Genomic DNA, 72089 nt, shown 5'->3' on the forward strand with positions numbered 1-72089 from the left:
AGTTCGGGTTCGTACCGAAGTTTAGGATTTTTAGACCCCGGACCCAAACTCGAACATTTCAGTAAAAGTTCGGGTTCGGGTTCGGTATTCGGCAATTTCTCTGCGCTTTTTGAAATGCTAACTCTGTGCCCTTAGAAGCCATCACAGCCATGCCTACTAATGGCATGTCTGTGATTGGCCAGTGCAGCATGTGACCCAGGCTATATATTGTTAAAGATGTGTGAATTTTATTCTATATTTTTTGTATATCTAGGACTGTAATGAGTTAACATTTCTTTTTCAAGTTCCTCCCACCCCCCTCTTTGTCTCAAGACTGGAGAGGAGAGGGGTGGGGGCAAAGAGCTGTTCTCTGGGAAGTGTCTGATTTCTCATCCTTGTACAGGTGTCTCAAGGGAGGTATATAGAGTGTGGAGGAATGCGTAAGTCAATCATATGGCTTGATGATATATACATATTATTCACTGACTATAGAGAAGCACCTCTTTGAAGTGTCAAATATGACGTATGCAGTATTATTGTTAGAATAGAAGCCATTACAAGATGGCGGATACTTAGATGTTTACATTAGTTCACATTCCAAAGTGGTACCCACTGCACAGATGTTAAGAGTGTTATCTCTGTTTCTCATCTCTTTTTGACCAATGAAACAATGTTTTATGCCTCAGTGAGGACTGCCCTCTTCTGAAGATGTATATACGCTTACCCCATGTAATAAAAGTTAGAGATTGCTTTGACCAGCTCCTGTATCAGTGTCTAGTCTCTCAACCACGCGTGGATATTAACCCCCTGGGGGTACATTGATTTGGAGCACCAGAGTGTATCTAATTTAGGGCTACTTCATCAAATGGCGACCCAGATGGGACTCTGAGCGAAAGTAGCATCCAACAGCTGACAAGACGGGCCCTGAGCTTGACGAACGGCAGAGGGGAGAGGACTGCAGCCTCAAAGAAAGGTGAGAAAACTTTTTCTTATCTGCCTTTCTGCTATTTACTTCGTCATGCTCAGAAAGCTCAGTCTGCTGTGAGGTGGTACCGATGTAAGTATAGTAGTCGGCTGTAATGCTGAAAGCTTGGAGTCTATAGAGCCAATAGTCTGAAATTATAGATCACTCTGGTGTGTATATGTTTTGTGTGTGTCTATGATTTGTCTGATGAGTGAGTTGAGCACAGACGGTAAAACCACAGACAAAGGGAGGGAACAGTAACCTCCTGGTTTGGAAGGGGGCCCTGTAGCGCCGAGGTGTGGGACAAAGTAAACTCCGGCTGACCTGGCCAGGGAGACGGTGGAGCCTTATGACCCTTTGATAGGGAAGACTGCGGAGATATTCTCCACCTGACCTGACCTCAGGAAGACGCGGCGGAGCCTGCCTGACCCTCTAGGGGGAAGACGTGCGGGGAGTCCCAGCTGACTAGTCAGAGGTGACAGTCAGATTTGAGCCAACCAGTGGGAGGGTGAATACTTTGTCTGCGGAGGAAAGGGTTAAAGGTGCTGATCACTCCTCTGTTTTGTGTGTGTGTCAGTCTGAAATACTGTTGTTTTGAGATGGGTCAGTCCCACTCACATGAAGAAGGAGAATATACTGATCCTCAGCTTGTAGCGAGAGAAGAAGGAAGTCAACATGTAAAAAATTATAAGAAGTTAATGAAGATTGCAGGATGTGATATTAATGGAGAATTTAATGTTGAAATATTGAAACGACTGGCACAGCGATGTCAGGGAAAGCTGAGTGATGAAGAATTATTAGGTGCAGCACAGGCATGGCACCGAGCGGCAAGTCGATTTATGGCAACTGGAGGGACAGAAAGATGGGATGAAAAAACAAAGATGTATATGTATACTGTGGGACCAGATGAGCCACCACCCTATCATGGTGCACACAAACAAAAGAACTCGCAGCCCCTGTTGAAAAGTGCCCTCCCTCAACAGAGACCTGAGGGGTGGGTTTGTAATGTCTGCAGGCAGAAAAACCCAGATGCACATAACACTTGCCTGGCATGTGGAGCCCCCAGGCTTTGTAGCACCTCCTCTCTGATAGCAGTAGTTGCAAACCCCCCAGCTCCCCCCCCTTGTGGCTGCAGATAATGTGCCGCCTCTCATCTCCCTTGGGGAAACACAGGAGACAACTCAGCTTATGCCCCCCTGCCAGCGCCCATATATCCAGTCATAAATGCTGACGGTACCTACTACGTACCAGAAAAGGGAGTGTCACAAAGAAATACACTAGTGGTGCCAATCATGATGGGAGGGGGGATGAAGAGGACAGGAGCTGCAAAATCCAACAGAACGTCAGATCAGAAAACAGACGATGAGGACAAGGAGAGTACAGGTGTACCAGAAGGTGTAGCAGATGAGGAACCACCTGAGTTGGATGATATGTCCAGGGTAGAGAAAGAGAAGGAACTGGATCTGATGGTAGCCAAACTGCTTGGACAAATAGACATCTTAACACGACAAGCCCAGACCTCAACAGCCAGGTCCAGTGAGGAGTATAAAACAGGAGGAAGATATGTCACGTTTAGCCCCACCCAAGCCACAAATTTAGTCAACTCACTCCCGGATCCAGAACTGCACCCTATGCCTTTCTACAGAGCAATAGAGCAGATAAGGAAGACACATTCAGCAGTATGGAGGGACTTGTCTGGGCTGGTACAAATCAAAGCAGGGGACTCCTTCTGGCCCACCATGCAGCGAGAATTGAGTCTCCCACCGTATGCATCAGAAGAACACTTAAAGACATATGAGTCAGGGGAGGAGTTTAGTCAGAAGTTGGAGGAATGGGCAAGGGGGAGATTGGCTGATCAAGCTACTCAGATACAAGATATGAAGCAGGACAAAAGTGAAGCCATAGAAAAATTTGCTAACAGGATGGAACAGATGTTCATAGATGTAGGATTCAATCGTAATGATACAGTGCAAGTAAGAATGTTATCCAGTGCCTTCGTGGATGGGCTAAAAATACCTATCCAAAAAGCCTTAAAAATTGCCCGCCCTGAGTATCGGACGGTTGTCCTGGAAACACTTGTAGTAATAGCAAAAAGCATTGAGGCGGCCCCTCAAACTCATCCTGTTATGGTTAGCAGGGAAGGGCCCAGGGGAGCAGAAGACAGATTTCAGGATCCGGCCTGGAGAGCCCGTATCACCTGCTATGGATGTGGACAACAGGGACATTTCAAACGGGAATGCCCACATCGGCCAAGGGAGGGGCAGAGGAGACCTTCCCAATTTCCTTGGGCACCGGCCCAAATTGCCCAGGCAGTTCAACAAATGGGGGCAGCCCCAAATCAACCGTAGGACGGGCGCAAGCCAGATCCACAAGTCGGAGAGGCCATTAATACTATGGCTTTGTGTCCTCCCCAGTGTGGCCCTACACCAACTGTGCAGCTGCAGGTGGGGGGGGGGAACCCACACACCTTTCTTGTGGATACTGTGCAGCCAGAAGTGTGCTCCAACATGAAGAGATCTATGACCCGTCCTTTCTTGACAATATTACTGCACAATGTATTGGCATTGATGGAGAGGCAAGAACATCTGTGCTGACTAAACCATTGCCTGTGTCCTCAGGTTTAGTCCTTTCTCCCACGGTCCTGTCACAATTTGTAGTGTCTACTACCTGCCCCCTCAAACTCTTGGGGGCAGACCTACTCCAAAAAATGCAAGCAAACATCCAGTTCCATGAAGACGGAACAATTACACTTTCTTCCCTCCTACAACCAGAAGAGACAGTTATGCTTGCTGCCCTACAAATAATACAGGATGAGATATCGGGAACAACTATCCCATCAGATGTAATGAAGATGATACCTCCCCATTTATGGTCCTCAGGGCCACAAGATATTAGAAGACTAAAGGTCCATCCGGTAGTAGTCACGCTCAAGCCAGGTGCCATCCTACCACGCAAACCCCAATATCCATTGTCAGTGGCACAAATAGATGCGGTGACTAAGCAAATCCTGGCATTCCAAGAAAAGGGAGCAATAATTAAAACAACCTCTCCGTGTAACACGCCCCTTTTCCCAGTTAAAAAGAAGGGGAAAAAAGGACAGCCAGACACTTATCGTATGGTACAAGATCTACGGGCTGTCAATGAAGTTACAATCCTGGAAACACCAGTGGTATCAAACCCGTATACCCTTTTGTCATGTGTGCCTCCAGAAGCCACCCGTTTCACTGTAATTGATTTGACAACTGCCTTCTTCTCAGTGCCACTTCATCCAGGTCTGTTTGCTTTCACACATGCTGGATGCCAATATACCTGGACGGTCATGCCCCAAGGAGCAAAGAACAGTCCTTCTCAGTTCAGTAAAGCCATGTCTTCCATACTGGATGAATGGAGAATGGAGCATGATACAGTGACACTCCTGCAATTTGTGGATGATTTGCTCTTGTGTGCTGACACTGCACAAACATGCAGAGAAGCTTCTGTTGCACTACTACTCTTCTTGGCTCAACAAGGATGCAAGGTCAGTCTTGCGAAAATCCAGTGGTGTTAGGACAAGGTGGTCTTCCTGGGTCATTGTCTCAGCCCTGGGGCTAAACACCTGACTGAAGATAGAAAGACAGCGGTTATGAAGATGACTGAGCCTACAACACCAAAACAACTTCAAGCCTTTCTAGGACTAATCTCATACTGCCGACCATGGATTCTGGATGCTTCAATCCTCATGCAGCCCTTGTATGATTGTGTTCCTACTCAGCCTTTCTACCTCACCTCTGAGGCCAAACAATGCTTTGAACTATTAAAACAAGCAGTCATATCCTCTCCAGCCTTGGGCCTCCCGAACTACAACTTACCATTCAGACTCTACGTCATGGAACGTCAAGGATATGCCACAGGCGTGCTAACCCAACTACATGGAGGCCGCAGTCGCCCTCTGGGCTACTACTCGGCCAGACTTGACCCAGTGGCCAGAGGAAGTCCATCATGTATCCGAGCCATTCATGCATGTCACTTGCTATTGGACAAAACGGCTGATGTTGTCCTGGGTCATTCACTTCAAATCCTGGCCCCTCATGACATATCAGCCGTCCTTGAGCAGACTCAGCCAAAACACTTGTCTGCAGCTAGACATCTCAGAATACAGTGTTCTCTCTTACTTCCGGATAGTGTTGAGCGCGAATATTCGAATTGCGAATTTTTTTCTCGAATATCGCAATTTCGAGATTTCGCGAATATTTAGAATATTGTTCTATATATTCGCGAAATAGAATATTCGTTTTTTTTCTTTTTTTTTTTTATTATATTTTTTTCTTTCCCACTTCCCTAAAGTTGTTCTTACCTGTCCTTTGGATTCCTGGCTTCCTGGCTGCTCCAGTCAGTGGCGCTTTCAACTTACTGCTATATTCCATATTAGCTAAATTACAATCTAATCTATATGTGTATTTTACGAAATTTCGCAATAGTCGGAATTGGGATGCGAGTAATATAACACGAAATATTCGCATGAAGATTTCAACTTAGCACTGCTATACTCCATATTCTAGCCTAATATGGAATATAGCTGTGCTAAGTTAGCACTGCTATATTCCATATTAGGCTAGAATATGGAGTATAGCTGTGCTAAGTTGAAATCTTCATGCGAATATTTCGTGTTATATTAGTCGCATCGCAATTTAATATAACGCATCGAGTAATATAACACGAAATATTCGCATGAAGATTTCAACTTAGCACTGCTATACTCCATATTCTAGCCTAATATGGAATATAGCTGTGCTAAGTTAGCACTGCTATATTCCATATTAGGCTAGAATATGGAGTATAGCTGTGCTAAGTTGAAATCTTCATGCGAATATTTCGTGTTATATTAGTCGCATCGCAATTTCGACTTTTTCAAATGTTCTTAATATTGCTCTAACTTCGTCTTTTAGAAATTTCGTAATATTGCTCTAACTTCGTCTCTTAGAATATTACGAATATTCTAAAAGACGAAGTTAGAGCAATATTACGAAATTTCGTAAAATACACATATAGATTGTAATTTAGCTAATATAGTGCTATAATCCCTTTTTTTTCCTGTAATTTTTTTTGCCTCTTCTGAACTTAAGTTTTGTAAAATATGTACACTATTAAAAATTATTACTATAGCAGTATATTAGCTTAAATACAATCTATGTGTATTTTACGAAATTTCGTAATATTGCTCTAACTTCGTCTCTTAGAATATTACGAATATTCTAAAAGACGAAGTTAGAGCAATATTAAGAACATTTGCAAAAGTCGAAATTGCGATGCGAGTAATATAACACGAAATAGTCGCATGAAGATTTCAACTTAGCACAGCTATATTCCATATTCTAGCCTAATATGGAATATAGCAGTGCTAACTTAACACAGCTATATTCCATATTAGGCTAGAATATGGAATATAGCAGTGCTAAGTTTAAATCTTCATGCGACTATTTCGTGTTATATTACTCGCATCGCAATTTCGACTTTTGCAAATGTTCTTAATATTGCTCTAACTTCGTCTTTTAGAATATTCGTAATATTCTAAGAGACGAAGTTAGAGCAATATTACGAAATTTCGTAATATACACATATTAGCCTAGCCATAGTCATTAGCATAGGAACGTTGCCTTATACTATCAAGATAAATTTTCGCAATATGCGAAAAATAATTTCGCGATAATTGGAATAATTGCGAATATTCGATTTCGACGAATATAACACGAATATTCATGCGAATATTCGCGAAATATCGCGAAACCGAATATGGCACCTCCCGCTCATCACTACTTCCGGATACGGTCACTATCGGCAGATGCCATGTCCTCAATCCAGCTTCACTCCTTCCTTTCCCTCAAGGGGGGTCTCAAGAAGGGAAGGACGACAACATCGATGCCACATACTCAGATGATGAGTTTTATAGCGGGGAAGCCCATGACTGCCTGCAATTAATTGAACAGGAAACTGAGCCCCTATGGAACATCAAAGAAACTCCTATTCTGGACCCGAACTTGACACTGTTTGTCGATGGATCTAGATACGCAGATGAAACAGGAAAATTCCACACAGGATATGCAGTTACCTCAATGGAAACAGTATTACAGCAACAACCCCTTCCACCGGATAAATCAGCACAGGAGGCTGAATTAATAGCTCTGACTGAGGCTTGCAAGATGGCAGAGGGGAAAAATGCAAACATCTATACTGATTCACGTTATGCTTTTGGAGTAGCCCATGACTTTGGACCAATATGGAAAAGCAGGAAGTTTCTGACAGTAGGAGGCACACCTGTGAAGAATGCGGAAGCTGTGCAGGCCCTGATGGAAGCTCTGAGCCTCCCCATACAAGCTGCAATTTTGAAGATTAAAGCCCATTCAAAAGCGGAAACTCCAGAGGCCCAGGGGAATGCTCTAGCAGACAAGGCAGCTAAAGAAGCGGCAGTGAGGGAAATGAAGGATCTCAGCACCATAATGGCTTTCGCTCTGGGTAAAGTGGCCAGGGGAGAAGGTGGAATTCCAAAGGGATTCTTCCTCACTAAGGAGATCCTGGAAGACAGACAAAGTGAGGCTACAGATGATGAGTATGAGGTGTGGGCTCGGAAAGATGCTGGCCCAGATGAAGATCGAATATGGAGATTGGGCCACCTCCTGTGCCTACCAAAAAGTTTATATCCAAATGTAGTCTGTTGGGCCCATGGACCCACACATCTAGGGAAGACAGCCATGAACAATCTCATATCCTCCATATGGTTTGCACCTGCCATCTCCACTTACACCTCTCGATATGTGAACAGCTGCATGGTCTGTGCCAAGTGCAATCCAGGGAAGCTGGAGAAGGTTCCCACAAAGTGCCTAGCAAAACCCTTGTACCCTTTCCAAAGGATCAAAATCGACCACATCCAAATGCCCCCTGCACAGGGGTTCCATTATGCTTTGGTGGTTGTAGACATGTTCTCTGGATGGCCAGAAGCCTACCCCGTGAAGAACCAGACAGCGAAAACTACTGTGAAAAAGTTGTTGAACAAAGTGGTTTGCCGGTTCGGGGTACCTGAAGTGATCGAGAGTGATCAAGGGACTGCTTTCACTGCGGACATTGCAGAGGAAATATGGACAGCTCTGGGAACACACTTGGCCTTTCATACACCATACCGACCACAAAGCAGCGGAAAAGTAGAGAGAATGAACGGCACTCTGAAACTAAAGATGCTGAAGATGGCCCAAGAGACTGGCAAACCATGGCCAGAACCCCTTCCAATTGCCCTGGCCAGTGTTCGCCATACTCCCAGGGTAAAAGAGAAACTATCCCCCTTTGAGATCCTATTTGGTAGTGCCCCTAAGCTAGGATAGTATTTTCCAGAACATCTTGCATTACAGTATAACTGTCTAGCTGATTATGTGATTGCTCTATGTAAACATTTGACTAATCTACAGTTTCAAGTTTTTTCTTCAATTTCAGATCCTGAACAGATTCCTGGAAGTCACAAGTTGCAGCCCAGAGACTGGGTCCTGGTAAAGAAACACGTCAGAAAGACACTGGAACCCAGATTTGAGGGGCTTTACCAAGTACTGCTCACCACAGCTACCTCAGTGAAACTAGAGGGAAAAAAGACTTGGATACACACATCCCACTGTAAAAGAATCACGAATCCTGACCCACCTCCTGAACAATGATGATATCCTTTTTCATTCTATTCATCATATGGGGGGGGGGTTATGTAAGCTCAGATAAATGTTTCTACAAAGATGTGTGCCCAAAACCTCAGCTGAAATGTCATTATTGGGAACCACATTCAGACAGAAGTCCTTTGGTCTTTTGGGCCAACTTAACCAAAGAACTTCAAGTATATGACTTTGATTACTGTGATGTTGCTGATTGCAGATGTTATGATTTGATGACAATATAGGAGTATAAACTGTTCCATACTATATCTGTGTTACTGAAGCAGGTAACTCTTACTGTTCCTCCTGGTCTAATGTCATCACTAACACAGGGGTAAATTTGCGATATAGGCCCCAAAAGGCTTTAAAAAGTAAGGATAAACAGGGAAAGAACCTGATACATTGAATGCGTTTATTTGACAGAAATGTGGGGAAAACTCGGCCCAGTGGTTGTCGGCTATATCCAAATACTATAACTTGCAAGGGTCCCCAAAAATGTTACCCCCTGACCCTAACATTGCAGAACCCACAAAGGACAGATCTGGGCATGTACGTACTCAGAAGATACCCGTCAAATTATAGAAACTATGCACCTTGGGGGCAGTTCTACCTAAAGGATTTGGCAAGTAGGTTCATTGGCCCCACTCCAACCCCTGGAAACCCCTTACTGCCCCTTGCTCGCAGTCAGGAGGGAAGGAAACCCTATACAGTGAAAGAAACCTTAGTCACAGAAACTGGCTTTGCAGATCGTAATGTGTGGCTTGATTGAGTGAGATATACTACAGCCCAGGCCAATAGGAGTGCGTGCATAGCTTGTGCTGCAGCCCGGCCCCACCTAGGTACCATTCCTCTGCATCTCCCTCAAGATCATTTCACCTGTTTCCATTGCCTATACACCAACTCCACATCTAAAGAGCTAGCCTGTGAACGATGGAAAAACCAGTACCCTCTTCTTAATGAAGGCCCCAAGATAAGTGGTATTACTATATACAAGGGCAACTACACTTGTTTTGAGATAGAGGGTAAGGAAGGAAAGGAGATGGGAAAATTCCCAGAAGGATATTGTGGTGAGATAGTAAATACCACTGGACAGGAGTATAAAATCCATTTGGTGAACCAAACCCAGGCTCTAGGAGATATAATATGGATATGTGCAGACATGAAATTGAGAAAAAAAATCGAGGTACAATGGCATGGTCAGTGTGCATTAGCCATGGTATTGATGCCCTTCCATATTTTCGATATCCCTGATTGGAAGAAGGTTGTAAGTCATATACAGCAGTCTCCAAGATCCCAGGAGCACATAGGGATGAGGGAAAAACTGGAGACTATTCCAGGTGGTAGTTTGGACGTCCATGTATATATAGATGCTATTGGAGTCCCAAGGTGGGGGGGGGGGGGGCCCTGATGAATTTAAGGCACAAAATCAAGTTGCAGCAGGATTTGAATCTATATTCCCAATAATTGTGGTAAACAAAAATGTGGATTGGATAAATTATATCTACTATAACCAGCAACGCTTTGTGAATTACACTCGGGATGCCCTAAAATGTATAATAGAACAATTGGGTCCCACCAGTACTATGACATTCCAGAACAGAAAACAGAATGGCTTTGGACATGTTGCTGGCAGAGAAAGGAGGAATTTGCTAAATGATAGGAGAATCCTGCTGTACTGTCATACCCGATAATCTAAGGCCCAATGGGCAGGTCATGAGTGCTTTAACTGCCTCAGGACTGCCGTACGCAGGATTGCGTCCTGGCGGCGGCCCTGTTATTCCTCCTGGACGCGCCGGTGCGTTCTCTCGCGAGAGGCGAGATTTCGTGTGAAGGCGCGTTCACAGGAACCGAAGGTAAACAAGTGGATCTGCAGCCTGCCAGCCGCGATCGTTCGCTGGCAGGCTGTAGATGTGATTTTTTTAACCCCTGAAGGGTATATTAGACGCTGTTTGATAACAGCGTCTAATATACCTGCTACCTGGTCCTCTGGTGGTCCTTTTTGCTTGGATCGACCACCAGAGGACACAGGCAGCTCTGTAAAGTAGCACCAAACACCACTACAGTACACCCTCCCCGTCACTTATTAACCTTTTATTAACCCCTGATCACCCCATATAGACTCCCTGATCACCCCAGACTTCTCCGCAAAACACATACGAATGTCTGAATGGAGCCTTATAGGGGGGTGATCAATGACAGGGGGGAGATCAGGGAGTCTATATGGGGTGATCACCCCCCTGTAAGGCTCCATTCAGACGTCCGTATGTGTTTTGCGGATCTGCGGATCCACGGATTCGCAAAACACAGACACCTCGGATCTGCAAAACACGGACACCGGCAATGTGCATTACGCATTTTGCGGATCCGAACATTGCTAGAACTATATAGAAAATGCCTTTTCTTGTCTGCAATTGCGGACAATAAAAGGACATGTTCTATAGGCTCCACACAAAAACACAGTGTTCGCCCGATCAGGCCTGATCTTGTGCGTACACTTGCATTCAGTCCGCCCCACCGCAGTATAAGAATTCTTTTTTTCTGATCACTGCAAAAACACCGTAAAATCTCTGCGGCGCTATAAAAAGATCACTTTTGAGGGGCATGGCGAGTTCATAGAAGATTTTTTTTTTTTTTTGGCACAAGTTAGCGAAAATTGATTTTTTTCTTTTTTTCTTTTTTTGTTTTTTCTTACAAAGTCTCATATTTCACTAACTTGTGACAAAAAAATAAAATCTTACATGAACGCACCATACCCCTCACGGAATCCAAATGAGTAAAAATTTTTAGACATTTATATTCCAGACTTCTTCTCACGCTTTAGGGCCCCTAAAATGCCAGGGCAGTATAAATACCCCACATGTGACCCCATTTCGGAAAGAAGACACCCCAAAATATTTGCTGGGGGGCATATTGAGTCCATGAAATATTGAACTTTTTGTCACAAGTTAGCGGAAAGGGAGCTTTGTGAGAAAAAAAACAAATCCATTTCCGCTAACTTGTGCCAAAAAAAAAAACTTCTATGAACTCGCCATGCCCCTCACGGAATACCTTGGGGTGTCTTCTTTCCAAAATGGGGTCACATGTGGGGTATTTATACTGCCCTGGCATTTTAGGGGCCCTAAAGCGTGAGAAGAAGTCTGGAATCAAAATGTCTAAAAATGCCCTCCTAAAAGGAATTTTGGCCCCTTTGCGCACCTAGGCTGCAAAAAAGTATCACACATGTTGTATTGCCGTGCTCAGGAGAAGTTGGGCAGTGCGTTTTGGGTTGTCATTTTACATATATTCATGCTGGGTGAGAGAAATATCTCTGTCAAATGACAACTTTGTATAAAAAAAATGGGAAAAATTTACTTTTAGAGAGATATTTCTCTCACCCAGCATGGGTATATGTAAAAATACACCCCAAAACACATTGCCCTACTTCTTCTGAGTACGGCGATACCACATGTGTGACACTTTTTTGCAGCCTAGGTGCCCAAAGGGGCCCAAATTCTAAAGAGCACCTTTAGGATTTCACAGGGCATTTTTTAGGCATTTGGATTCCAAATTACTTCTCACGCTTTAGGTCCCCTAAAATGCCAGGGCAGTATAACTACCCCACAAGTGACCCCATTTTGGAAAGAAGACACCCCAAGGTATTCCGTGAGGGGCATGGCGAGTTCCTGGACACTTCCCACAGCACAGCTCTTTGAGTTTATTTTTTTTTTTCACAAGTTAGCGGAAAATGCTGATTTATTTTTTTTTTTTTCTTACAAAGTCTCATATTCCACTAACTTGTGACAAAAAATAAAAACTTCCATGAACTCACTATGCCCATCATGAAATACCTTGGGGTGTCTTCTTTCCAAAATGGATTCCAAATTACTTCTCACGCTTTAGGTCCCCTAAAATGCCAGGGCAGTATAACTACCCCACAAGTGACCCCATTTTGGAAAGAAGACACCCCAAGGTATTTTGTGATGGGCATAGTAAGTTCATGGAAGTTTTTATTTTTTGTCACAAGTTAGTGGAATATGAGACTTTGTAAGAAAAAAAAAGAAAAAAATCTGCATTTTCCGCTAACTTGTGAAAAAAAAAAAATAAACTCAAAGAGCTGTGCTGTGGGAAGTGTCCAGGAACTCGCCATGCCCCTCACAGAATACCTTGGGGTGTCTTCTTTCCAAAATGGGGTCACTTGTGGGGTAGTTAAGAGAGCTGTGCTGTGGGAAGTGTCTGATTTCTCATCCTTGTACAGGTGTCCCAAGAGGTATATAGAGTGTGGAGGAATGCGTAAGCCAATCATATGGCTTGATGATATATACATATTATTCATTGCCTATAGAGAAGCACCTCTTTGAAGTGTCACATATCACGTATGCAGTATTATTGTTAGAATAGAAGCCATTACAAGATGGCGGATACTTAGATGTTTACATGAGTTCACATTCCAAAGTGGTACCCACTGCGCAGATGTTAAGAGTGTTATCTCTGTTTCTCTTATCTCCTTTTCCTTTTTGACCAATGAAACAATGTTTTATGCCTCAGTGAGGACTGCCCTCTTCTGAAGATGTATATACGCTTACCCCATGTAATAAAAGTTAGAGATTGCTTTGACCAGTTCCTGTGTCAGTGTCTAGTCTCTCAACCACGCGTGGATATTAACCCCCTGGGGGTACATTGATTTGGAGCACCAGAGTGTATCTCAAATGCTCTAATTTAGGGCTACTTCATCAATATAAGCTTGTCATGTAGCGCTGCATGTCACTCTGCTGTTACTAGTGTAGCGAGAGGATGCGGCTGGTGATTTCAGGGAGAGAATAGAAGAGAATATTTGGTTCAGAACGTGAATCTAACTCAGCAATCGACATACATTTAGTTGTGTGGGTGCAGGGCACAATCTTTTTACCCTGCCCTGAGCCCAGTGACCGAAAAAAAATTACTTTTAAACGTCTGTTAGTTAGGTGGGCAGCAGAGGCAGCAGCCATTTTATGCAAGCTCAGTGCACCAGCACTGCATCTGAGCTTTTGTGACATTGAAATCCAATCTTGGAAAACTGCACTAGTAATCTGGTTGTAAAAAATCACCCTTTTTTGGCAATATACAACATCTGGTGCATTTTCAGGATTAGTCAGTGTGCAATTTTAGCTAGAAATACAGCCATAATTTTTAGTTTTTTTGAAAACACCCTTTTTGGGCAAAATACACTATTTTACATCCCTAGCTGTATCTGGACGTGTGAAATTCAAACGTTATATGCAGCTTTTATGTTCTGTTACTAAAAAAACCCACTTTTTTAGCAATATACAACATCTGGATTAGTCCATGTGCAATTTAAGTTAGAAATACAGCCATCATTTTCTGGGTTTTTCAAAACACACTTTTTTTTTGCCAAAATCCACTATTTTACAGCAAGCGTGAAATTCAAGTTTAATATATACAGCTTTCACATTCTGCTAGTAAAAAAACACACTTTTTTGGCAATATACAACAACTGGATTAGTTAGTGTGAAATTTAAGCTAGAAATACAGCCATAATTTTCTGGGTTTTTCAAAACACACTTTTTTTTGGCCAAAATCCACTATTTTACAGCAAGTGTGAAATTCAAGTTTAATATATACAGCTTCCACATTCTGTTAGTAAAAATAAAAACACTTTTTTGGCAATATACAACATCTGGATTAGTCAGTGTGCAATTTAAGCTAGAAATACAGCCATAATTTTCTGGGTTTTTCAAAACACACTTTTTTTTTGTTAAAATCCACTATTTTACAGCAAATGTGAAATTCAAGATTAATATATACAGCTTTCACATTTTGTTAGTAAAAAAAAACAAAACACTTTTTGGCAATATACATCTGGATTAGTCAGTGTGCACTTTTTTGCCAAAATACACAATTTTTCCGCCCTTGCAGCATCAAGACGTTTGAAATTCCAGGGTTATATACTGCTGTCATATTCAGTTTTTAAACAAACACCCTTTTGGGCAAAAAAAAATTATTTGGCAGCCTTTGCTGCAGATGTCATTGTGAGATGCACCCTTTATATACAGGGGTTATATTCAGTTAATTTAAATACAGCCATTTTGTGCACAAATCTTTAATTGCGGCCTAGAGTAGGTCATGACGTGTGAGATACACCCTTTAAATACAGGGGTTATATTCAGTTATTTGAAATACAGCCATTTTGGGCACAAATCTTTAATTGCGGCCTAGTGTGGGTCAGAGCATGTGAGATACACCCTTTATATACAGGGGTTATATTCTTCTATTCATCAGCGACTAAAAAAGATTAAAATAGACAAATCGCCAGGACCGGATGGCATACACCCCCGTATCCTAAGGGAATTAAGTAATGTCATAGCCAGACCCTTATTTCTGATATTTGCGGACTCTATACTGACAGGGAATGTCCCACAGGATTCGCGCATGGGAAATGTGGTGCCAATATTCAAAAAGGGTCCAAAAACAAAGCATGGAAACTATAGGCCGGTAAGTTTAACATCTGTTGTGGGTAAACTGTTTGAAGGTTTTCTAAGAGATGCCATCTTAGAGCATCTCAACGGAAATAAGCAAATAACGCCATATCAGCATGGCTTCGTGAGGGATCGGTCATGCCAAACTAATTTAATCAGTTTCTATGAGGAGTTAAGTTCTAGACTTGACAGCGGCGAATCAATGGATGTCGTATATCTGGACTTCTCCAAAGCATTTGACACTGTACCACATAAAAGGTTAGTATATAAAATGAGAATGCTCGGACTGGGAGAAAACGTCTGTATGTGGGTAAGTAACTGGCTCAATGATAGAAAACAGAGGGTGATTATTAACGGTACACACTCAGATTGGGTCACTGTCACTAGTGGGGTGCCTCAGGGGTCAGTATTGGGCCCTATTCTCTTCAATATATTTATTAATGATCTTGTAGAAGGCTTGCATAGTAAAGTATCAATTTACGCAGATGACACTAAACTGTGTAAAGTAATTTACACTGAAGAGGATAGTATACTACTACAGAGGGATCTGGATAGATTGGAGGCTTGGGCAGATAAGTGGCAGATGAGGTTTAACACTGACAAATGTAAAGTTATGCACATGGGAAGGAATAATGCAAGTCACCCGTACATACTAAATGATAAAACACTCGGTAACACTGACATGGAAAAGGATCTAGGAATTTTAATAAACAGCAAACTAAGCTGCAAAAACTAGTGTCAGGCAGCTGCTGCCAAGGCCAATAAGATAATGGGTTGCATCAGAAGGGGCATAGATGCCCGTGATAAGAACATAGTCCTACCACTTTACAAATCGCTAGTCAGACCACACATGGAGTACTGTGTACAGTTTCTGCTCCTGTAAACAAGGCAGACATAGCAGAGCTGGAGAGGGTCCAGAGGAGGGCAACTAAAGTAATAACTGGAATGGGGCAACTACAGTACCCTGAAAGATTATAAAAATTAGGGTTATTCACTTTAGAAAAAAGACAACTGAGGGGAGATCTAATTACTATGTATAAATATATCAGGGGTCAGTACAGAGATCTATCCCATCATCTATTTATCCCCAGAACTGTGACTGTGACGAGGGGACATCCTCTGCGTCTGGAGGAAAGAAGGTTTGTACACAAACATTGAAAAGGATTCTTTACGGTAAGAGCAGTGAGACTATGGAACTCTCTGCCTGAGGAGGTGGTGATGGTGAGTACAATAAAGGAATTCAAGAGGGGCCTGAATGTATTTCTGGAGCGTAATAATATTACAGGCTATAGCTACTAGAGAGGGGTCGTTGATCCAGGTAGTTATTCTGATTGCCTGATTGGAGTCGGGAAAGAATTTTTTATTCCCCTAAAGTGGGGAAAATTGGCTTCTATCTCACAGTTTTTTTTTTTTGCCTTCCTCTGGATCAACTTGCAGGATAACAGGCCGAACTGGATGGACAAATGTCTTTTTTCGGCCTTATGTACTATGTTACTATGTTACTATTAATAAAACACCCTGTTATGGGCAAAATACACAATTGTTGTGCCCTTGCAGTATCAAGACGTTTGAAATTCCAGGGTTATATACTGCTGTCATATTCATTTATTAAACAAACACCCCTTGCTGCAGATGTCATTGTGAGATACACCCTTTATATACAAGGGTTATATTCAGTTAATTGAAATACAGCCATTTTGAGCACAAATCTTTAAAACTGCCTAGTGTGAGTCAGGGCATGTGAGATACACCCTTTATATACAGGGGTCATATTCTTCTATTAATAAAACACCCTTTTTTGGGCAAAATACATAATTGTTGCACCCTTGCAGTTTTCTAAGATGTTTGAAATTCCAGGGTTATATACTGCTGTCATATTCAGTTATTTAAAAAATATATATGTTTTGACCCCAAAAAAAATTTGGGCAGCCTTTGCTGCAGATGTCATTGTGACATACACCCTTTATATACAGGGGTTATATTCAGTTATTTAAAATACAACCATTTTGGGCATAAATCTTTAATTGCGGCCTAGTGTGGGTCAGGGTGTGTGAGATACACCCTTTATATACAGGGGTTCTAGTCAGGTATTTGAAATACAGCCATTTTGGGCATAAATCTTTAATTGCGGCCTAGTGTGGGGCAGGGCGTGTGAGATACACCCTTTATATACAGGGGTTATATTCAGTTATTTGAAATACAGCCAATTTGGGCATCAATATTTAATCGCGGCCTAGTGTGGGTCAGGGCGTGCGAGATACACCCTTTATATACAGGGGTTATATTCAGTTATTTGAAATACAGCCATTTTGGGCATAAATCTTTAATTGCGGCCTAGTGTGGGTCAGGGCGTGTGAGATACACCCTTTATATACAGGGGTTATATTCAGTTATTTGATATACAGCCATTTTGGGCATAAATCTTTAATTGCAGCCTAGTCTGGATCAGGGCGTGTGAGATACACACTTTATATACAGAGAGTTCTATTCAGGTATTTCAAATACAGCCATTTTGGGCAAACACATTTAATTGAGGCTTAGTCTGGTTCAGAGCGTGTGAGATACACCCTGTACATACTGTCATTCTATTCTACTATTAATTAAACACCCATTTAGGGCAAGATCCAAAATTTGAGAAATATAAGGAGAGCGTCAAAAAAGGGACGTTGTTGGGCAATATACTCTCTTGCCTAACGCGTCCCTGACACATGATTTCGGTGATCAGCTTGAATTAAGTCTATCCGGTACCGGGAGAATGAATCAGATGAACACTGAACACATGTCTAGTTCCAATCCATTCTGGTTTATTTCACAGTTGGCAAACAGTTATAATAGAGGGGGTTGAGCTTCCTTGACATCCAATCATATGTTAGCATTAGTATTCGACCTATGGTATGATCACACATGAGCTCTGCATTAACATAATAGATGACTCATAGTAACAGCATTTGACTAGGGATGAGCGAACCCGAACTGTATAGTTCGGGTTCGTACCGAATTTTGGGGTGTCCGTGACACAGACCCGAACCCGAACATTTTCGTAAAAGTCCGTGTTCGGGTTCGGTGTACGGCGCTTTCTTGGCGCTTTTTGAAAGGCTGCAAAGCAGCCAATCAACAAGCGTCATACTACTTGCCCCAAGAGGCCATCACAGCCTTGCCTACTATTGGCATGGCTGTGATTGGCCAGTGCAGCATGTGACCCAGCCTCTATATAAGCTTGGGTCACGTAGCGCTGCACGTCACTCTGCTGATTCAAGCATAGGGAGAGGTTGCTGCTGCGACGTTAGGGCGAGATTAGGCAGATTAACTCCTCCAAAAGACTTCATTCTGTGATCGATCTGCAGCTGTGGATCATTGAAGTGCTAATATCGACTTGCTCACTTTTTTGAGGCTGCCCAGAGCATTTTTAGATCACTTTTTTCTGGGGTGATCGGCGGCCATTTTGTGGCTTGTGGTGCGCCAGCACAAGCTATCACCAAGTGTATTTAACCATCAATAGTGTGGTTATTTTTTGCTATATCCTACATCAGCTGCAGGCTGAGCCTGTGTCACCGAAGTGCATTTAACCATCAACAGTCTGGTTATTTTTTGGCCATATACTACATCAGCTGCAGGCTGAGCCTGTGTCACCGAAGTGCATTTAACCATCAACAGTCTGGTTATTTTTTGGCCATATACTACATCAGCTGCAGGCTGAGCCTGTGTCACCGAAGTGCATTTAACCATCAACAGTCTGGTTATTTTTTGGCCATATACTACATCAGCTGCAGGCTGAGCCTGTGTCACCGAAGTGCATTTAACCATCAACAGTCTAGTTATTTTTTAGCCATATACTACATCTGGTGCAGGCTGAGCCTGTGTCACCCAAGTGCATTTAACCATCAATAGTGTGGTTATTTTTTGGCCATATACTACATCAGGGGCAAGTTGAGCATGTCACCCAGCGCCTAAAAAATAGACCTGACATTTCTATTCAGCCAAATTTGTACTGTTTTAGCTGGTCAAGTTATTTGTAGTGACCGTAAAAGCACACTTTTTGTTCTGGGTTGAAAAACTATTCCCAAATTTGCCATTCTCAAAATAACTAGTTTCTGCTATATGAGGCCTACTTGAAATCTATCCCAAAAAGGATATCTTACATTGAAGGTGCTGATAGTGTTATTCAGAAAAACTTAACACACACGCTACCGTGCAGATACAAGTCTAATTCTGTGATTAAACCTATACCTGTCACACAGCGCAAAAAAAAAACAGGCCTCACATTTCTATTCAACCAAATCTGTACTGTTTTAGCTGGTCAAGTTATTTGTAGTGACCGTAAAAGCACACTTTTTGTTCTGTGTTGAAAAACTATTCCCAAATTTGCCATTCTCAAAATAACTAGTTTCTGCTATATGAGGCCTACTTGAAATCTATCCCAAAAAGGATATCTTACATTGAAGGTGCTGATAGTGTCATTCAGAAAAACTTAACACACACGCTACCGTGCAGATACAAGTCTAATTCTGTGATTAAACCTATACCTGTCACACAGCGCAAAAAAAAAACTGGCCTCACATTTCTATTCAACCAAATCTGTACTGTTTTAGCTGGTCAAGTTATTTGTAGTGACCGTAAAAGCACACTTTTTGTTCTGTGTTGAAAAACTATTCCCAAATTTGCCATTCTCAAAATTGTGGGGAACGGGAACAATGAGGAAAACATCTAATAAGGGACGCGGACGCAGACGTGGACATGGTTGTGGTGTTGTTAGTGGACCCTCTGGTGCTGGAAGAGGACGTGGCCGTTCTGCCACAGCCACACGTCCTAGTGAACCAACTACCTCAGGTCCCAGTAGCCAGCAGAATTTACAGCGATATTTGGTGGGGCCCAATGCCGTTCTAAGGATGGTAAGGCCTGAGCAGGTACAGGCATTAGTCAATTGGGTGGCCGACAGTGGATCCAGCACGTTCACATTATCTCCCACCCAGTCTTCTGCAGAAAGCGCACAGATGGCGCATGAAAACCAAGCCTATCGGTCTGTCACATCACCCACATGCATATAAGGGAAACTGTCTGAGCCTCAAGTTATGCAGCAGTCTCTTATGCTGTTTGAAGACTCTGCTGCCAGGGTTTCCCAAGGGCATCCACCTAGCCCTTCCCCAGGGGTGGAAGAGATAGAATGCACTAACGCACAACCACTTATTTTTCCTGATGATGAGGATATGGGAATACCACCTCAGCACGTCTCTGATGATGACGAAACACAGGTGCCAACTGCTGCGTCTTTCTGCAGTGTGCAGACTGAACAGGAGGTCAGGGGTCAAGACTGGGTGGAAGACGATGCAGGGGACGATGAGGTCCTAGACCCCACATGGAATGAAGGTCGTGCCACTGACTTTCACAGTTCGGAGGAAGAGGCAGTGGTGAGACCGAGCCAACAGCGTAGCAAAAGAGGGAGCAGTGGGCAAAATCAGAACACCCGCCGCCAAGAGACTCCGCCTGCTACTGACCGCCGCCATCTGGGACCGAGCACCCCAAAGGCAGCTTCATGGAGTTCCCTGGCATGGCACTTCTTCAAACAATGTGCTGACGACAAGACTCGAGTGGTTTTCACGCTGTGCCATCAGAGCCTGAAGCGAGGCATTAACGTTCTGAACCTTAGCATAACCTGCATGACCAGGCACCTGCATGCAAAGCATGAACTGCAGTGGAGTAAACACCTTAAAAACAAGGAACTCACTCAGGCTCCCCCTGCTACCTCTTCTGCTGCTGCCGCCACCTCGGCCTCTTCTGCTGCTGCCGCCGCCTCGGCCTCTTCCTCCGCCTCTGGAGGAACGTTGGCACCTGCCGCCCAGCAAACATGGGATGTACCACCAACACCACCACCTGCGTCACCAAGCATCTTAACCATGTCACACGGCAGCGTTCAGCTCTCCATCTCACAAACATTTGAGAGAAAGCGTAAATTCCCACCTAGCCACCCTCGATCCCTGGCCCTGAATGCCAGCATTTCTAAACTACTGGCCTATGAAATGCTGTCATTTAGGCTGGTGGACACACACAGCTTCAAACAGCTCATGTCGCTTGCTGTCCCACAGTATGTTGTTCCCAGCCGGCACTACTTCTCCAAGAGAGCCGTGCCTTCCCTGAACAACCAAGTTTCGGATAAAATCAAGTGTGCACTGCGCAACGCCATCTGTGGCAAGGTCCACCTAACCACAGATTCGTGGACCAGTAAGCACGGCCAGGGACGCTATATCTCCCTAACTGCACACTGGGTAAATGTAGTGGCGGCTGGGCCCCAGGCGGAGAGCTGTTTGGCGCACGTCCTTCCGCCGCCAAGGATCGCAGGGCAACATTCTTTGCCTCCTGTCTCCTTCTCCTCCTACTCAGCTTCCTCCTCCTCTTCTTCCACCTGCTCATCCAGTCAGCCACACACCTTCACCACCAACTTCAGCACAGCCCGGGGTAAACGTCAGCAGGCAGTTCTGAAACTCATACGTTTGGGGGACAGGCCCCACACCGCACAGGAGTTGTGGCGGGGTATAGAACAACAGACCGAAGAGTGGTTGCTGCCGGTGAGCCTCAAGCCCGGCCTGGTGGTGTGCGATAATGGGCGAAATCTCGTTGCAGCTCTGGGACTAACCGGTTTAACGCACATCCCTTGCCTGGCGCATGTGCTGAATTTGGTGGTGCAGAAGTTCATTCGCAACTACCCCGACATGTCAGAGCTGCTGCATAAAGTGCGGGCCGTCTGTTCGCGCTTCCGGCGTTCACACCCTGCCGCTGCTTGCCTGTCTGCGCTACAGCGTAACTTCGGCCTTCCCGCTCACCGCCTCATATGCGACGTGCCCACCAGGTGGAACTCCACCTTGCATATGCTGGACAGACTGTGCGAGCAGCAGCAGGCCATAGTGGAGTTTCAGCTGCAGCATGCACGGGTCAGTCGCACTGCGGATCAGACCCACTTCACCACCAATGACTGGGCCTCCATGCGAGACCTATGTGCCCTGTTGCGCTGTTTCGAGTACTCCACCAACATGGCCAGTGGCGATGACGCCGTTATCAGCGTTACAATACCACTTCTATGTCTCCTTGAGAAAACACTTAGGTCGATGATGGAAGAGGAGGTGGTCCAGGAGGAAGAGGAGGAAGAGGGGTCATTTTTAGCACTTTCAGGCCAGTCTCTTCGAAGTGACTCAGAGGGAGGTTTTTTGCAACACCAGAGGCCAGGTACAAATGTGGCCAGACAGGGCCCACTACTGGAGGATGAGGAGGAATAGGATGAGGAGGAGGTGGAGGAGGATGAGGATGAAGCATGTTCACAGCGGGGTGGCACCCAAAGCAGCTCGGGCCCATCACTGGTGCATGGCTGGGGGGAAACACAGGACGATGACGATACGCCTCCCAGAGAGGACAGCTTGTCCTTACCTCTGGGCAGCCTGGCACACATGAGCGACTACATGCTGCAGTGCCTGCGCAACGACAGCAGAGTTGCCCACATTTTAACGTGTGCGGACTACTGGGTTGCCACCCTGCTGGATCCCCGGTACAAAGACAATGTGCCCACCTTACTTCCTACACTGGAGCGTGATAGGAAGATGCGCGAGTACAAGCGCACGTTGGTAGACGCGCTACTGAGAGCATTCCCAAATGTCACAGGGGAACCAGAGGAAGGCCAAGGCGAAGGCAGAGGAGGAGCAAGAGGTCGCCAACGCAGCTGTGTCACGCCCAGCTCCTCTGAGGGCAGGGTTAGCATGGCAGAGATGTGGAAAAGTTTTGTCACCACGCCACAGCTAACTGCACCACCACCTGATACGGAACGTGTTAGCAGGAGGCAACATTTCACTAACATGGTGGAACAGTACCTGTGCACACCCCTCCACGTACTGACTGATGGTTCGGCCCCATTCAACTTCTGGGTCTCCAAATTGTCCACGTGGCCAGAGCTAGCCTTTTATGCCTTGGAGGTGCTGGCCTGCCCGGCGGTGTCACGGCTGAGGATGGGGGAAATCCTCAGCTGTGTGGAGCCCGGTGATGTTATGGCTGCTTGGCCATGAAGACAGGATTAGGGGGCAGGTCACCTCCTAAAGGCATCCCTAACCTGACCCTGACTCCTAGCTACATGAGCCAACCTTGATGGTAGGAGGGCTCATGCTCCGGAACCTAGAAGTCCCTGCTAGCCCTCAAGATGGCCCTAAACTAGGAGCTGAGTAAGACAACCCACTCCTCCTAGACACGGAGGAGCAGGAGTCTCAACGGCCAAGCTGCTGGAAAAGGGGAGACATAAACAGCTCTACGGATATGGCAGGTGAACAAAGAGTTCAACCTACCTGCCACAGCCTTGCTGACTGGATCCCTGTGTAAGCAGGGTGCAGATCAAAAACGCATCCCCACACAGGGACCCAGATCCATAGCTGCACAAAATCACATGTAAAACATCAAACGGACATCACACATAACTAGAAATAACTTAATGGCAGGTAGTAAAGACAGGAGGCTGCTTTCAGCTAAGCATGGCTGAAGCAACCTGCAGACCTGCAAAAGCAGTGAGGCTTTATAGGCCAAGAAGCCACACCCCACAGTCGGACACACCCAGTGCACACACACACTAGGAAGGAGATTAACCCTTCCAACACCAGTGAGGGGAAAACACCACTTAAAGGAGACGTGCACACAATAACATAAAAAGCAAGTGCAAACATACACACATCACACAAAACCGCATGCACAACATAGCAAGCTGCAATGGCACAGCTCAGACTGCTACGCTGCCACATACATACTGTTGCCAGCGGCAACCACAGGTGAGGCAAATACCACAGCCCTCACCTGTGATTGACAACCAAAGAAAACCGCTGACAACCGCATGCGGTTCAGGAGTCACGGTCATAGCCATGGCCGTGACAGGCGGCCAGTGTTTTGTCTGAACGTGTATTCAGCACGGCAGGGGGCGTCATTACAGACAAACGCAGCCGCCTGTCTACAGCCAATGTGGACAAGCTGACGTTCATAAAAATGAACCAGGCATGGATCCCACAGGACCTGTCCATCCCTTGTGCAGATTAGATATTAACTACCTCCCCTTAACAATATATTATTCTACTCCAGGGCACTTCCTCATTCAATACTATTTTTATTTTCATTTTACCATTATATTGCGGGGCAACCCAAAGTTGAATGAACCTCTCCTCTGCCTGGGTGCCGGGCCTAAATGTGTGACAGTGGCCTGTTCCAGTGGTGGGTGACGTGAAGCCTGATTCTCTGCTATGACATGAAGACAGATTCTGTGCTGACATAAGGCCAGATTCTCTGTTACGGGACCTCTCTCCTCTGCCTGGGTGCCTGGGCCTAAATATGTGACAGTGGCCTGTTCCAGTGGTGGGTGACGTGAAGCCTGATTCTCTGCTATGACATGAAGACATATTCTGTGCTGACATAAGGCCAGATTCTCTGTTACGGGACCGCTCTCCTCTGTCTGGCTGCCGGGGCCTAAATATGTGACAGTGGCCTGTTCCAGTGATGGGTGACGTGAAGCCTGATTCTCTGCTATGACATGAAGACTTATTCTGCGCTGACATAAGGCCAGATTCTCTGTTACGGGACCTCTCTCCTCTGTCTGGGTGCCGGGGCCTAAATATGTGACAGTGGCCTGTTCCAGTGGTGGGTGACGTGAAGCCTGATTCTTTGCTATGACATGAAGACAGATTCTGTGCTGACATAAGGCCAGATTCTCTGTTACGGGACCTCTCTCCTCTGTCTGGGTGCCTGGGCCTAAATATGTGACAGTGGCCTGTTCCAGTGGGTGGGTGACGTTAAGCCTGATTCTCTGCTATGACATGAAGACTGATTCTGCACTGACATAAGGCCAGATTCTCTGTTACGGGACCTCTCTCCTATGTCTGGGTGCCGGGGCCTAAATATGTGACAGTGGCCTGTTCCAGTGGTGGGTGACGTGAAGCCTGATTCTCTGCTATGACATGAAGACAGATTCTGTGCTGATATAAGGCCAGATTCTCTGTTACGGGACCTCTCTCCTCTGTCTGGGTGCCTGGGCCTAAATATGTGACAGTGGCCTGTTCCAGTGGTGGGTGACGTGAAGCCTGATTCTCTGCTATGACATGAAGACTGATTCTGCACTGACATAAAGCCAGATTCTCTGTTACGGGACCTCTCTCCTCTGTCTGGGTGACGGGGCCTAAATATGTGACAGTGGCCTGTTCCAGTGGTGGGTGACGTGAAGCCTGATTCTCTGCTATGACATGAAGACAGATTCTGCGCTGACATAAGGCCAGATTCTCTGTTACGGGACCTCTCTCCTCTGCCTGGGTGCCGGGGCCTAAATATGTGACAGTGGCCTGTTCCAGTGGTGGGTGACGTGAAGCCTGATTCTCTGCTATGACATGAAGACTGATTCTGCGCTGACATAAGGCCAGATTCTCTGTTACGGGACCTCTGTCTGGGTGCCGGGGCCTAAATATGTGACAGTGGCCTGTTCCAGTGGTGGGTGACGTGAAGCCTGATTCTCTGCTATGACATGAAAACAGATTCTGTGCTGACATAAGGCCAGATTCTCTGTTACGGGACCTCTCTCCTCTTCTGGGTGCCGGGGCCTAAATATGTGACAGTGGCCTGTTCCAGTGGTGGGTGACGTGAAGCCTGATTCTCTGCTATGACATGAAGACAGATTCTGTGCTGACATAAGGCCAGATTCTCTGTTACGGGACCTCTCTCCTCTGTCTGGGTGCCGGGGCCTAAATATGTGACAGTGGCCTGTTCCAGTGGTGGGTGACGTGAAGCCTGATTCTCTGCTATGACATGAAGACTGATTCTGCGCTGACATGAAGCCAGATTCTCTGCTATGGCATGAAGAGACTGATTCTCTGCTGACATGAAGCCAGATTCTTTGCTATGGCATGAAGAGACTGATTCTCTGCTGACGTGAAGCCAGATTCTCTGCTATGGGACCTCTGTCCAATTAATATTGGTTAATTTTTATTTTTTATTTTAATTCATTTCCCTATCCACATTTGTTTGCAGGGGATTTACCTACATGTTGCTGCCTTTTGCAGCCCTCTAGCTCTTTCCTGGGCTGTTTTACAGCCTTTTTAGTACCCAAAAGTTCGGGTCCCCATTGACTTCAATGGGGTTCGGGTTCGGGACGAAGTTCGGGTCGGGTTCGGATCCCGAACCCGAACATTTCCGGGAAGTTCGGCCGAACTTCTCGAACCCGATCATCCAGGTGTTCGCTCAACTCTACATTTGACCAATCATGTATATACACATAGGTCAGCAGGCATTTGAGCCAGATGACCTTATATTGTTAGAAGGCTGTTCAAACTTACAAACTAAGGAATGTATGGATATCTTGAAACAGCACAAGAAGTTTCACACATTCCAAAAGGGGGAAGGGAGAAGGGAGATTTTGTAAGTGCTCTGACCACATGTAATCCACGTTGCTGAAAAGACAAAATGGAGTTACTCATACCCCATCAATCCCCTCTAAGAACCTTATATCTATACCTAATACTATATGGTTCTTTCTCTGCTCTTCCTTTGTTTGCTTGTAAGCCTTTATGTATTCCATATACCCTTCAGGAGTATAATCCTCAGGCTTTGTTGGGGTTGTGTTTGCCTCTTCTGCCTCTACCGGAGTATAGAGGAATGTCGAGTGTACCCCTCTTTCGGCCACCTTTTTACATATGGCTAGAAGGGAGGACACACACTGCAGACAACAGCAGAGACACACTATTGCAGCGACCACGGCGAGTACCACTCCTAAAACATATCTTATTTGACCAAAGTCAGATATTCAGCCAAAAAGCCAGTCCCACCAACCTTGGTCAACATCTTGTTTTATATGTTTTATCATCTCCTCTAATTGGCCTATTTTATCTTTTATTCCACGGGAGTGGTCTGATAAATTGAAACAACACATCCCTGCGAACGCTGAGCATCCTATACCATGTTGGAGCAATAAATAGTCAATAGTTGCCCTATTCTGCAAGATAGCCTTTTCATACGATTGTATATCCAGCAGCATATCTTGCAGAATTGCACTAGTGATATTTATCTGTTTTACCATAAAACAGGCAAGTTTTGATATTGTCCTGTGGTTATATATGGCCAAACCTGGTACTCCTATCAAAGATACACCTAAACTCATATATTCTGATCTAGAGAGGAGATTCACATTATAATCACAATTTTCTGGTAACTGTAGGGAAGTGTCTCTCGTGTGTCGTGTCTGCATTGCTGGGAATAGTGGTATCATTGCTAATGTCAACCTAGCTATTGTACAGGGTCCCTCTGTAATATTGGCCGGTATGTACAGTACAGACCAAAAGTTGGACACACCTTCTCATTCAAAGAGTTTTCTTTATTTTCATGACTATGAAGGCATCAAAACTATGAATTAACACATGTGGAATTATATACATAACAAACAAGTGGGAAACAACTGAAAATATGTCATATTCTAGGTTCTTCAAAGTAGCCACCTTTTGCTTTGATTACTGCTTTGCACACTCTTGGCATTCCCTTGATGAGCTTCAAGAGGTAGTCCCCTGAAATGGTCTTCCAACAGTCTTGAAGGAGTTCCCAGAGATGCTTAGCACTTGTTGGCCCTTTTGCCTTCACTCTGCGGTCCAGCTCACCCCAAACCATCTCGGTTGGGTTCAGGTCCGGTGACTGTGGAGGCCAGGTCATCTGGCGCAGCACCCTATCACTCTCCTTCATGGTCAAATAGCCCTTACTTTCAAAGTTTTCCCAATTTTTCAGCTAACTGACTGACCTTCATTTCTTTAAGTAATGATGGCCACTCATTTTTCTATACTTAGCTGCTTTTTTCTTGCCATAATACAAATTCTAACAGTCTATTCAGTAGGACTATCAGCTGTGTCTCCACCTGACTTCTCCTCAACGCCACTGATGGTCCCAACCCCATTTATAAGGCAAGAAATCCCACTTATTAAACCTTACAGGGCACACCTGTGAAGTGAAGACCATTTCAGGGGGCTACCTCTTGAAGCTCATCAAGAGAATGCCAAGAGTGAGCAAAGCAGTAATCAAAGCAAAAGGTGGCTACTTTGAAGAACCTAGAATATGACATATTTTCTGTTGTTTCACACTTGTTTGTTATGTATATAATTCCACATGTGTTAATTCATAGTTTTGATGCCTTCAGTGTGAATCTACAATTTTCATAGTCATGAAAATAAAGAAAACTCTTTGAATGAAAAGGTGTGCCCAAACTTTTGGTCTGTACTGTATGTGTAACTAGTATTCCCACAGGCCAATACCCATCCTGCTGGTAGAGGTACATGTTTGTCTAGGGATGGTACTGTTTTTGTAATATTACATTGCATATTTTTTCCTGATATTATCTTTTTACAACTACCTAAATCTCTATCACAAATATTTGGTTTAGTCTTATTCTGCATTTTTGCTTGTATGCAGGGAGGCAATAGTGTCTCATCACAGGTGAAATTATAACATATTCCTGCTGCTGTGACAAGACCTGTAATTATTTCTATCATATTACTCTGCAGAGTCTAATATGTAGGACAGTCATAACAAGCATGATAAGGATTCACATATCCATATTTAACATCATGATCCTCCAAGTCTGTGTCATTCCATTTGGAACGTAGGAGCTCCGTCCATACATCTACTGGGGTGGGGACTGCTACCAGACATGTCTCTAAAATGTTAAATACAGATAAAGTGGTTCGGAGACAAAAGTCAGTTAAGTTCAGAGTTTTGGCCAGGTACAGCCATAAGTTCTCCTTTGTCTTCCACAGATTGTCTTCCCCTCTGCATTCCGTTTTCAGGTATATCTGTCTGTTCCACAGCCATGGGACAGTGAATAGGAGACACAAAACTGCAATTATCAAAGCACTGCATCTCAGCCATCTCGAGGAATTTCCCGACTGCGTCATCTCGTTGGGGGTCAAGGCTGTCTGCCTCCGTTAGTACCCCTTCTGTATCTTCTTCGAGGTCAAGGCTGTCTGCCTCCGTTAGTACCTCTGGGCCTCGTTGGAGGTCAGGGCTGTCTGCCCCAGTTAGTACCTCTTCTGTATCTTCTTCGAGGTCAAGGCTGTCTGCCTCCGTTAGTACCTCTGGGCCTCGTTGGAGGTCAGGGCTGTCTGCCCCCGTTAGTACCTCTCTTTTCTTCACCAACTTAATCCTTGTGGCGTGGATCCACGTGGGTGACTGTTCAGTGAGGACTGCTGTTCTGATGATTGCGACTACCTCGGTGGGTGGTCCGTAGGTGAAGCTTCCTGGTTCCTTTCCCTTCTTTAAGATCTTTATCATCACCTGGTCGCCTATCCGGAATGGACGGGTTGATTCCTGTGAAAGAGAAGGAGACTTACAAGCAACTTTTTCTTCAGTTTTACTGAGGACCTTGATCAGATTATTACTCCTCTCTGATCAGGTCCAAGTCCCCTTCCTGCACTACCAGGGGGCATCTTGCCCATGGTGTGGGGAAAGGCCTACCCATGAGTATCTCAATGCTGTTTATGTCCTACTCCGTGGAAATGTGCTATTAAGATGGAAGCACTGTGTTGGGGAATGCATAACTTCCCCTCTTGGCAGACTAATCCTATCTCAGGATTTTTCTGCAATACTGAATAACACCAGTCTTACTGTTCCTGTTCAGTGGCATACCACTGAAGATCAGTAAGCATTTGCAACATCTCAGGGGTTGGAGGTGCCAGACATGGCATCTCCCAATAGTTACACAAACCTGTGGGGTTGCATTTGGCCACTCATTTCGCCACCTTAACTGCCAGTGCATTGCCCTGTGAGACATGATCCTTACCATCTGCTGCCGTGAATCCTCTCCTCTGCCAGATCATACCATGGTCCCACACTACCCCATGTGTGTACCTACTCTCAGTATAGATGGTGACAGGTCTATCAGTATGTAGAATACATGTCCTAGTGAGTGCAATGAGCTCAGCTGCCTGCTGTGTTGAGTGTGGATGTCCTTGAGTAGGCCTACAACATCATGAGTGGTGTGCAAAATGGTGTAATGTCACATTGTGAAAGAATTTGTCAACTCTTACCATCATAGCACAGGCTGCAAGAGAACACAGACATGCCGGCATCCCCTGGACAGAGGTGGGCATAACCTTTGAGAAAAACACACAAGGACGCAACTTGCCTCCGTTTTCTTGTGTCAGTACACCCGCCATGGTTTTACAATTTTGGCATGCAAACATGTGGAAGGGCATATTATAGTCAGGGAGGCCCAGCCCTGGACTCGACATGAGCGAACATTTCAGATAATCAAATGCATTGTACATTTCAGAAGACCATTTAATTAAATCTGGATTTTCTTCCAGAGTGGCTTGCCTCAAAACATTGTCATAATAGGAGCAATCAGGAATCCATTGTCTACCGTTTATCATACCAAGGAAAGATAACATTTCTTTCTTGGTGTGCGGGGCGGCCAAACCCGCAATAGACTGGACTCTTTCTGCGCTGATTCTCCGTTCACCTTTTGTGAGGACAAAACCCAAGTATTCAACCTGCATTTTACACCATTGCATTTTCTTAAGTGTCACTTTTTGACCATATCCTGACAATCATTATAACAGTGATAAACCATCCTGAATGCTGGCCTCTGCTGACATGCTACACAGTAATAAATCATCGACATATTGCAGCAGCACAGAACCTTTGGGGGGGGGGGGTACCATGGTTCTAACATCGCTTGGAGGACTATGCTGTACACTACAGGTGAATCAGCATATCCCTGGGGCATTTCTGCACCAGGTCAGTTGACGTCTGTCAAAGGAAAAAGCAAAAAGTAGTCTGGTTATCTTATCAACTGGGATAGAAAGGAATGCATTTTTCAGATCTATCACACTGAACCAAACAGCGTCTGCTGGAATGGCAGATAATAATTAAGTGACATCAGGTACAACAGGGGCTATAAGCACAATGATGTTGTTGATAGCCCCTAAATCCTGTACAAAGCGGGTAGCACCATCTGCCTTTGTCACTGGATTCACGGGCGTGCTGTAGGGTAAAATCACCTCTGCCAGGATTCCCTTTTGTAGGAATTCTTCTATCATCGGCCTAAGTCCGTCAAGTTTCTCTTTTTACAGCGGGTATTGTTTCTGGAACACTGAGATGACACCTGGTTTCACAGTAGCTTTGTAATGTGTGCAATCTATGAATCCTGTGTCATATTAATTTGATGACCATAATGCAGGGTTAATGTTATTAAGTTCTGGGTGGTCCTGTATGTTTGCAAGAATCAGTGGCACTGGTGTAGAGACTGGAATGAGATCTGAGTGTACTCTTATGTCCTGATTCTTTGCTGATACCTGCAAGTCAAGCTTAATGAACAAATCTCTCCCTAATAGGCTGACTGGGCAATCTAGTATAATGCTAAATACATGATCTGTGATGTATTCCCTGTCCATGGTCTCGAGTAGTAGTGAGTCAGTTTTGAAAGTTTTTTTTTTTTTTCAAAACCCCATTAATTCACATAGAAGGCTCACATTTCCTTCCTCCCACTCTGAGTCATCTAAGTCCACCCCTTTTAGTCGGACGCTGTGGTCCTTCTTCTGTTCTGCCATTAGTATCCTAGCTGTCCATACGAACAGAGCTCTAATGTTAAGCACAACACTTAACATGTAACATGTAACTGCAAACATTGAAACGAACAGATCTGACAATACAGACATGAACACACAAAGGGCCCATAAAAACTTTTCATTGACTTCAATAAATAAAAATGTACAGCTTGATCAATGCTGTTGGTACCAATAAAAACCAAAAACTTCCAAGAAAAATAAAATAAAATTCTCAATGCGCATATTTAAAAACAAATATCGTACTCCATACGCATTCATATACATTTTTTTCATGTACTCATTTTCATTAACAACTCATAACCACGCCCTTACACATAAAATATGAATTGCATTCACAGCTCTGTTACAAACATACAACTCAGAGCCACACCCATTCATATTCCACTGAATCATGTATCTTTCACCCAATCACACAATTTCTTTGTTACATTCCAAAATTTGCAGCACAGACAAACACAGCTTTCCTGGAAACAGATAGCCACACCACACCAGAATTGCTGATGGTCTGTCGCTGTAAAACAATATACATGTTATAATCATACAGTCATTTTGTTAAAATTCAAATCATCTTATATGCCATGTAGTTTTAGTTTAGTGTTACACACATCACCACTTATTCTATATAATTACCCCTTCCCCCATTTCCTTTGCCTTGCGTCTCTTATTTCAGGAATGTTCAAACAGGGGAAGAATTTACAGCAGATGTAGTGGGGGAAGGGATGCCACATGGCAAACTTCTCTTTTAAATTATCAATACACTTATGCATTAACTGACCATCTTTTAGTGCTGTAATCTCTAATTCTAGGGCCATAGATCGTCACTATGTAAACACACACATATCATTAGGGCAACAAAACTTAACCAGTTAATTTCTGAACGTTTAACACAAGCCCTTTCTGATTGCAGACACTGGGGCACTTTTTTTTTTTTTTAAATTAACTTCCTGACACTGCTCTGCTTTCTCACTCACCATAGCCTTTCACCATCACAGGAGTTCTGATGTACACAGTCTGTAAGCTTCTAACTTCACAGATTATTACAGCTTTTCATCCCTGTTGCCAGCCGGGCATAACATTCTGTTTCACATTTTAACTGTCAATTCTCACATCCTGCCAAATTGTCTACCCATGTGTTAACTAGGAAGTAATTTGTGAGACTAGACCGTGCTACATAAAGTTTACATGTTGGCAGTGATGGAAACAGAATGATTTCACAGTGGGATGTGACCGTACACTTACCACCCGGTCAACTTCTCACACAGACAGATAATCTTAATACTTCTAAAATACTTATACTATATATACATAAGAGTTAATTCAAGCTTGTAACCGTCGGTTCCCTGAACAGATATCCTTAGTTCACCCTGATATGAGCTCCCTGAGCTTCTTACAATCAACATTTGCTTGTCCCGGACACCGCAATCCACCGAAATCATAAATAGATGGTTCGACTTACTTGATTGAGATTTTGGTCATTGCTCCAGGTCCAAGAGGAGGACAAGAATTGATGTCTTTCACTGTAGACCTGAAGAGGACCCTCCGAATCCCGGACCCGAGCCCCCAAAACTGTTGGGCAATATACTTTCTTGCCTAACGTGTCCCTGACACATGATTTCGGTGATCAGCTTGAATTAAGTCTATCCGGTACCGGGAGAATTAATCAGATGAACACATTCCAAAAGGGGGAAGGGAGAAGGGAGATTTTGTAAGTACTCTGACCACATGTAATACACGTTGCTGAAAAGACAAAATGGAGTTACTCATACCCCATCAGACGTGGCCCAGGTCGTGGTGCTGCTGGTGGAGCTCCTGTTGCAGAGAGAGGACGTGGTCGATCTGTGGCAGCTACACGCACAAGTGAAACCTCTTCCTCAGGTGCGAGTAGGTGACAGAACCTCCAGCGGTATTTGGTCGGGCCTAATGCGGCTCTACGAATGGTGAGGCCTGAACAAGTACAGGCGATAGTAGATTGGGTTGCTGACAGTGGATACAGTTCCTTCACATTGTCTCCTACCCAGCCTCCTGCTGAAAAATCAGAGTTGGCACCTGCAGCCCATGTCCATCAGTCTTGCACCTCACCTCCTTGCAAATCAGCCAAGCAGTCTGAGCCCCAAGTCATGCAGCAGTCTCTTCTGCTTTTTAATGAATCTGTTATCAGGGTTTCCCAGGGCCATCCACCTGCCCCAGAAGTGGAAGAGAGTGCACCGATGCCCAACCACTTATCTTTCAAGATGAGTACATGGAAGGACAATCGCAGCACGTCTCGGATGATGACGAAACACAGGTGCCAACTGCTGGGGCTTTCGAAAGTGTGCAGACCGACAAGGAGGGCAGGGGTGAAGACTGGGTGGAAGATGATGTGGAGGACGATGAGGTCCTCGACCCCACATGGAATCAAGGTCATGCGAGTGACCTATGTAGCTCGGAGAAAGAGGCGGTGGTCGCACAGAGCAACCAGCACAGCAGAAGAGGGAGCAGGGTGCAAAAGCGGAGCGGCCATCCTCTTGACAGTATGCCTGCTACTGCCCACCGCAGCAAGGGAACGAGCACACCAAAGCCAGCTCCAAGGAGTTCCCTGGCATGGCAGTTCTTCAGACAATGTGCTGACGACAAGACACAAGTGGTTTGCACGCTGTGCAATCAGAGCCTGAAGCGAGGCATAAACGTTCTCAACCTAACCACAACCTGCATGACCAGGCATTTAAGTGCTAAGCAAGAGCTGCAGTGGAGTAGACACCTCAAAAACCAAGAAAGGTCTCTGGCTCCTCCTGCTTCCTCTTCTGCTGCAGTCTCGGCCTCTTCATCCACCTCTCGAGTGACAGTGCCACTTGCCACCCCGCAAACAGAGGATCTTCCAGCAACACCACCACCTGGGTCACCAAGCATCTCCACAATGTCCAACAGAAGCGCTTAGCTCTCCATCTCCCAAACACGGGAGAGGAAGAGAATGTTTCCCCCTACCCACCCACGATCCCTACAGGGGTCAAGTCCTGGGAAAAAAAGTGTGGGAACTCACCCAAGATTCACTGAAAGCCCCCCCCCCCCCAAAAAAAAAAATATATATATATTTCGCGGAAAATTCAGTGCAACATTTATTGTAAAGTGCCAGTTTACACAAACAACTGCAAAATTAACATGAAATAAACAAATATATATAGGGACCCGCACCTATCAGACAATGGGGGCATATCTTAGCGATATGCCCCCATTGTCTGAGATGGGAAAACCCCTTTAAAATACAATACATGTGAATGGCCTTTTGAAAGCTACATGTAGCGGAAAAAAAAAAAAGCACAGAAAATCTAGCATGCTGTAATTTGTGTTGCTGCGGACTGAGCCAAATGTACACATTGTGATCAAAACAAAACAAAAACTCCCCTTATATATAATTTACTTACAGTTCTGAAGACTCAGGGGTGCTGGCTGGTTTTGCCTCAGGGGTGCTGGCTGGCTTAGCCTCAGGGGTGCTGACAGGCTTGGCCTCAGGGGTGCTGACAGGCTTGGCCGAGCAGAAGGAGTGTGGGACTGTGAGGCCTTTTTTCTCCAAGCTGCTCCGGATCAGTGCTCTGGGCAGCTGGGCTCCGGGCTGGAAGTGGGCACAATAAGAAAAAAATGTTTTCCATTACACCTCAGGTCAGACCACCAATAAGACCCCCAATGTTAATCAGACCTCAGCTAACAGCCCCAATAAGATCCCCAATGTTAATAAGACCTCAGATCACACCTCAGCTCAGACCCCAATATGAATGACCCCCAATCAGACCTCAGATAAGAGCCCCAGTGCCTCTCATCAGCCCCCCAGTGCCTCTCATCAGCCAGTAATAACAGCCCCCCCAATCATGTGCCAGTAATAACAGCCCCCCCAATCATGTGCCAGTAATAACAGCCCCCCAATCATGTGCCAGTTATACCAGACCCCCCAATCATGTGCCAGTAATACCAGACCCCCCCCAATCATGTGCCAGTAATACCAGACCCACCCAATCATGTGGCAGTATTGTAATACCAGACCAGACCCCCCAATCATGTGCCACTATACCAGACCCCCCCAATCATGTGCCAGTAATACCAGACCCCCCAATCATGTGCCAGTAATACCAGACCCCCCCAATAATGTGCCAGTAATACCAGACCCCCAATCATGTGCCAGTAATACCAGACCCCCCAATCATGTGCCAGTAATAACAGACTGTCCAGACCCCCCCCAAATCATGTGCCAGTAATACCAGACCCACCCAATCATGTGGCAGTATTGTAATACCAGACCAGACCCCCCAATCATGTGCCACTATACCAGACCCCCCCAATCATGTGCCAGTAATACCAGACCCCCCAATCATGTGGCAGTAATACCAGACACCCCCCCCCAATCTGTGCCAGTAATTCCAGGGCCCCCCCAAATTCCCCATTCATGTGCCAGCCCAGTATAATACCAGGGACCCCCCAAATTCCCCAATCATGTGCCAGTATAATATAGTAAAAAAAAATAAAAAAATGAACACTTATACTTACCTCTTTGGAGTGATGCGATGCAGGCCTCTTCCAGCCTGTGTCCTGACTCCAGCGCTGTACGGCTCAGGCCGGCGGCGAGCTGACGTCATCGCGCCGCCTACGCCGGCCTCTGATAGGCTGCCGGCCTAGTAGTGCCGGCAGCCTATCAGAGGAACAGGAAAGGGACACACCTCCCTGCCCTGCTCCTCCGCAGCCTTCTGTTTGTATCGCTGTCCTGAGGACAGCAATATAAACAGAAACAGATCACCATGGAGATGAGCGCTTCGCTTCCACAATGGAAGCGCTCATCTCAGCGCCTGCCCCGCCGCCGCCGCACACTGCCTGCTGCCGCCGCACACTGCCTGCTGCCGCCGCACACTGCCTGCTGCATCCGCACACAGACCATGCTGAAAGGGAACGGCGTTCCTGCCATGAAAAAAGTGCAGGAACGCCGTTCCCACGCATTCCCCCTCGACTCGACCCCTGGATCCCTAGCGCTGAATGCCAGCATTTCAAAATTACTGGACTTTGAAATGCTGTCATTCCGTCTGGTGGAGACGGATAGTTTTAAAGGCCTTATGGCGGTGGCTATCCCACAGTACGTCGGGTCCAGCCGCCACTACTTTTCCAGGCGAGCCATCCCTTCCCTGCTCAACCAAGTAGGGGATAAAATCAGGTGTGCACTGCGCAACACCATCTGTGGCAAGGTGCATCTCACTATGAATATGTGGACCAGTAAGCACGGTCAGGGATGTTATGTCTCCATAACAGCACACTGGGTAAATGCAGTGGCGGCTGGGCCTGAGGCGGATAGCAGTTTGTCGCATGTCCTTCCACCACCGAGGATTGCAGGGCGCTTCAGTTTGCCTCCTGTTGCTTCCTCCTCCTACTCCGCTTCCTTATCCTCTACCGGCTCCTCATCCGGTCAGTGTAACACCTTCACCACCATCTTCAGCACAGCCAGGGGTAAACGACTGCAGGCAGTTTTAAAACGTATCTGTTTGGGGGACGAACCCCACACAGCGCAGGAGCTGTGTACGGGCCTTGAACAACAGACCGATGAGTGGTTGATGCCAGTGAGCCTCAAGCCCAGCCTGGTGGTGTGCGATAATGAGCGTAATCTTGTAGCACCTCTCGAACTAGCCGGTTTGACACACATCCCTTTCCTGGCGCATGTGCTGAATTTGGTGGTGCAGAGATTCCTTAAAAATTACCCCGATATGTCAGAGCTGCTGCATAAAGTGTGGGCCTTCTGTGCGCACTTTCGGCGTTAGACCGGTAAAAAAAAATTAAAAAAATTGTCAGTTACATTTTCAGGTGAAATTCACCAATTGTTGGGTGTGATGTACCACTGCTATACCAAGTAGACAGGTAAAAAAAAAAAAAAAATTGTCTGTTACATTTTTGGGTGAAATTCACAAATTTTTGGGTGTAATATACCCCTCCTCTACCTAGTTGACAGCTTAATAAATTTCAATAATTTTTATTTTACATTTTCGGGTGACAATAAACAATTTTTTTGTGTCATAGACCCCTGCTCAACCAAGTAAACAGGTTAATAAATTTCACTAATTTTTCTGTTACATTCTTGGTTTGACATTTTACAATTTTAGATGTGAATAAACCCCTGCTCTGCATAGGTGACAGGGAATAAAATTTCAGAAATTCTTCTTTAATTGATGCGCGCCACCTCCTTTCATTAAATGATTAAACTTTAACAAGTTGTACCACATTTGCGCTTCAATAATGTGTCCCACATTTCCGCTTTACTCTTTTGGCCCACATTTGCGCTTCAATAATGTGTCCCACATTTCCGCTTTACTCTTTTGGCCCATATTTGCACTTCAATAATGTGTCCCACATTTCCGCTTTACTATTTTGGCCCACATTTGCGCTTCAATAATGTGTCCCACATTTCCGCTTTACTCTTTTGGCCCACATTTACGCTTCAATAATGTGTCCCACATTTCTGCTTTACTCTTTTGGCCCACATTTGCGCTTCAATAATGTGTCCCACATTTCCGCTTTACTCTTTTGGCCCACATTTGCGCTTCAATAATGTGTCCCACATTTCTTTTGGCCCACATTTGCGCTTCAATAATGTGTCCCACATTTCTTTTGGCCCACATTTGCGCTTCAATAATGTGTCCCACATTTTCGCTTTACTCTTTTGGCCCACATTTGCGCTTCAATAATTTGTCCCACATTTCCGCTTTACTCTTTTGGCCCACATTTGAGCTTCTGTAATTTGTCCCACATTTCCGCTTTACTCTTTAGGCCCACATTTGCGCTTCAATAATGTGTCCCACGTTTTCGCTTTACTCTTTTGGCCCATATTTGCACTTCAATAATGTGTCCCACATTTCCGCTTTACTCTTTTGGCCCACATTTGCGCTTCAATAATATGTCTCACATTTCTGCTTTATTCTTTTGGCCCACATTTGCGCTTCAATAATGTGTCCCACATTTCTTCTTTACTCTTTTGGCCCACATTTGTGCTTCAATAATGTGTCCCACATTTCTTTTGGCCCACATTTGCGCTTCAATAATGTGTCCCACATTTCCGCTTTACTCTTTTGGCCCACATTTGCGCTTCAATAATTTGTCCCACATTTCCGCTTTACTCTTTTGGCCCACATTTGACCTTCTGTAATTTGTCCCACATTTCCGCTTTACTCTTTAGGCCCACATTTGCGCTTCAATAATGTGTCCCACATTTCCGCTTTACTCTTTTGGCCCATATTTGCACTTCAATAATGTGTCCCACATTTCCGCTTTACTCTTTTGGCCCACATTTGCGCTTCAATAATGTGTCCCACATTTCTGCTTTACTCTTTTGGCCCACATTTGCGCTTCAATAATGTGTCCCACATTTCCGCTTTACTCTTTTGGCCCACATTTGCACTTCAATAATGTGTCCCACATTTCTTTTGGCCCACATTTGCGCTTCAATAATGTGTCCCACATTTCCGCTTTACTCTTTTGGCCCACATTTACGCTTCAATAATTTGTCCCACATTTCCGCTTTACTCTTTTGGCCCACATTTGAGCTTCTGTAATTTGTCCCACATTTCTGCTTTACTCTTTAGGCCCACATTTGCGCTTCAATAATGTGTCCCACGTTTCCGCTTTACTCTTTTGGCCCATATTTGCACTTCAATAATGTGTCCCACATTTCCGCTTTACTCTTTTGGCCCACATTTGCGCTTCAATAATATGTCTCACATTTCTGCTTTATTCTTTTGGCCCACATTTGCGCTTCAATAATGTGTCCCACATTTCTGCTTTACTCTTTTGGCCCACATTTGTGCTTCAATAATGTGTCCCACATTTCCGCTTTACTCTTTTGGCCCACATTTGCGCTTCAATAATGTGTCCCACATTTTCGCTTTACTCTTTTGGCCCACATTTGCGCTTCAATAATGTGTCCGATATTTCCGCTTGACTCTTTTGGCCCACATTTGAGCTTCTGTAATTTGTCCCACATTTGCGCCTCAATAACTTTTCCCATATTTCGCTCGATCCCAATTTTTTTTTTATACATTTATCTCCCTTAAATTTGGTCTTTTTTTCTCACGCTCCCTCTCCGTGGAACCCTGATTCGCCAATAACCGTGATCAACATGATAGGCTCAGAAAAGAACATCGAAAGTTGATAGAGAAGATATCCAAATGGATGGTGGATGTCACTGGGGCACCTCTACATAGGTGACAGGAACATGAATTAAAAAAAAATCATCAATTACATTGTCAGGTGACATTTTTCAAATTTTGCCGGATAGAAACCCCTGCTCTGCATAGTTGACAGGGAATACAATTTACGAAATTCTTCATTAATTGATGCGCGACACATCCTTTCTTTCAATGCTTAAACTTTAAAAAGTTGTCCCACTTTTACGCTTTAATACTTTGTCCCATATTTTCGCTCTATAATTTTAAATTTGAAAAAATGAATCCTCCCTTGGATGTGATCTTTCTTTCTCACGCTCTCTCTTCGGCCTGGAACCCTGATTCCCCGCCACCCGTGATCACCATGGTAGGCGCATAAAAGAACATCGAAAGTTGATAGAGCAGATATCAAATTGGATCGTGAATATCACGGGGACGTGCGACATGGTGGGGCAGTAAGTATGCACACGCCTACACGAACTGACTGACAGGGCCTGAGCATGCCATTTAACCCTTGGAGGTGCTGGCCTGCCCTGCAGTCAGTGTATTGTCTGAACGTGTGTTTAGCAAGACTGGAGGGGGTTATCACAGGTTATATTTCCCAATGTTTTGGGGTGTACCCTAAGGCTACCTCCTCCTCCTCCTCCACCGCCGCTTCCACCTACACCGCCACATCCACTGCCTCCTCAACCTCCTACTCCATATGGACCTCAACCTCCTAGATCGTAATTATTATTTTTTATTTTTACGTGTTTTATTTTATAAAATAAAAAAAGTCATTTCCCCTTAACCACATTTTGATTTCATTTGCAGCCCTCTAGCCCTTTCCATGACAATTTTACAGCCAATTTAGTGCTCAAAAGTTTGGGTCCCCATTGACTTCAATAGGGTTCGGGTTCGGAGTCAAGTTCGGGTCAAGTTCGGGTCCCGAACTCGAACTTTTTTGTGAAGTTCGGCCGAACCCGTTGAACCCGAACATCCAGGTGTCCGCTCAACTCTAGTTAGCATTGGTGCTTTGTAGCTCTAAGATCCTAGCTGTTAATCTGACCAAGGGCAACATCTGCATGGAGTTTGTATGTTCTTTCTGTGCTTGTGAGGGTGTTCTCTCATACTCCAAAAACATACTGATATCTGAATTCAGATTGTGAGTCCCACTTGGGACAGTTATTGATGATAATGTCCATAAAGTACTGCAGAATATGGGTTATATACATTAATTAAATAAATAACATTATGGACTGTACATGTGCTAGTTTCCCTGCCACAGGTTTAGGGCTCATTCACATGGCCATTTTTCGTCCGTACCCATATTGCGGCCTGCAAACAGCGGCTCTGCAATACGCGGGCACTGGCCATGTGCACCCCGTGTCACGGATGCAAATTGCAGCCCTCAATGCACGGAGCAGCCGAACAACGGCCGTGTGAATGAGCCCTTTGTCAAGCTGCTGATGAACAGGACTGGTTATGTGACTGTCACGACCATGGTCATGGTCGTGACTCCGGACCTGCATGTAGTTGCCTGCGGTTTGGTTTTATTATCAACCACATGGTGAGGGCTGCTGGTATGTTGCCTCATGTGTGGTTGCCGCTGGCAACATGATTGGTACTTGGCAGTATAGCAGCCTGAGCTGTTGCTAAGCAGCTTGCTGTCAAGAGTTTGCGGTTACACCTGGTTGGGTGTGTGTGTATGTATGCACTTTGTATGTCTGGTGTACACGAGGTTTATGTAGGTGTGCACTGTGACACTTCCCTTCACTTGTGGCTGCCCGTGGCAACGTGTTGTATTGTGTACATGTGGTGGCAGTGTGTCGGCCTTCTGGCTGACTCCCAGGACATGGTTGCCACGCATGTCGTTGCCGGCGGTAACAGCTGCAGTGTAATTGTTTATTGTACACTCCCCTTTATGTGGCTTTTCCCTTGCCTGGTGTTGGAAGGGTTAACTCCCTTCTTAGTTTGTGAACACTGGGTGTGTGTGTGGGTATGGCCACTTGGGGCTATTTAGCTCCTGCTGGATGCCAGACTCTGAGGGGTACTTCAGCCATGGTTAGCTGATGTCATCCTCCTGGTTTATACCATCTGCCAGTGAGAGCCACCCTTGTGGTCATAAACTTTATGTCTGATGTTAGTTGATGTGGATATGGTCATAAACTTTATGTCTGATTATAGTTGTTGTGGACAGCAGCACTTGTACATGGGTTCCAGGCTGTGTGTCTGTGGCAGGTAGGTGGTGTTACTAGTTACATTTACCTGCAATTGGCATTAGCTGTTTATGTTCCCCTTTCCTTGCAGCTTGGCCATTTTAGACTCCTGTTTCTCCGCGTCCAGGAGGAACGGGCTGTCTAGCCAGCTCCTAGCTCAGGGATCTGCGGAGGGTTAGTAGGGATCCGAGGTTCCGGAGCATGAGCCCTCCTACCATCAAGGTCGGCTCATGCAGCTAGGAGTCAGGGTCAGATTAGGGATGCGATAGGAGGTGACCTGCTCCCTAATTCTGTGGTCCTGGCCAAGTAGCGACCTTCCATCTTCTGGCATCGCACAGCTGAGGGTTTCCCCCATCCTCAGCTGTGACAGTGACCTTCTATTAGCATTTTTGGGACTTCAGCATCTAATAAAAGTAAGAATTTTTCATACTGGACATCACCTTTATGTGTTGTTCTCAGCATACTTTATGTGTAACTAAAGATGAGTGAAGTCTTGAAAATTTTGTTTTGGCTGCTTTGCCGAACTTCAACTAGAAATTTGATTAGCCGCAACTCGCTTTCCATTTGTTACCACGTAGTGCGATGAAATTTGGCTTCGCTGAACACTATGTGTAGCCATAATCATATAGTGGACAACCCCTCTAATCCATCCTGCACTACTTCATACAGTATCGGTATGTTGATGCAGGCAGGTAGTTATCGCAAACTATCACAAAAAGTCCTTTATCATTGGGAAAAAAAAAATAGACAACAGTAGTGTTCCCACATCCATGACCAAACTATAATTTATCATGTTATTTACATACTGCACAATAAATGCTATATCAAAATAAAATTAACTAGGTCAAGGCCAGGCCATTTATCCCCTTTCCTAAGCAGGCACATTTTATGTTTTTTAGTGCAAGCATCTTTGAAAGCCATAACTTTTTTTTTTCGTTTCAGTTATGTCAATAATTTGTTTGGCTTTTTTTCTGTGATTTCTGGGGCTTTATTTCTAGGTCATTTTTATTTTAGTTATATTTTTGTTTTTATTTTTTATACCCAAGAAAATCTTAAAAAGGGAGTCTGCAAATTATTTTTTTCATTATATTTTATAGTACAACATGTAACTAAAATATATTTTTTAAATTAGGTCCTCTTTCTTTATCGGTTGATATAAGAGATATTTGGGTTATGGTCATAGGCTACATTCACACGTCCTTGGTGTGTTGTGGACCCGCAAATTGCGGGTCCGCAACACACCAGCCCGTCACCCCCATAGAAATGCCTATTCTTGTCCGCAAGCTGCGGACAAGAATAGGACATGCTCTATCTTTTTGCGGAGCCGCGGACCCAGAATCGGGTCCGCGCTCCGCAATTGCGGCTGCAGACAGCACACTGTGTGCTGTCCGCATCCATTCCGTCCCCATAGAGAATGAATGGGTCCGCACCCATTCCGCAAATTGCGGAAAGGATGCGGACCTATTTTGCGGACGTGTGAATGGGGCCTTAAGCGGTGAGTCTAGAAGCTACAGTGCAGCTTTTTATTTTATTTTTTAATTTTGTCTTTTTTTTTAATTTTGTCTTTACTTTTTTTATTTTAGACTTTGTGCCCCCCATAAGGTCATAAGTAGAGTTGAGCGAACACCTGGATGTTCGGGTTCGAGAAGTTCGGCCGAACTTCCCGGAAATGTTCGGGTTCGGGATCCGAACCCGATCCGAACTTCGTCCCGAACCCGAACCCCATTGAAGTCAATAGGGGCCCGAACTTTTGGGCACTAAAAAGGCTGTAAAACAGCCCAGGAAAGAGCTAGAGGGCTGCAAAAGGCAGCAACATGTAGGTAAATCCCCTGCAAACAAATGTGGATAGGGAAATGAATTAAAATAAAAATAAAAAAAATAAAAATAACCCAATATCAATTGGACAGAGGTCCCATAGCAGAGAATCTGGCTTCACGTCAGCAGAGAATCAGGCTCTTCATGCCATAGCAAAGAATCTGGCTTCATGTCAGCAGAGAATCAGTCTCTTCATGCCATAGAAGAGAATCTGGCTTCATGTCAGCGCAGAATCAGTCTTCATGTCATAGCAGAGAATCAGGCTTCACGTCACCCACCACTGGAACAGGCCACTGTCACACATTTAGGTCCTGGCACCCAGGCAGAGGAGAGAGGTCCCGTAACAGAGAATCTGGCCTGATGTCAGCACAGAATCTGTCTTCATGTCATAGCAGAGAATCAGGCTTCACGTCATCCACCACTGGAACAGGCCACTGTCACATATTTAGGCCCCGGCACCCAGACAGAGGAGAGCGGTCCCGTAACAGTGAATCTGGCCTTATGTCAGCGCAGAATCTGTCTTCATGTCATAGCAGAGAATCAGGCTTCACGTCACCCACCACTGGAACAGGCCACTGTCACACATTTAGGCCCAGGCACCCAGGCAGAGGAGAGAGGTCCGTAACAGAGAATCTGGCCTTATGTCAGCGCAGAATCTGTATTCATGTCATAGCAGAGAATCAGGCTTCACGTCACCCACCACTGGAACAGGCCACTGTCACACATTTAGGCCCAGGCACCCAGGCAGAGGAGAGAGGTCCTGTAACAGAGAATCTGGCCTTATGTCAGCGCAGAATCTGTATTCATGTCATAGCAGAGAATCAGGCTTCACGTCACCCACCACTGGAACAGGCCACTGTCACACATTTAGGCCCCGGCACCCAGACAGAGGAGAGCGGTCCCGTAACAGAGAATCTGGCCTTATGTCAGCGCAGAATCTGTCTTCATGTCATAGCAGAAAATCAGGCTTCACGTCACCCACCACTGGAACAGGCCACTGTCACACATTTAGGCCCAGGCACCCAGGCAGAGGAGAGAGGTCCCGTAACAGAGAATCTGGCCTGATGTCAGCACAGAATCTGTATTCATGTAATAGCAGAGAATCAGGCTTCACGTCACCCACCACTGGAACAGGCCACTGTCACACATTTAGGCCCCGGCACCCAGACAGAGGAGAGCGGTCCCGTAACAAAGAATCTGGCCTTATGTCAGCGCAGAATCTGTCTTCATGTCATAGCAGAGAATCAGGCTTCGCGTCACCCACCACTGGAACAGGCCACTGTCACACATTTAGGCCCAGGCACCCAGGCAGAGGAGAGAGGTCCCGTAACAGAGAATCTGGCCTTATGTCAGCGCAGAATCTGTATTCATGTCATAGCAGAGAATCAGGCTTCACGTCACCCACCACTGGAACAGGCCACTGTCACACATTTAGGCCCAGGCACCCAGGCAGAGGAGAGAGGTCCCGTAACAGAGAATCTGGCCTGATGTCAGCGCAGAATCTGTATTCATGTCATAGCAGAGAATCAGGCTTCACGTCACCCACCACTGGAACAGGCCACTGTCACACATTTAGGCCCAGGCACCCAGGCAGAGGAGAGAGGTCCCGTAACAGAGAATCTGGCCCTATGTCAGCGCAGAATCTGTATTCATGTCATAGCAGAGAATCAGGCTTCACGTCACCCACCACTGGAACAGGCCACTGTCACACATTTAGGCCCCGGCACCCAGACAGAGGAGAGGTTCATTCAACTTTGGGTTGCCCCGCAATATAATGGTAAAATTAAATTAAAAATAGTATTGAATGAGGAAGTGCCCTGGAGTAGAATAATATATTGTTAAGGGGAGGTAGTTAATATCTAATCTGCACAAGGAATGGACAGGTCCTGTGGGATCCATGCCTTGTTAATTTTTATGAACGTCAGCTTGTCCACATTGGCTGTAGACAGGCGGCTGCGTTTGTCTGTAATGACGCCCCCTGCCGTGCTGAATACACGTTCAGACAAAACGCTGGCCGCCGGGCAGGCCAGCACCTCCAAGGCATAAAAGGCTAACTCTGGCCACGTGGACAATTTGGAGACCCAGAAGTTGAATGGGGCCGAACCATCAGTCAGTACGTGGAGGGGTGTGCACAGGTACTGTTCCACCATGTTAGTGAAATGTTGCCTCCTGCTAACACGTTCCGTATCAGGTGGTGGTGCAGTTAGCTGTGGCGTGGTGACAAAACTTTTCCACATCTCTGCCATGCTAACCCTGCCCTCAGAGGAGCTGGCCGTGACACAGCTGCGTTGGCGACCTCTTGCTCCTCCTCTGCCTTCGCCTTGGGCTTCCACTGGTTCCCCTGTGACATTTGGGAATGCTCTCAGTAGCGCGTCTACCAACGTGCGCTTGTACTCGCGCATCTTCCTATCACGCTCCAGTGTAGGAAGTAAGGTGGGCACATTGTCTTTGTACCGGGGATCCAGCAGGGTGGAAACCCAGTATTCCGCACACGTTAAAATGTGGGCAACTCTGCTGTCGTTGCGCAGGCACTGCAGCATGTAGTCGCTCATGTGTGCCAGGCTGCCCAGAGGTAAGGACAAGCTGTCCTCTGTGGGAGGCGTATCGTCATCGTCCTGTGTTTCCCCCCAGCCACGCACCAGTGATGGGCCCGAGCTGCTTTGGGTGCCACCCCGCTGTGAACATGCTTCATCCTCATCCTCCTCCACCTCCTCCTCATCCTCGTCCTCCTCGTCCTCCAGTAGTGGGCCCTGTCTGGCCACATTTGTACCTGGCCTCTGGTGTTGCAAAAAACCTCCCTCTGAGTCACTTTGAAGAGACTGGCCTGAAAGTGCTAAAAATGACCCCTCTTCCTCCTCTTCCTCCTAGGCCACCTCCTCTTCCTCATCGCCCTAAGTGTTTTCTCAAGGAGACATAGAAGTGGTATTGTAACGCTGATAACGGCGTCATCGCCACTGGCCATGTTGGTGGAGTACTCGAAACAGCGCAACAGGGCACACAGGTCTCGCATGGAGGCCCAGTCATTGGTGGTGAAGTGGGTCTGATCCGCAGTGCGACTGACCCGTGCGTGCTGCAGCTGAAACTCCACTATGGCCTGCTGCTGCTCGCACAGTCTGTCCAGCATATGCAAGGTGGAGTTCCACCTGGTGGGCACGTCGCATATGAGGCGGTGAGCGGGAAGGCCGAAGTTACGCTGTAGCGCAGACAGGCGAGCAGCGGCAGGGTGTGAACGCCGGAAGCGCAAACAGACGGCCCTTTATGCAGCAGCTCTGACATGTCGGGGTAGTTGCGAATGAACTTCTGCACCACCAAATTCAGCACATGCGCCAGGCAAGGGATGTGCGTCAAACCGGCTAGTCCCAGAGCTGCAATGAGATTTCGCCCATTATCGCACACCACCAGGCCGGGCTTGAGGCTCACCGGCAGCAACCACTCGTCGGTCTGTTGTTCTATACCCCGCCACAACTCCTGTGCGGTGTGGGGCCTGTCCCCCAAACATATGAGTTTCAGAATGGCCTGCTGACGTTTACCCCGTGCTGTGCTGAAGTTGGTGGTGAAGGTGTGTGGCTGACTGGATGAGCAGGTGGAATAAGAGGAGGAGGAAGCTGAGTAAAAGGAGGAGGAGACAGGAGGCAAAGAATGTTGCCCTGCGATCCTTGGCGGCGGAAGGACGTGCGCCAAACAGCTCTCCGCCTGGGGCCCAGCCGCCACTACATTTACCCAGTGTGCAGTTAGGGAGATATAGCGTCCCTGGCCGTGCTTACTGGTCCACGTATCTGTGGTTAGGTGGACCTTGCCACAGATGGCGTTGCGCAGTGCACACTTGATTTTATCGGACACTTGTTTGTGTAGGGAAGGCACGGCTCTCTTGGAGAAGTAGTGGCGGCTGGGAACAACATACTGTGGGACAGCAAGTGACATGAGCTGTTTGAAGCTGTGTGTGTCCACCAGCCTAAATGACAGCATTTCATAGGCCAGTAGTTTAGAAATGCTGGCATTCAGGCCAGGGATCGAGGGTGGCTAGGTGGGAATTTACGCTTGCTCTCAAATGTTTGTGAGATGGAGAGCTGAACGCTGCCGTGTGACATGGTTGAGATGCTTGGTGACGCAGGTGGTGGTGTTGGTGGTACATCCCATGTTTGCTGGGCGGCAGGTGCCAACATTCCTCCAGAGGCAGAGGAAGAGGCCGAGGCGGCGGCAGCAGCAGCAGAAGAGGCCGACGAGGCAGCAGCAGAAGAGGATAGCATGGGGAGCCTGAGTGACTTCCTTGTTTTTAAGGTGTTTACTCCACTGCAGTTCATGCTTTGCATGCAGGTGCCTGGTCATGCAGGTTGTGCTAAGGTTCAGAACGTTAATGCCTCGCTTCAGGCTCTGATGGCACAGCGTGCAAGCCACTCGGGTCTTGTCGTCAGCACATTGTTTGAAGAAGTGCCATGCCAGGGAACTCCTTGAAGCTGCCTTTGGGGTGCTCGGTCCCAGATGGCGGCGGTCAGTAGCAGGCGGAGTCTCTTGGCGGCGGGTGTTCTGATTTTGCCCACTGCTCCCTCTTTTGCTACGCTGTTGGCTCGGTCTCACCACTGCCTCTTCCTCCGAACTGTGAAAGTCAGTGGCACGACCTTCATTCCATGTGGGGTCTAGGACCTCATCGTCCCCTGCATCGTCTTCCACCCAGTCTTGATCCCTGACCTCCTGTTCAGTCTGCACACTGCAGAAAGACGCAGCAGTTGGCACTTGTGTTTCGTCATCATCAGAGACGTGCTGAGGTGGTATTTCCATGTCCTCATCATCAGGAAAAATAAGTGGTTGTGCGTTAGTGCATTCTATCTCTTCCACCCCTGGGGAAGGGCTAGGTGGATGCCCTTGGGAAACCCTGGCAGCAGAGTCTTCAAACAGCATAAGAGACTGCTGTCGGCCACCCAATTGACTAATGCCTGTACCTGCTCAGGCCTTACCATCCTTAGAACGGCATTGGGCCCCACCAAATATCGCTGTAAATTCTGCTGGCTACTGGGACCTGAGGTAGTTGGTTCACTAGGACGTGTGGCTGTGGCAGAACGGCCACGTCCTCTCCCAGCACCAGAGGGTCCACTAACACCACCACGACCATGTCCACGTCCGCGTCCCTTATTAGATGTTTTCCTCATTGTTCCCGTTCACCACAATTTTGAGAATGGCAAATATGGGAATGCTTTTTCAACCCAGAACAAAAAGTCTGCTTTTACGGTCACTACAAATAACTTGACCAGCTAAAACTGTGCAGATTTGGTTGAATAGAGATGTGAGACCTGTTTTTTTTTGCGCTGTGTGACAGTTATAGGTTTAATCACAGAATGACACTTCTATCAGCACGCTAGCGTGTGTCTTAGGTTTTTCTGAATGACACTATCAATAACTTCAATGTAAGATTTTCTTTTTGGGATAGATTTCAAGTAGGCCTGAAATACCACAAACTAGTTATTTTCAGAATGGCAAATTTGGGAATGCTTTTTCAACCCAGAACAAAAAGTCTGCTTTGACGGTCACTACAAATAACTTGACCAGCTAAAACTGTGCAGATTTGGTTGAATAGAGATGTGAGACCTGTTTTTTTTTGCGCTGTGTGACAGTTATAGGTTTAATCACAGAATGACACTTCTATCAGCACGCTAGCGTGTGTCTTAGGTTTTTCTGAATGACACTATCAATAACTTCAATGTAAGATTTTCTTTTTGGGATAGATTTCAAGTAGGCCTCCAATACCACAAACTAGTTATTTTCAGAATGGCAAATTTGGGAATGCTTTTTCAACCCAGAACAAAAAGTCTGCTTTGACGGTCACAACAAATAACTTGACCAGCTAAAACTGTGCAGATTTGGTTGAATAGAGATGTGAGACCTGTTTTTTTTTGCGCTGTGTGACAGTTATATGTTTAATCACAGAATGACACTTCTATCAGCACGCTAGCGTGTGTCTTAGGTTTTTCTGAATGACACTATCAATAACTTCAATGTAAGATTTTCTTTTTGGGATAGATTTCAAGTAGGCCTGAAATACCACAAACTAGTTATTTTCAGAATGGCAAATTTGGGAATGCTTTTTCAACCCAGAACAAAAAGTCTGCTTTGACGGTCACTACAAATAACTTGACCAGCTAAAACTGTGCAGATTTGGTTGAATAGAGATGTGAGACCTGTTTTTTTTTGCGCTGTGTGACAGTTATAGGTTTAATCACAGAATGACACTTCTATCAGAACGCTAGCGTGTGTCTTAGGTTTTTCTGAATGACACTATCAATAACTTCAATGTAAGATTTTCTTTTTGGGATAGATTTCAAGTAGGCCTGAAATACCACAAACTAGTTATTTTCAGAATGGCAAATTTGGGAATGCTTTTTCAACCCAGAACAAAAAGTCTGCTTTGACGGTCACTACAAATAACTTGACCAGCTAAAACTGTGCAGATTTCGTTGAATAGAGATGTGAGACCTGTTTTCTTTTGCGCTGTGTGACAGTTATAGGTTTAATCACAGAATGACACTTCTATCAGCACGCTAGCGTGTGTCTTAGGTTTTTCTGAATGACACTATCAATAACTTCAATGTAAGATTTTCTTTTTGGGATAGATTTCAAGTAGGCCTGAAATACCACAAACTAGTTATTTTCAGAATGGCAAATTTGGGAATGCTTTTTCAACCCAGAACAAAAAGTCTGCTTTGACGGTCACTACAAATAACTTGACCAGCTAAAACTGTGCAGATTTGGTTGAATAGAGATGTGAGACCTGTTTTTTTTTGCGCTGTGTGACAGTTATAGGTTTAATCACAGAATGACACTTCTATCAGCACGCTAGCGTGTGTCTTAGGTTTTTCTGAATGACACTATCAATAACTTCAATGTAAGATTTTCTTTTTGGGATAGATTTCAAGTAGGCCTGAAATACCACAAACTAGTTATTTTCAGAATGGCAAATTTGGGAATGCTTTTTCAACCCAGAACAAAAAGTTTGCTTTGACGGTCACTACAAATAACTTGACCAGCTAAAACTGTGCAGATTTGGTTGAATAGAGATGTGAGACCTGTTTTTTTTTGCGCTGTGTGACAGTTATAGGTTTAATCACAGAATGACACTTCTATCAGCACGCTAGCGTGTGTCTTAGGTTTTTCTGAATGACTCTATCAATAACTTCAATGTAAGATTTTCTTTTTGGGATAGATTTCAAGTAGGCCTGAAATACCACAAACTAGTTATTTTCAGAATGGCAAATTTGGGAATGCTTTTTCAACCCAGAACAAAAAGTCTGCTTTGACGGTCACTACAAATAACTTGACCAGCTAAAACTGTGCAGATTTGGTTGAATAGAGATGTGAGACCTGTTTTTTTTTGCGCTGTGTGACAGTTATAGGTTTAATCACAGAATGACACTTCTATCAGCACGCTAGCGTGTGTCTTAGGTTTTTCTGAATGACACTATTAATAACTTCAATGTAAGATTTTCTTTTTGGGATAGATTTCAAGTAGGCCTCCAATACCACAAACTAGTTATTTTCAGAATGGCAAATTTGGGAATGCTTTTTCAACCCAGAACAAAAAGTTTGCTTTGACGGTCACTACAAATAACTTGACCAGCTAAAACTGTGCAGATTTGGTTGAATAGAGATGTGAGACCTGTTTTTTTTTGCGCTGTGTGACAGTTATAGGTTTAATCACAGAATGACACTTCTATCAGCACGCTAGCGTGTGTCTTAGGTTTTTCTGAATGACACTATCAATAACTTCAATGTAAGATTTTCTTTTTGGGATAGATTTCAAGTAGGCCTGAAATACCACAAACTAGTTATTTTCAGAATGGCAAATTTGGGAATGCTTTTTCAACCCAGAACAAAAAGTCTGCTTTGACGGTCACTACAAATAACTTGACCAGCTAAAACTGTGCAGATTTGGTTGAATAGAGATGTGAGACCTGTTTTTTTTTGCGCTGTGTGACAGTTATAGGTTTAATCACAGAATGACACTTCTATCAGCACGCTAGCGTGTGTCTTAGGTTTTTCTGAATGACACTATTAATAACTTCAATGTAAGATTTTCTTTTTGGGATAGATTTCAAGTAGGCCTCCAATACCACAAACTAGTTATTTTCAGAATGGCAAATTTGGGAATGCTTTTTCAACCCAGAACAAAAAGTTTGCTTTGACGGTCACTACAAATAACTTGACCAGCTAAAACTGTGCAGATTTGGTTGAATAGAGATGTGAGACCTGTTTTTTTTTGCGCTGTGTGACAGTTATAGGTTTAATCACAGAATGACACTTCTATCAGCACGCTAGCGTGTGTCTTAGGTTTTTCTGAATGACACTATCAATAACTTCAATGTAAGATTTTCTTTTTGGGATAGATTTCAAGTAGGCCTGAAATACCACAAACTAGTTATTTTCAGAATGGCAAATTTGGGAATGCTTTTTCAACCCAGAACAAAAAGTCTGCTTTGACGGTCACTACAAATAACTTGACCAGCTAAAACTGTGCAGATTTGGTTGAATAGAGATGTGAGACCTGTTTTTTTTTTGCGCTGTGTGACAGTTATAGGTTTAATCACAGAATGACACTTCTATCAGCACGCTAGCGTGTGTCTTAGGTTTTTCTGAATGACACTATTAATAACTTCAATGTAAGATTTTCTTTTTGGGATAGATTTCAAGTAGGCCTCCAATACCACAAACTAGTTATTTTCAGAATGGCAAATTTGGGAATGCTTTTTCAACCCAGAACAAAAAGTCTGCTTTGACGGTCACTACAAATAACTTGACCAGCTAAAACTGTGCAGATTTGGTTGAATAGAAATGTCAGGTCTATTTTTAAGGTGCTGGTTGACAGGCTCAACTTGCCCCTGATGTAATATATGGCCAAAAAATAACCACACTGTTGATGGTTAAATGCACTTGGGTGACACAGGCTCAGCCTGCAGCTGATCTAGTATATGGCCAAAAAATAATCAGACTGTTGATGGTTAAATACACTTGGGTGAAACAGGCTCAGCCTGCAGCTGATGTAGTATATGGCCAAAAAATAACCAGACTGTTGATGGTTAAATGCACTTCGGTGACACAGGCTCAGCCTGCAGCTGATGTAGGATATAGCACAAAATAACCACACTATCGATGGTTAAATACACTTGGTGATAGCTCGTGCTGGCGCACCACAAGTCACAAAATGGCCGCCGATCACCCCAGAAAAAAAGTGATCTAAAAACGCTCTGGGCAGCCTCAAAAAAGTGAGCAAGTCAATAATAGCACTTTAATGATCCACAGCTGCAGATCGATCACAGAATGAAGTCTTTTGGAGGAGTTAATCTGCCTAATCTCGCCCTAACGTCGTAGCTGCAACCTCTCCCTATGCTTGAATCAGCAGAGTGACGTGCAGCGCTACGTGACCCAAGCTTATATAGATGCTGGGTCACATGCTGCACTGGCCAATCACAGCCATGCAAATAGTAGGCAAGGCTGTGATGGCCTCTTGGGGCAAGTAGTATGAAGCTTGTTGATTGGCTGCTTTGCAGCCTTTCAAAAAGCGGCAAGTAAGCGCCGAACACCGAACCCGAACCCGGACTTTTACGAAAATGTTCGGGTTCGGGTCCTCGTCACGGACACCCCAAAATTCGGTACGAACCCAAACTATACAGTTCGGGTTCGCTCATCCCTAGTCATAAGCCATATCAAGCGGTATACTTATATTTTTCAGCCCCAATTACAGGGGGAATACAGCCCTAACAGGACTTGAACAGCCTCACTGCATAGGGGATCTAGATCTATAAGACCCAGAAGCTTGCAAAGAGATCTGGCCCCTGGTAATTACATATCTACTGGGACTGGAGCAGGAAGTAGCATTGACGCATTATGGTCTTGATATATAGAGGAAGAGCTCATAAAGAGCTGTGTATGGAGTGATGCGGATGGCAGGTATGGTAAATAAATAAAATAAAGTCCTTTCCTTCTCTATGGGAGCTCCTGTCACTGAAAGTGGGCTCCTGCAGCTGCAAGATTAGCGTGGAGTTATGATCTCTGCGAAGACATTTAGAAATGTCCATGCAGAGATAGGTGGTGACTGCCAGACATTTATACTCAATGGGCGGGCATCTCACCTTTCAGACAATAAAATTAAGATTCATCATAAATTCATTTGTAACCCAAAACTACAGCTCATTCCACATAAACAAGCCCTCACACAAAATAAATTATTCTTTAATTTTAAAGTGGTTTTATAGTGAAATGTAACAAAACACATACATTTGCTAATTGTTTCAACCTGCAGTTACCATCATTTAGGCCTCATGCACACGGCCGTGTTCCGCGGCCGAGAGTGGTCCGTGGTAACCTGGCCGGGATTCCTTCTGACAGCAGGAGCGCACGGCGTCATTGGTTGCTATGACGCCGTACGCTTCATGCCGCCGCTGCTGTACAGTGATACACTCGTAGTACGAGTGTATCACTGTACAGCAGCGGCGGCATGAAGCGTACGGCGTCATAGCAACCAATGACGCCGTGCGCTCCTGCTGTCAGAAGGAATCCCGGCCAAGTTACCACGGACCGAACACTGCCGTGTGCATGATGCCTAATCCTGCATAATGAATGTGGTAAAGAAAAAATAATAATTAGACAGAATTATTGTTTTTAATTCATCTTCCATCCCAATATATGTCATAAAAAGTGAAACCAATTGGTGCAGCATGTCTAGGAGAGGAGAGCAGAGTAGGAGTGATAGTAGCAAGAATGGTGGTTGTAGTTGTTTTTTATTCTGGTGCTTTCCTTGGCAATGCAGTGATGGGAAGAGAGTACCTTCCTTCCCTTTAGGGCACACCCTGGTCTTGAGGTTCTCCTGCATGATCGTGGTTCAGGGTGGCCTTAAAGGTGAAGAATTGTGGGTTTCAAGTCAGGATTCCTTTGGAAGCTAAAGGTGTCGGTTCAGTGTAGCAGAAAGTGATAAGGCCAAGTTAATAGCAAATGGCTTCTTTACTGAAAGATTAGGTTCAGGCACATCAGTTACAGTGCTCAGCATGCATGGACTGGCAGTTCTTACACAATGTGCAAATTCTCCACAGTTCTCACAGGTTACAACAAATAAAAAAAAATTGGGTATCAGCCTAACTAAATTGGCTCTGAGAATGAAGTTAACGTGACATTTATACAGAACAGTCAATATTCTAAAAACAAAATACCTAAAACTGCAGAATTGATGTTTCCCTTACAAAAAAAGCAATAAAAAACTTTGATGAACCCCCATTTATTGCGCCATTAAATCTACAACTCAACAAGCAAACAAAGGTGACCTGGATAATCATATTATCATTAATTATACATTATAGGATAATTAGAAAAATGAAATTCCTATGGCACAATGCTGTTCTCAAACTGTGCGTCTCTAGAGGATCCAAACAAATGCTTTATAACATAAATGAAGCCAATATACAATGCTTTCATCTGCATTGAAGGTTGTGTGCTTCTCTTCTGTGTATATTAAATGAATGCCTATTTTAATTCAATTTACTATTACTGTTATATATTGATTTGATACAATACAATGAAGAATGAAACACTTGTGACAAAATTTATTCTCTCTAGTCTTTCTTCCAACCCATACCATCGGCTGCCTCTCTTCCTCATCTGCTCTATAGTCTACCTGGTAACTATTCTGGAGAATCTTATAATGGTTTTGTTAATTAGATTGACTCCAGGCTTGCAGACACCAATGTATTTCTTCCTTATGAATTTATCCATTGTTGACATCTTGTATTCATCAACTATAGCACCCAACATCATTGTCAACATCTTCTCTGGAAATAAAGCAATTTCCATCACTGGTTGTGCAATGCAAATGTTCTTCTTCATTGACCTTGGGAGCACAGAAGGGATGATACTTGCAGTGATGGCCTATGATCGATATGTAGCTATATGTAAACCGTTGTATTATGCGGTCATTATGAATAAAGTGACATGTATAAAATGTATTTGCTCAGTATCCATCGCAGGATGTATTAATTCATTAATTCATACATGTGCTGCATTTAGTCTCCCGTTCTGTCAATCAAATCAGCTCAACCATTTCTACTGTGATATTAATCCCATTTTAAAACTATCATGTAAAGATACATTTCTTAACCAAGTTTTCTTATATGTTTTTGCTGGTTCTATTGAAGTGGGCTCCTTTTTATGTATAATGATATCATACACCTACATTATATTTGCCATATGTAGAATTAGATCTTCTAGAGGTAGGAGTAAGTTACTCTCCACTTGTGTCTCTCACTTTACATGTGTAGCCTTATTCTACTTCCCAATTTTCTTCATGTACTTGCGACCAAATTCTGCCTATGCCGTGGATCAGGACTGGATGGTGTCAGCGTTCTATACAGTGATAATACCAATGTTAAATCCCATGATTTATAGTTTAAGAAATCAAGATGTAAAACAAGCTCTGGTAAAATTTAATGTCAATAGGATTCGCTGTGTACAGATATAGCAGTATAATAATAAAGCTATATTCACATCTGCATTGGAGGCCCCATCCACGGACCCCGTCACAGATTTTGTAAAAAAAACACAGAAGCGGAACTATGGAAACAGCAATGCTGGTGTAACCCAGCCTAACCTCTATCACATGAGGTCAGCTTTGACTTGCTACATTTGTATCCATATTTGACTTTCCCAAAAATAGCATATCAGTCCTAAAAGTAAAATAAGGATAACGTATCCTGTCGTCCATCTCCTCCAATAAGTGAATTAAATCGAGGGAGTCAACATATGGAAATTAGTGATCAGAGCTTATTAACGTGAGTAGTCTCATCTACATAGTTACATATTAACATGGTTTATAAGGCCAAAAAAAGACATCTGTTCATCCAGGTCAGCCTGTTATCCTGCAAGTTGATCCAGACTGTGAGGTAGAAGCCAATTTTCCCCAATCCAATCAGGAAATCAGAGAAACTCCCTGGATCAACAACTCCTCTCTAGTAGCTATAGCCTGTAATATGATTACATTCCAGAAATACATCCAGGGCCCTCTTGAACTCTTTTAAGTGAACTTACCATCACCACCTCCTCAGGCAGAGAGTTCCATAGTCTGACTGCTCTTACCGTAAAGAATCCTCTTCTATGTTTGTGTACAAACCTTCTTTCCTCCAGATGCAGAGGATGTCCCCTCGTCACAGTCACAGTCCTGGGGATAAATAGATGATGGGAGAGATCTCTGTACTGACCCCTGATATATTTATAAAGTTATTAGATCTCCCCTAAGTCATCTTTCTTCTAAATTGAATAACCCTAATGTTGATAATCTTTCAGGGTACTGTAGTCCATCCATTCCAGTTATTACTTTAGTTGCCCTCCTCTGAACCCTCTCCAGCTCTGCTATGTCTGCCTTGTTCACAGGAGCCCAGAACTGTACACAGTACTCCATGTGTGGTCTGACTAATGATTTGTAAAGTGGTAGGACTATGTTCTCATCACGGGCATCTATGCCCCTTCTGATGCAACCCATTATCTTATTGGCCTTGGCAGCAGCTGCCTGACACTGGTTTCTACAGCTTAGTTTGCTTTTAACCAAAATTCCTAGGTCCTTTTCCATGTCAGTGTTACCCAGTGTTTTACCATTTAGTATGTACGGGTGACTTGCATTATTCCTTACCATGTGCATAATCTTACATTTGTCAGTGTTAAACATCATCTTCCACTTCTCTGCCCAAGCCTCCAATCTATCCAGATCCATCTGCAGCAGTATACTTCCTCTTCTGTGTTAATTACTTTACACATTTTAATGTCATCTGCAAAAATTAATATTTTACTGTGCAAGCCTTCTACAAGATTATTAATAAATATATTGAACAGAATAGGGCCCAATAGTGATCCCTGAGGTACTCCACTATTGACAGTTACCCAATCTGAGTGTGTACCGTTAATAGCCACCCTCTGTTTTTTATCACTGAACCAGTTACTTACCCATATACAGATATTTTCTCCCAGTCCAAGCATTCTCATTTTATATACTAGCCTTTTATGCGGAACAGTGTCAAATGCTTTGGAGAAGTCCAGATATGCGACATCCATTGATTCGCCGCTGTCAAGTCTAGAACTTACCTCCTCATAGAAACTGATTAAATTAGTTTGACATAACTGATCCCTCGTGAAACCATGCTGATATGGCGTTATTTGCTTATTTTCATTGAGGTACTCCAAGATAGCATCTCTTAGAAATCCTTCAAACAGTTTATCCACGATGTTAAGCTTACTGGCCTATAGTTTCCGGGCTCTGTTTTTGGACCCTTTTTGAATAGGGGCACCACATTTGCTATGTGCCAATCCTGTGGAACACTCCCTGTCAGTATAGAGTCCTTAAATATCAGAAATAAGGGTCTGTCTATGATATTACTTAATTCTCTTAGGATATGGGCGTGTATGCCATCCGTTCCTGGTGATTTGTCTATTTTAATCTTTTTAAGATGCCACTGCACTTCTTCCTGGGTCAAACAGGGCAATTTTAATGGGGAATTTACTTTTACATTCTGCATTTCAGCTGACAGTTTATTTTCCTTAGTAAATACAGTAGATACATTGGTTTTGCTCTCTTTGGCAATTAATCTCTCAGTCTCTAGTTTGGCTGCTTTTATTTGTTTTTTTACATTTTTTTTGTTCCTTATAGTTTTTCAGTGCTTCCTCGCTACCCTCCTGTTTTAGTGATTTAAATGCTTTCTTTTTGTCATTCATTGCTTTCTTTACATTTCTATTTATCCTCATTGTTTTTTTCTTGTTACTTAATCTTTTATTCCCACAAGGCTTGTACCTCTCACAATTAGATTTTAGGATGCTTTTAATTTGTGGCAGTATTTTTTTTTTTTTGAGGACTTTGTCCCAGTTAGTTAGGCCTATGGTCTCTCTAAGTTGGCTAAATTTAGCTTTTTTGAAGTTTGGTATTTTTGTTCCTCCCTGAAGAAACACTCTTTTGAATGACAATCGGAAGGTTATTACTTTATGGTCACTATTTCCCAGGTGTCCCCCGACATGCACATCTGTTGTTCTGTAAGGCCAGTATGGCCGTCCCTCTAGTCGGGTCCTGAACCAGTTGGGAAAGCTAATTGTCTTTGGTTATTGCCAAGAACCTGTTTCCTTTATGAGATGTACAGGTTTCAGTTTCCCAGTCTATATCTGGGTAGTTGAAGTCCCCCATAATAACGACCTCATTATGATCTGCCGCCTTGTCTATTTCGTTTAGTAGTAGATTTTCTGTGGACTGTGGAATATTAGGTGGCTTATAATAAACTCCTATTAGTATTTTATTATTGATTTTGCCTCCATGTATTTCTACCCACATTCACTCCACATGTTCATGTCCCTCACTTATATATTCTCAGACTGTGGGCTTTAGACAGGACTTTACATAAAGGCAGACCCCTTCCCCTCTCCTGTTTTGGTGATTCTTTCTAAACAGACTGTAACCTTGTATATTAAATGCCCAGTCATAGCTATCATCCAGCCATGTCTCAGTTATTCCCACTATGTCACAGTTCTCCTCACACATCACTAATTCCAGTTCCCCAGTTTTATTAGTCAGGCTTCTGGCATTAATATAAATACAATTTAAAGGTTTATGTATATTTTTTACCCTATCACTTTCCATCTGAACTGTTCTAGTCCCTCTTTCCATTCCTTCACCAGTTCCATTACCCTGCCCATGGTCTCTATCTGCACTATCTTCCCATCCTATAACGTAATTACCCTCCCCCAGTCCCTAGTTTAAACACTCCTCCAATCTTCTAGCCATATCTTCCCCCAAAACAGCTGCACCTTCCCCATTGAGGTGCAGCCCATCCCTACGATAGAGTCTGTAGCCAGCATCTATTGAAAAGGCCAAAACGTTTTGTGGTTCAAAATGGGCTGAATTCACACCATTTGATGTTTACATTTGGCATAACTATTCGAATGGTGCAGTTGTACAGGGCAACTTACCCAAATGTAGGTGTTTAAGTTTCGTACGTCTTTTGTGTACTGGCATTTGAAAACTATCTACCACTTGTTACATGGATATCATTTGCACAGTAATGGCACGGACAACATACATTTTCTGAGATTGTTTGCCAACAGTGAATTTAGCCATTATGGTAAGTTCATATGGGATGGAAAAAATGTTTGATGTGGAAATATTGTAATAATTTATAAAGGATCTATGAAGCAGTATTTAAATATAGCTGAGATAAACAGATGTGGAATATGGATAATTGTGATCAAACCTGCCATATTTATGTTCATATTGTGTCTTTCTTGTGTCAATTTATTAAGGGTTTGTCTCGCTTCTCTTGTTATTGTAGACCATTTACAGATGCTGCATGAGTTCTTATTTAATTTGGATAACCCCTTTAAGCTCCAGATTGTGCCAGGTTTTCAATAGTGTTGATCGAGCATGCTCGGCCGAAGACCAGTTCAGCTCGAGCATCGCGATGCTCGGCACTTCGCGGTGTTTGGCCGAATACCGCGTGTACTCGAGCGCGATGCTTGAGTCTCCTCCCCGCAAGTTTGTTGGCTGCTATGCAGCCAATAAATGTGCAGATAAGTACTGCCACTCACTGTAATACCATAGCCATGTTGGCTACTGGCATTACAGTGATTGGCTGGCCGGAACGTGTCATCGGGTGCTATAAAGCACCAGATGACATGTGGTTCGGCCAGTCTTAGTCAGGGAGAACTGTGCTGTAGAAGGGACAAATAGTGTAAGGAATTGAATTTTATTTTTTTGTTAGGCAGGGTTGGTGTTAGAGACCCAAAAGTCCTTTTAACCCCTTCAAGACCAAGCTAGTTTTTACCTTAAGGACCAGGCCATTTCTAGCAAATCTGACATGTGTCACTTTATGTGGTAATAACTTTAAAATGCTTTTACTTATCCAGGCCATTCTGAGATTGTTTTCTCGTCACATTTGTACTTCATGACAGTGGTAAAATTGAGTAAAAAAATTTCATTATTATTTATAAAAAAAATACCAAATTTACCAAATATTTGGAAAAATTAGCAAATTTGGAAATTTCAATTTCTCTACTTTTATAATAGACAGTAATACCTCCAAAAATAGTTATTACTTTACATTTCCCATATGTCTACTTCATGTTTGGATCATTTTGTGAAGGCCATTTTATTTTTTAGGGACATTAGAAGGCTTAGAAGTTTAGAAGCAAATCTTGAAATTTTTCGGAAAATTTCCAAAACCCACTTTTTAAGGACCAGTTCAGGTATGAAGTCACTTTGTGAGACTTACATAATAGAAACCCAAAAATGACCCCATTTTAGAAACTACACCCCTCAAGGTATTCAAAACTGATTTTACAAACTTTGTTAACCCTTTAGGTGTTCCACAAGAATTAAAGGAAAATAGAGATGAAATTTCAGAATTTCACTTTTTTGGCAGATTTTCCATTTTAATCCATTTTTTCCAGTAACAAAGCAAGGGTAAACAGCCAAATAAAACTCAATATTTATTGCCCTGATTCTGTAGTTTACAGAAACACCCACAATGTTCATCTGACAGGTTAGAGCATGAGCTATTTTTATAGAGCAGGTTGTTACGGATGCGACAATACCAAATATGACTACTTGTTTTGGTTGTTTGTTTCCGTTTTACATAATAAAGCATTTAAAAAATATATATTTTTTTAGTGTCTCCATATTCTGAAATCCATATATATATTATTTTTTTGGCGACTGTCTTATGTAGGGACTACTTTTTAGCGGGATGAGATGACAGTTTTATTGGTACAATTTTGGAGTGTGTATGACTTTTTGATCGCTTGGTATTACACTTTTTGTGATGTAAGGTGACAAAAAATTGCTTTTTTGACACCGTTTTTTTTTACTGTGTTCAGTTGAGGGGTTAGGTCATGTTATATTGTTATACAGCAGGTGATTACGAATGCGCCGATACCTAATATGTATAATTTTATTTATTTATTCAAGTTTTACACAATAACAGGATTTTTGAAACAAAGAAAATCAAGTTTTAGTGTCTCCATATTCTGAGAGCCATAGTTTTTTTTATTTTTTGGGCGTTTGTTTTAGGTAGGGTCTTATTTTTTGCGGGATGAGATGACGGATTGAATGGTATGATTTTGGGGTGCGTATGACTTTTTGATTGCTTTGTTTTACACTTTTTGTGTTGTAAGGTAACAAAAAATTGCTTTTTTACACCTTTTTTTTTTACGGTGTTCACCTGAGGGGTTAAATCATGTGATATTTTTATAGAGCAGGTTATTATGGACGCGGTGATAACTAATATGTATACTTTTTTTTTATTAAAGTTTTACAGAATAACAGCTTTTTTGAAACAAAACATATCATGTTTTAGTGTCTCCATATTCTGAGAGCCATAGTTTGTTTTTTGGGCAATTGTCTTAAGTAGAGTCTCATTTTTTGCGGGATGAGATGACGGTTTGATTGGTATGATTTTGTGGTGCGTATGACTTTTTGATAGCTTGGTATTACACAGTTTGTGATGTATGGCGACAAAAAATGGCTTTTTTACACAGTTTTTCATTTTTTTTTACGGTGTTCACCTGAGGGGTTAACTCATGTGGTATTTTTATAGAGCAGATCGTTACGGACGTGGAAATACCTAATATGTCTACTTTTTTTTATATATTAAAGTTTTATACACAAATATTTTTGAAACAAAAAAATATGTTTTGGTGTCTTCATAGTCTGAGAGCCATAGTTTTATTTTTTGGGTGATTGTTGTAGGTAGGGGCTCATTTTTTGTGGGATGAGGTGACAGTTATATTGATACTATTTTTGTGGGGAAACGCCTTTTTGATCGCTTGGTGTTTTTATTTTACTTTTTTGACAGTGTTCACCTGAGGGGTTAGATCATGTGATATTTTTATAGTGCCGGTCTATATGAATGCGGCGATATGTAATATGTCTACTTTTCTTTTTGTTCCCTATTTTTTACGATTTTTTTTTAACTTTATTTTGGAAAAAGGACTATTTTTTTTTTTTTACTTGAAACTTACATTTTTGTATTATAAAAAAATTTCACTTTATTTTACTTCTTATATTTGTCCCACTTTGGGACTTCACCTTTTCAGGGTTTTATCCCTGTTTCAATTCAGTACAATACATTCTGTATTGTACTGAATTGAACTGTCAGCCTCTCACACAGTGAGAGGCTGACAGTTGCCTAGGAGACCCAGCGCTCAGGCTGGATCTCCTGGGCTTCCATAGGCTGGCAGCACCGATGCCTGTGTAAGGCATTGGGGCTGCCATGGCAACCATCGACCCCTCGCACTGCAATGGCATCGACCCCCTGCCAGCGCAGCGCGGGGGGGGAAGGGGGGCGACGGAGTCAGAGGGAGCCCCCTCCCTCTGTATACCCCGCACGTGCAGCGGTCAGCGCTGACCGCCACACGTGAAAGGGTTAATCCGCCGGCATCACCGCACACAGCGATGCCGGCGGATGATGATGATGAGACACAGTTGCCAATAAGTCAACGGCAATTAGTGTCTCAAGAGGTTGATGATGAGGATGAGACACAGTTGTCAATAAGCGAGGTTGTTGTTAGTTCAACAAGTCAGGAGGATGACCAGAGTGAGGAAGTGGAAGAGAAGGTGGTGGTCGATGAAATCACTGACCCAACCTGGGAAGGTGGCAAGCCGAGCGAGGACAGCAGTACAGAGGGGAGGGGGGATCCGCAGCACCGCAACAGGCTGAAAGAGGAAGTGGGGTGGCAAAAGGGAGAAGGCAGGCCACACCAAACAGGCCCTCAACTGTTCCCCGGAGCACCACCTTGCGTAAATATCCCTTGCCAAGGGGTAGGTGTTCCACAGTCTGACGCTTTTTTGAGGAAAGTGCGGACGATAAAAGAATTGTCATTTGCAACCTGTGCCAAAATAAGCAGGGGTGTAAAAACTAGCAACCTCACCGCCACCAGCATGATCTGCCACATGGCATCAAAGCACCCTAATAGGTGGGCCGAACGCCTGGGTCCACAATCAGTGTCTTCGGGTCACACCACTGCCTCCTCTTCCACTGTGTTACGTGCTGGCCAATCCCCTGTCCAAGACTCAGGCCCGGATGCCTCCCGCCCTGCACCTGGACATTTGCAAGTACCATCAGCTAGCACATCCACTTCAGTGTCCCAGCGCAGCGCAAATATGTCCATACCCCAGACCTTAGAACGAAAGCGCAAATATCCAGCCACCCACCCACAGGCCATAGCACTAAATGCGCACCTTTCCAAATTGCTGGCCCTGGAAATGTTGCCATTTAGGCTTGTGGACACTGAGGCTTGATTGAAGGGTGTGTTATACCTGCTTCTACAAAAGACTGATTAAGGGGTTAGATATACAGTCAGGTCCATAAATATTGGGACATCGACACAATTCTAACATTTTTGGCTCTATACACCACCACAATAGATTTGAAATGAAACAAACAAGATGTGCTTTAACTGTAGACTGTCGGCTTTAATTTGAGGGTATTTACTGCAGACTGTCAGCTTTAATTTAAGGGTATTTACAATCAAATCAGGTGAAGGGTGTAGGAATTACAATAGTTTGCATATATGCCTCCAACTTGTTAAGGGACCAATAGTAATGGGACAATTGCCTTCTCAGCTGTTCCATGGCCAGGTGTGTGTTATTCCCTCATGATCCCAATTACAATGAGCAGATAAAAGTTCAGGAGTTAATTTCAAGTGTGCTATTTACATTTGGAATCTGTTTCTGTCAACTCTCAAGATGAGATCCAAAGAGCTGTCACTATCAGTGAAGCAAGCCATCATTAGACTGAAAAAACAAAACAAACCCATCAGAGAGATAGCAAAAACATTAGGCGTGGCAACTGTTTGGAACATTCTTAAAAAGAAGGAACTCACCAGTGAGCTCAGCAACACCAAAATACCCGGAAGACCATGGAAAACAACTGTGGTGGATGACCGAATAATTCTTTCCCTGGTGAAGAAAACACCCTTCACAACAGTTGGCCAGATCAAGAACACTCTCCAGGAGGTATTTGTATGTGTGTCAAAGTCAACAATTAAGAGAAGACTTCACCAGAGTGAATACAGAGGGTTCACCACAAGATGTAAACCATTGGTGAGCCTCAAAAACAGGAAGGCCAGATTTGAGTTTGCCAAACAACATCTAAAAAAGCCTTCACAGTTCTGGAACAACATCCTATGGACAGATGAGACCAAGATCAACTTGTACCAGAGTGATGGGAAGAGAAGAGTTTGGAGAAGGAAAGGAACTGCTTATGATCCTAAGCATACCACCTCATCAGTGAAGCATGGTGGTGGTAGTGTCATGGCGTGGGCATGTATGGATGCCAATGTAACTGGTTCTCTTGTATTTATTGATAATGTGACTGCTGACAAAAGCAGCAGGATGAATTCAGAAGTTTTTAAGGCAATATTATCTGCTCATATTTAGCCAAATGCTTCAGAACTCATTGGACGGCACTTCACAGTGCAGATGGACAATGGCCCAAAGCATACTGCAAAAGCAACCAAAGAGTTTTTTAAGGGAAAGAAGTGGAATGTTATGCAATGGCCAAGTCAATCGCTTGACCTGAATCCGATTGAGCATGCATTTCACTTGCTGAAGACAAAACTGAAGGGAAAATGCCCCAAGAACAAGCAGGAACTGAAGACAGTTGCAGTAGAGGCCCGGCAGAGCATCACCTGGGATGAAACCCAGCGTCTGGTGATGTCTATGCGTTCCAGACTTCAGGCTGTAATTGACTGCAAATGATTTGTAACCAAGTATTAAAAAGTGAAAGTTTGATTTATGATTATTATTCTGTCTCATTACTTTTGGTTCCTTAACAAGTGGGAGGCACATATGCAACTGTTGTAATTCCTACACCGTTCACCTGATTTGGATGTAAATACCCTCAAATTAAAGCTGACATTCTGCAGTTAAAGCCCATCTTGTTCGTTTCATTTCAAATCCATTGTGGTGGTGTATAGAGCCAAAAATGTTAGAATAGTATCGATGTCCCAATATTTATGGACCTGACTGTACCTGCTTCCACTAAATATTGATTGAGTCCTGCAATATACCCAGAAAAATAACTGAAATAAAGTGGCCTAAATGGGAGGAAATACTCAAAAAACCCAAACACTGTGGCTTGTTTATAACCGGGGGAGCAATTCCTCCGCATGTGATCCGTTGCTAACGGCATTCCCTAGCAAAAATGCATACAATGGAGGATGTCGGCAGTGGAACACATGCACCCCAAACATATGTATTTCTATATTTTCATTCACACATTATTCCATCTTGTGTAGGCTGCCATTGTGGTGCATGTGGTTTGCTGCCAACATCCTCCATTGTATGCATTTTTGCTGAGGATTGCCATTAGCAATGGATCACATGCGGAGGAATTGCTCCCCCGGTTATAAACACGCTACAGTGTTTGGGGGTTTTGAGCATTTCCTCCCATTTAGGCCACTTTATTTCAGTTATTTTTCTTGATATGTTTAGAATGTGCCATTTGCGTACTGCTGGTAGCATTCTGTTGCACCTGGTAGCCTGTGTCACATGGCCTATTATAGGTGGGGCTTACAGCCTTATCATCTCTCCCACTACATGAGTGATTTCACTATGGAGGTATGTGGGAGCTTGGCTGGAAGTTGTATCTTTGCACCTCTCAGACTGTGTTCACACTCAGGGTCATTGTGAAAATGACAGGCAGAGGAAGAGGAATGCCATTCAGCAGGGTTTGTAGGGATCGGGCAGGTACACCAGGCCATCGCCTAAGTTGGAAGTTGGAGAAAGTGCGTGTGATTACTTCAAAGGACGCACCAGAGTTGGTTGAGTGGCTCACTCACCCTTCCGCTTCTGCACCCTCCTCATCTTCTTTATCTGCACCCTCCTCACTCTTAGCTATATGCACCCCCAAATCCACCACCACCACCATAGCCCCTCCACACGAGTCAGAGGAAATCTTTTCCCATCCATTTCCAGACCTTACCAATGCACAGCCATTCTTGACATCGGATGAGGAAGAGGAGATAACAACGACCGCCACCAAGCGGTCTGACGACAGTACCCAGATCAGCCCAAGGAGGGAGTTCCCCTCTGTTGCTGCCTACTCCGAGATCTCGAATGTCAGTAGTGGTGAAGGTAAAGATGATGACGTGTCGATGGACATCACGTGGGTGCCCACAAGAGAGGAGGAGGAGGGAAGTTCAGAGGGAGAGACGGAGCAGCAGAGGGGGAGGAGAAGGAGGAGAAGCAGGCTGCACATGTAAATGGACCTAGCCATCCACCATACACGGTCACATCTGGCGCTTCCAGGATGCTGGCACATGGCCCTGCAGTGTGGGCTTTTTTTTAATGTGTCAGCTGCTGACAATAGTGTTGGGATGACCGTCTTAAGAAGGCACCTGGCCTCACATCACCAAGCCCAGTGGGAGCAACCACGTCAGAACACACAAAGCCACACTCCCGGCGCTCCACGTCCTGCCTCTTCTCCTTTTCCTCTCCTCTCTCCTCCCATTTGTCCTCCACTCCACCTTCCACCATGCCATCATTGCGTTAATCTGGCATAAGGCAGTCTTCCGTGGCCCAAATGTTCGAGCGTAAAAAGATGATGACGCCGGACAACCCTCTTGCCCAACGGCTGACTGCTGGCTTGTCAGAACTGTTAGCCCGCCAACTACTGACATATAAACTGGTGGACTCGGAGGCCTTTAGAAATTTTGTGGCCATTGGCACACTGCAATGGAAGGTCCCCAGAAGGAAATATTTCTCCCAGAAGGGCATCTCAGAGCTATATGGCCAAGTTCAGCGGCAAGTGTATATATCTCTGGCACACAGTGTCTATACCAAGATACATCTGACCACAGACACGTGGTCTAGCAAACACGGGCAGGGAAGGTACATAACTTTTATTGCCCATTGGGTGAACCTTCTGACGGTCGTCAAGCATGTAACCTGTGGCTCCCGTGGGGATTTGGTGTTACCGCCACGGATTGCATGCAGGCCTGCCTCTTCTTCTCCTCCTCTACTCCATCCTGCGTCTCCTCCTCGGCTGACTCCTCCTTTTCCACTGCTACCGCCTCTTATGCTGCGCCCCCCAAGCTCCCCAGAACCTATTCGATGTACCAGGTTAGATGTTGCCATGCTGTGCTGCGGCTAATGTGCCTGGAAGCCAAGAACCACACTGATCCTGCACTGATTTCAGCTCTGCGGTCACAGGCCGATCAGTGGCTAACCCCGCTCAATTTGACAACAATGCCAATCTGCTGAGCGCGCTGAAACAGTGCAAAATGACACACGTGCCGAGCATGGCACACGTCCTGAACTTAGTCGTGCAGCGACTCGCTACCAAATACACCAGGGTCCAGGACATCTTGCGTCAGGCCAGGAAAATCTCTGGCCATTTTAGAACATCTTACACGGCCATGGCTCGCCTTGCTGACGTTCAGCGGCGACACTATTTCCCCTTTAGAAGTCTGGTTTGTGACAGCCCGACTCACTGGAACTCCACCTTGTATATGCTTGATACGCTGCTCCAGCAGCAACGTGCCGTTAACAACTACCTGTACGAACTCTACAGCAGGACAGATTTTGGGGAGCTTCGTTTTTTTGACCGTGCCAGTGGCTGCTCATGCGCGACGCATGTGCAATGAGCAGGACACTGGGTCAGTGGGTCAGTTATGCAGTGGGTCAGTTTATATGTGTAATAGTTTGTGACGCCAATTGCAGCTTGCGCAGGTACTGTAGCAGGGCCCTTTGAGATGTAATAAGCTCACGTACCAGGTGAGGAATGCCAGAGGGGGATAATGTCTCTGTGTAGCAGATATGGTAGTGTCAACGGTGTCTCCTACCTTGGTACGGCTGGACTCCTGTATCCTGGCTCACATGCAATAAAATGAGTGTTGTTAATAGGAGTAATTAACCACTTCCCGCCACGCTAACGCCGAAAGGCGTCATTTCTGTGGCGCTCCCAGGTCACACTAACGCCGATTGGCGTCATCTCGCGTGAGCCGAGATTTCCTGTGAACGCGCGCACACAGGCGCGCGCGCTCACAGGAACGGAAGGTAAGAGAGTTGATCTCCAGCCTGCCAGCGGCGATCGTTCGCTGGCAGGCTGGAGATGTGATTTTTTTAACCCCTAACAGGTATATTAGACGCTGTTTTGATAACAGCGTCTAATATACCTGCTACGTGGTCCTCTGATGGTCCCCTTTGTTTGGATCGACCACCAGAGGACACAGGTAGCTCAGTAATATGTTGCACCAAGCACCACTACACTACACCCCCCCTGTCACTTATTAACCCCTTATTCACCCTTGATCACCCCTGATCACCCCATATAGACTCTCTGATCACCCCCCTGTCATTGATTACCCCCCTGTCATTGATCACGCCCCTGTAAAGCTCCATTCAGATGTCCGCATGATTTTTACGGATCCACTGATAGATGGATCGGATCCGCAAAACGCATACGGACGTCTGAATGGAGCCTTACAGGGGCGTGATCAATGACTGTGGTGATCACCCCATATAGACTCCTTGATCACCCCCCTGTCATTGATTACCCCCCTGTCATTGATCACCCCCCTGTAAAGCTCCATTCAGATGTCCGCATGATTTTTACGGATCCACTGATAGATGGATCGGATCCGCAAAACGCATACGGACGTCTGAATGGAGCCTTACAGGGGCGTGATCAATGACTGTGGTGATCACCCCATATAGACTCCATGATCACCCCCCTGTCATTGATTACACCCCTGTCATTGATCAACCCCCTGTAAAGCTCCATTCAGATGTCCGCATGATTTTTACGGATCCACTGATAGATGGATCGGATCCGCAAAACGCATACGGACGTCTGAATGGAGCCTTACAGGGGCGTGATCAATGACTGTGGTGATCACCCCATATAGACTCCCTGATCACCCCCCTGTCATTGATTACACCCCTGTCATTGATCAACCCCCTGTAAAGCTCCATTCAGATGTCCGCATGATTTTTACGGATCCACTGATAGATGGATCGGATCCGCAAAACGCATACGGACGTCTGAATGGAGCCTTACAGGGGCGTGATTAATGACTGTGGTGATCACCCCATATAGACTCCCTGATCACCCCCCTGTCATTGATTACCCCCCTGTCATTGATCAACCCCCTGTAAAGCTCCATTCAGATGTCTGCATGATTTTTACGGATCCACTGATAGATGGATCGGATCCGCAAAACGCATACGGACGTCTGAATGGAGCCTTACAGGGGCGTGATTAATGACTGTGGTGATCACCCCATATAGACTCCCTGATCACCCCCCTGTCATTGATTACCCCCCTGTCATTGATCAACCCCCTGTAAAGCTCCATTCAGATGTCCGCATGATTTTTACGGATCCACTGATAGATGGATCGGATCCGCAAAACGCATACGGACGTCTGAATGGAGCCTTACAGGGGCGTGATAAATGACTGTGGTGATCACCCCATATAGACTCCCTGATCACCCCCCTGTCATTGATTACACCCCTGTCATTGATCAACCCCCTGTAAAGCTCCATTCAGATGTCCGCATGATTTTTACGGATCCACTGATAGATGGATCGGATCCGCAAAACGCATAAGGACGTCTGAATGGAGCCTTACAGGGGCGTGATCACTGACTGTGGTGATCACCCCATATAGACTCCCTGATCACCCCCCTGTCATTGATTACACCCCTGTCATTGATCAACCCCCTGTAAAGCTCCATTCAGATGTCCACATGATTTTTACGGATCCACTGATAGATGGATCGGATCCGCAAAACACATACAGGCGTCTCCCTGGAGCCTTCCAGGGGGGGTGATCACCCCATATAGACTCCCTGATCACCCCCCTGTCATTGATCACCCCCCCCTGTCATTGATCACCCCCCTGTCAGGCTGCATTCAGATGTCCGTATGATTTTTACGGATCCACGGATACATGGATCGGATCCGCAAAACACATACAGGCGTCTCCCTGGAGCCTTCCAGGGGGGGTGATCACCCCATATAGACTCTCTGATCACCCCCCTGTCATTGATCACCCCCCTGTCATTGATCACCCCTCTGTAAGGCTCCATTCAGACATTTTTTGGCCCAAGTTAGCGGACTTATTATTTTTTTTTCTTACAAAGTCTCATATTCCACTAACTTGTGTCAAAAAATAAAATCTCACATGAACTCACCATACCCCTCACGGAATCCAAATGCGTAAAATTTTTTAGACATTTATATTCCAGACTTCTTCTCACGCTTTAGGGCCCCTAGAATGCCAGGGCAGTATAAATACCCCACATGTGACCCCATTTCGGAAAGAAGACACCCCAAGGTATTCCGTGAGGGGCATATTGAGTCCATGAAAGATTGAAATTTTTGTCCCAAGTTAGCGGAAAGGGAGACTTTGTGAGAAAAAAATAAAAAATATCAATTTCCGCTAACTTGTGCCAAAAAAAAAAAAATTCTATGAACTCGCCATGCCCCTCATTGAATACCTTGGGGTGTCTTCTTTCCAAAATGGGGTCACATGTGGGGTATTTATACTGCCCTGGCATTCTAGGGGCCCCAAAGCGTGAGAAGAAGTCTGGTATCCAAATGTCTAAAAATGCCCTCCTAAAAGGAATTTGGGCACCTTTGCGCATCTAGGCTGCAAAAAAGTGTCGCACATCTGGTATCGCCGTACTCAGGAGAAGTTGGGGAATGTGTTTTGGGGTGTCATTTTACATATACCCATGCTGGGTGAGAGAAATATCTTGGTCAAATGCCAACTTTGTATAATAAAAATGGTAAAAGTTGTCTTTTGCCAAGATATTTCTCTCACCCAGCATGGATATATGTAAAATGACACCCCAAAAAACAAATTCCCCAACTTCTCCTGAATACGGCGATACCACATGTGTGACACTTTTTTGCAGCCTAGGTGGGCAAAGGGGCCCATATTCCAAAGAGCACCTTTAGGATTACACAGTTCATTTACCTACTTACCACACATTAGGGCCCCTGGAAAATGCCAGGGCAGTATAACTACACCACAAGTGACCCCATTTTGGAAAGAAGACACCCCAAGGTATTCCGTGAGGGGCATGGCGAGTTCCTAGAATTTTTTATTTTTTGTCACAAGTTAGTGGAAAATGATGATTTTTTTTTTTTTCTTACAAAGTCTCATATTCCACTAACTTGTGACAAAAAATAAAAACTTCCATGAACTCACTATGCCCATCAGCGAATACCTTGGGGTGTCTTCTTTCCAAAATGGGGTC

General features: G+C 44.6%; 1 protein-coding gene and 1 long non-coding RNA gene across 2 annotated transcripts; one reads left to right on the plus strand and one right to left on the minus strand.

The window, feature by feature from the left end:
• Positions 1–211: 211 nt before the first annotated feature.
• LOC120987146 lies at positions 212–15801 on the minus strand. The gene is made up of 3 exons (XR_005775931.1): positions 15790–15801; positions 14974–14979; positions 212–386 (listed from the first exon to the last, which is right to left on the minus strand). It is a non-coding gene; the product is annotated as an uncharacterized LOC120987146 (long non-coding RNA).
• Positions 15802–55374: 39573 nt separating this feature from the next.
• Positions 55375–56313, plus strand: LOC120986272 (olfactory receptor 1052-like). The gene has a single exon (XM_040414754.1). The coding sequence runs from the start codon at positions 55375–55377 to the stop codon at positions 56311–56313; it is 939 nt and encodes a 312-aa protein (XP_040270688.1).
• The last annotated feature ends 15776 nt before the right edge of the window (positions 56314–72089 follow it).

This window comes from Bufo bufo, chromosome 1 (assembly GCF_905171765.1).
Source record: "Bufo bufo chromosome 1, aBufBuf1.1, whole genome shotgun sequence".
NCBI lineage: Eukaryota > Metazoa > Chordata > Amphibia > Anura > Bufonidae > Bufo > Bufo bufo.

Coding starts and splice junctions, on each gene's coding strand:
- LOC120986272 (XM_040414754.1), top strand. CDS start 55,375: ATGAAGAATGAAACACTTGTGACAAAATTTATTCTCTCTAGTCTTTCT.